Raw genomic sequence first — 72,089 nt, forward strand, 5'->3', positions numbered from 1 at the left:
CTCTTTGTTAGTTACATTTTCTGACCCAGCCAGGGACCCTAAGAGGGTAGAGGAAAACTTTTAACTCCTGTGCAATCTCATAGCATTGTATTTAGTTAATATCTGTAGATCCCTTGGAACAGTGTCTGGACAGTGTGAGAGCTTTGCAAATATTAGCTGTTATTATCTACCCAGATTTACTTGTCTCACAGCTCTTTGAAGAAAAGTCAGCATTAAAAAAATTCCCCAAAATAGGTAAATACCAATTCCAGAATTAATAAAACTATTGGAAAATCGATCATATCCCATTTTAACTCATCTGATGGCATATACAATGAACAATGATCACACTCATGTCTAAATTAACCCTAACAAATCAACAGTGAACTGAAACTTTGAGAGCGTCAATATAGTGTACATTTTGTTTTGTTTTGTAATCGTTTCTGCTAAAGTAGCAGGCTTTTCTATTATGCTTTTTGTCTTATTTCCTGCAGTTATAATTATTGAAGTTCAGAACAATCATGCTGCATTTAAATAATATAAGCCCACGAGTTGTACATCTTAACCCACATTAAGGTGTTAGAACTTTTAAAAGATAAACTGATGCATATTAAAAATTTTAAGAGTATAGAGATTTCTGGTCAAGATGGTGGAGTAGGTAAATGCTGTGCTCATTTCCTCTCAAAACCACATCAATTACAACTAAACTACAACACTACCATTATTAAGAATCACCTGAAGTCTAGCTGACCAGAAGTCCTACAACGACAGACATAGAGAAGAAACTACCCTGAGACTTGTAGGAGGCGCAGAGATGTGGAACAGGCTGGTCCCACACCCACATGTGACCATTAAAAATTGGGAGGGATATTTCAACTGTGGAGGTCCTCCCCTGAGGAGCAAGGGATCCCAGCCCCTCCCCAGCCCAGGGCTTCAGTGCCAGGGAGAGAAGTCCCCATAATTTCTGGCTGTGAAAACCAGTGGAGATTATGGCTGAGTGAGGTGGAGGATGGCTGTACTCCCAGGTGCTCCTCTTCATGGGCCCATGCACAGACTTACTCACTGATGGAGTTACTCACTCTGAGCTCCAGTGCTGAGGCAGCAGCTTGACAGGTGCCAAGGACAAACAGGGAGGAGTTGAATTGTCTGGATGCAGAGTGAGGGTTGCAGGGGCAGCTTTCTCTCAAACGGAGGAGCTGGTGGAAGCCATTTTGTTGTTGTTGTTGAGCCCGCCCCCTTCCTGCGTGCAGAGGCATGCAGGTGCCCTATCTGAGTCTCCATCAAATTGACTATCACTTTTTCTCTGCCCCACCCTAGTGAGTCCATGAGACCCCACCCCACACAATTTTGGGGCACACCCAAGCCTCTTCTAGTAGTTTTTCTGTATAAAAGACCTACCTTGGCTCATGCTGTAGACTTTCCTAAAGTCTCTCAGAGGTTCAAAAAACCCAAACAAGCAGCATCTGTCTTTGGTTGTCTCATACCACTGGCTGAGCAGCCCTAAGCCCAGCACTAGTGGCAGCTGGCCATGGTGTGTGGCTTGGCCTCTCACACCTCCAAGCAGAGCACAGGTGATGGCCATCTCTGGATTGCTTTGTGGCTCATGCCATGTATCCATGGGCAGGACACAGACTGCAGCTAAAATTGGCCTGTAGCAGGCACCCTCCCAGAAGGCCATATGGCTGGCAGACCCCATGGCCAGCTTAACTGTGCCGGAGCATCACCTGGCCACCTCCAAGGATGACACACCCAAAAGCAAATTGGGCAGGCACCAGAGCCCCACTAAAGCCAACCCTGCTCTGTAGGGTCACCCCTACACAACAGCTCCTGCACCGTAGTCACAGCCATTCCTCACATCCAAACAGCTTGAGGGTCAATCCCTCCCATTGATGTGCAAACAACAATCAAGTCTCAACTACAACAGGAGGGCACACAACCCACCAGGGAGATACCTGCAGCACCCAGCTCTGGTGACCAGGGAGACTGATCCACTGGGTCTCACAGGACACCTACTATATAAAGTCACTCTACTAAGACCAGGAGGCACAGCAGCCCCACAGAGAAACAAACAAAGGGAGGCAGCTAAATGGGGAGGCAAAGGAACATGTCCCAGATTAAAAGAACAGAACAAAGCTCCAGAAAAAGAACTAAACAAAATGGAGCCAAGGAATCAACCAGATGCAGAGTTCCAAACACTGGCTATAAGGATGCTCAATGATCTCTGGAAGAACTTCAACAAAGAGAGAGAAGCATGAAAATGGAGATAGAAAATATAAACAAGAACCAGTAAGAAATAAAGACTACATAACTGAAATGAAGAATACATTAGAAGGAATCAATAGTAGATTAGATGAAGACGAGGATCAAATTAGCAATTTAGAAGATAAGGTAGCAGAAAACACCCAAATAGAACAGCAAAAAGAATCAAAAAAAAAAAAATGAGGGGAGTTTAAGGGGCCTCTGGGACAACATTAAGCATAACAACATTCACATCATGAGGTACCAAAAGGAGAAGAGATAGAGCAAGTAATTGAAAACCTATTTGAAGAAATAATTATTGAAAACTTTCCTAACTTAGCAAAGGAAATAGACATACAAGTCCAGGAAGCATGGAAAGCTCCAAACAAGATGAACCCAAAGAACCCCACACAAAGACACATAATAACTAAAATGCCAAAGGTTAAAGACAGAGAGAGAATCTTAAAAGCAGCAAGAGAAAATCAGTTAGTTAACTACAAGGAAGCGTTCATAAGACTAACAGCTGATTTCTCAACAAAAACTTTGCAGGGCAGAAGGTGGGAAATATTCAAAATAATGAAAAACAAGGACCTACAACCAAGACTACTCTACCCAGTAAAGCTATAATTTAAAATCGAAGGACAGATAAAGAACTTCCAAGACAAGAAAAAGGTAAAGGAGTTCCTCACCACCAAACCAGTATTACAAGGAATGTTAGAGGGACTTCTTTAAGACACACACACACACACACACACACACACACACACACACCAAAAACATAAATAATAAAATGGCAATAAGTACATATCTATCCACAATTACTCTAAATGTAAATGGATTAAATGCTCCAGTCCAAAGATAGGGTGGCTGAATGGATAAGACAATAAGACTCATATATGTTGCCTACAGGAGACTCACTTCAGATTGAAAGACATACACTGACTGAAAGTAAAGGGATGGGGGAAATATATTTCATAAAAATGGAAACAAACAAACAAAATCTGTGGTATCAATACTTATACCAGATAAAATAGACTTTAACACAAAGTTATATAAGAAGAGACAACGAAGAACCCAGTAATTCCACTTCTGAATAAGTGTTCAAAGAACCCCAAAATGCTACTTCAAGGAGACATGTGCATCCATATGTTCATTACAGCACTGTTTACAGTGGCCAAGATGTGGAGGCGGCCTGGGTGTTGTCAACAGATGAATGGATAAAGAGTAAGTGGTACATATATACAATGGAATATTGCTCAGTCATGGAAGGGAATGGGTTCTCACCAACTGTGGTGACATGGATGGACCTGGAGGGTATTGTGCTGAGTGGAGTAAGCTTGACAGCTAAAGACAGATGCAATGTGATTTTACTCATATGTGGAATCTAAAGAACAAAATGAACAAAGAAACAAAACAGGAACAAACTCATAAATACAGAGAACATATTGATGGTTGCCAGATGGGAGGGGGGTTGGGATGGGTGAAAAAAGGGAAGGAACTAAGAAGTAAAAATTGGTAGTTACAAAATAGTCATGGAGATATAAAGTAAAGCATAGGGAATGTAGTCAATGATATGGTAATAACTATGTACAGTGCCAGGTGGGTACTTGACTAGTCAGGGGGATCACTTCTTAAATTATATAAATTTCTAACCACTATATTGTACTCCTGAAATTAATATAAAATAATATTGAATGTCAACTGTAATTGAAAAATTAAAGGGGGAAGATGAAGGTGAAGCGGGATAAAAATTTCAAATTTCTAGGTATCAAACAAATTAAGTTATGGGGATGCAATAGGCAGCCTGGGGAATATAGTCAGTAATATTGTGATAGCGTGGTATGGTATTAGATGGTTGCTGGACTTATGACAATCACTTCTTTAAGTATATAAATGTTGAGTAACTGTTGTGTACACCTGAAACTAATATGATATTGTATGTTAGCTATATTTTAATAAAAATCTTTTAAAAGTTTTTAAGAGTTTATTTGAATAAAAATTTGTTTGAATCAGCCAGTGCCAAATTGGAAATGGCTAGGAAAACACCAACAGGAGTTCAGGGAAGCACTTTTATAGAGAAGATGAAGCAAAACAAGCACATTTTCTGATTGGCTCTAGCTTTAGCATCTGCTTTATTTGGAAAAGCATAGTTAGCTGTTTGTGATCAGATGTCCTTAGGTTTCCATTTCTTAGCCTTGTGGGATTTACATGCTAAGATTTTGGTTCACTTATGTATGTAGCTAATAAGACATTAGTGTCACCTCAGTCTAATGGTCCCCTTGTTTAATTAATTTAAGAAAGCAAATGCAGCAGTCAATGATGCCACTGAAGTAACAGAGTGGAACTGAAACATGCCCCTAAACATGCCTCCCCAAAGGACCTTATTTAAGATGCACTGGGATCCCCCACGCAGTTAACAAAAGCAAGCAGTGATCATAATATCAAAACTAAATTCTTTACGCCTTAAGATGACTTAATCTGAAATGGTAAATTTTCCTTTGTTCAGGTCTTAAGGTTCCTCCTGTTTGGAATTCAGCAGTAGGGATTAGCTTTGATAAGCCGGAAGTTGCTGGTCATGTTCAGAAAATGTAAGACACATCTTTATTTTGGCTTCTATCCTTTTAAAGATCATACAAATATGCTCATGATTGGAAGCGTACATTCTTCTTTGCAGACTCTCATGCTGAAAAGGGAAAAGTTTACACTGATGGCATTTCTCCCTAGTCCCATCACAAATATTTATTGAGGAACGATTATGTCTCAGGCACTGTTCTAGGTACTGAAAAACAGCAGTGGAAAAACAGGATGACAAAAGTCCCTGCCCTCATAAAGCATACCTCGTGGAGTATATTCCTTGTGGAGGAAACTAAGATAAAACAAGTGATTCAAATACATAATGTGACAAAGAGAAATCTCTCTAAAAAGAGTGGTCAGGCCTCACCCAGAAGGTTTAGCAAAGATCTCAAGGAAATGAGGGCTTTCTGGGAGAAGAGCATTCCAGGCCAAGGACCCATGAGATACAACAGCTCTGAAGTGGGGCAGGTGTGGTGTGTTTGAGGGACAGCAACAGGGTCACTGCAGAAAAGTGAGCAATGCAGGTGGAACAGGACATAAGTTTAGAGACATAGAGACATGAGGGTAGGCATGCAAATCATATAGGAGCTTGTGGCTAAGGATTTCAGCTTTTACTCGGCTAATGGGAAATGAGGAGTTTTGAGAAGAGGAATGACAAGAAGAGTGACTTACCTTTGAAAGAGATATTACGGCTATTGTGTTCAGAACACACTGAAGGGGACAAGGGAGACCAGGTAAGAGGCTATTTCCATAGTTCAGGTGAGAGATAATGATGCCTTTGATTACGCTGATATTAGTGGTAGTAGTGAGAAGTGGATGGATTCTGGACCTTTTGGGATGTATAACCAACAGGATTTGCAAATGGATAGGCTGTGAGGTGTAAGAGCAGGAGAAAAATCAAGAATGACTCCAAAGTTTTTCATCTGAGCAACTGGTAGTCTGGAGTTGCCATTTGCTGAGCATTGTGCTAAGGACCAAAATGAGATAAACAGTTTTGGAGAGGTGGAGATCAGATGTGCAATACTGCACATGTTAAGTTTGAGATACTGTGGGGACAGAGTCAGGAGAGCAGTTTCCAGGCTCTCGCCCTCACATGGAAAGGTGCTCACTCTGGTAGTAAATGGCCATCAACTGTGATTGGATGGCCATCAGCTGTGGCTAGTTGGCCGTCAGCTGTAATCAGTGAGCCATTGGCCACTAATATAACTGCCGTGGCTACGCTAGCAGCAAATGAGGGCTAGCAGGAAGATGGTGGCTGGGCTAGCAAGCGCGGATTGCGGTAAGCATGGCGGATTGCAGCTAGCAAGTGAGGTTGGTTGGCTAAGAAGTACATGGCAGGTTGCGGATTTTGTGGCTCCTGCTTCCTGTGTCTCTAACCCAGCCGCCAGTGAGACTATAATGGTATGACTCCCGTATCTATGGCTCCACAGGTGTTCCTTTTTGGCCTCACCGTGTCCTGCATTCTTATGTGTGGAGAGGAACCAGAGACGCCACGTGACACCCTGCATGACAAATTGCGCAGCAAGCAGGGTATAGTGCCGGCCAAAGCTCTCTGAAGGTTTATGGAATAGTTTGTGCGTATGAACACTCAGTCTCAGGAAGACCAGGAGGAGCAGCTGCTGGAGCTGGCCCCCTTGGAGGGGTGGGAAGACATGAACGGTTCCCCAACCAGCATAGGCCAGAGAAAGCGAAGGTCCTTGCAGCTCTATGGGCTGGGAAGTGCTTGCTGAGGCCCTCACCCCCGGTTGGGGAAGACTTGGAGCCCTCGCCCTGCGGAGAGTGCACACGTTGTAGGGCCAATGCATAGCCCTGGCAGATGACTGTGGATTATGGGGAATTGCCTCCCAACCCTGATTTGATGGACCATTGATGGACCATGTTTGGTTGGGAACTTACCACCATGTAATGGTGGAACTAGCAGATGTTTGCTTTTGTGTCTCAACTGGCCACCATCAAGAATATGTGAGAGGCCCTGGCTGTGTCCAAGAAGTCTAGCTGTGCCCAGAAAGACTGGTGGTACCCTGAGAGGACCTGGCTGTGTCCAGAAAATCTGGCTGTGCCCAGAGATAGTAGCGGTGCCCTGAGAGGCCCTGGCTATATTCAGGAAATCTGGCTGTGCCCAGAGAGAGTGGCAGTGCCCTGAGAGGCCCTAGCTGTGTCTGGGGAGACTGGTGGTACCCTAAGAAGTCCAGAAAGTCTGGCTGTGCCCAGAAGGACTGGTGGTGCCCTGAGAAACCCTGGCTGTGCCCATAGAGCCTGGCTGTGCCCAGAAAGCCTGGCTATGTCCAGGATATTGCATTTACCTCCAGGCTCCTCGCACAAGGCCCCTTGCGGAAGACGCTTTTCACATAGATTGTGAGGCGAGACCCTGTAAGGGTGGAATATGGGGACAGAGCCAGGAGTGTAGTTTCTAGGCTCTTGCCCTCACATGGAAAGGTGCTCACTCCGGTAGTAAATGGCCATCAACTGTGATTGGATGGCCATCAACTGTGGCTAATTGGACGTCAGCTGTAACCAGTGAGCCATTGGCCACTAATATAACTGCCGTGGCTATGCTAGCAGCAAATGGGGGCTAGCAAGAAGATGATGGCTGAGTTAGCAAGAGCAGATTGCAGTTAGCAGGGCGGATTGCAGCTAGCAAATGAGATTGGTTGGCACAGAAGTAGATGGCAGGTTGCAGATCGTGTGGCTCCTGCTACCTGTGTTTCCAACCCAGCCGCCAGCGACAGTATAGTGGTATGACTCTCCTGTCTATGGCTCCATTGGTGTTCTTTTTTGGCTTTACCATGTCCTGCATTCTTATGTGGGGAGCGGGACCAGAGACTCTACATGACACTGTCCATGAAATACCTATTCATTAGATATCTGAGCAGTGATGTTGAATAATCAGTTTGCTTTATGATTCTTCTGTGAGCTGAATATATTTCTAACAGGTAAGTGCTTCCATAGCACTGATACTTTTGAATTGCTACTTGATATAAAATATGTTTATGAACTTCTGTAAGTTCAGAACTTTAACCCTACTTTTAGAGAAAGCATGCTAATAAAAGTAAGACTATAACTTGTGTGCTTATAGTGTGTAGAAACAGTCCCCAAATAGTGCTAACCCTACCTACAGCAGCTGCACAGGTCACCAAAGGGCAAAACAGTGCAGGTTTCACTACAATTAGGTCTCAGATAAGCAGTGCTTTTTAGGGTCTTCCCCCTCTTCGATATTAAGTGTAAATTGCTTCGATTTTCAAGCACGAGGCAAAACGGTGTTTCTTGTGCTAGATACGTATTTTTGCACAAAATTCGTTGGAAAGGCATCAGCATGAATACCCAAATTGCCATTGACCTCTGACAGGCATGGCAGTAACACCAAGAAGTGGAGTGTGAAAAATGAAAAGGAAGAAATGTAGAGATAAATCTGGAGCAACAGGATGGCATGAGGAAATTTCAGGAAGTACAAAACTCAAAACAGAGGGGAAAAATCCAAATGACAGCTAGAGAAAGGCAGGTAACCTCAATGAGAACAGCCAGCCTCTGTGCACACACTTGTACAATAACAGGAAGTGGTGGGGACTGCAGTGAGAGACAGAGCACAGGTTTCCTCCCATGGGAATGGGGGATGGTCCCTCGTGGTCAGGTAGGACTGGGAGCATAGTGCAGCCAGATCTCGCCTTATTTCCAGAAAACTAGATATCTAGTTAGTTACATTAAATCTCCTGATTTTTAAATGTTGGTATTCACATTTTCACAAAGCACTATGTAAGCCAAACAAAACACATCTGCAAGGTGCTTTTGGTTTATAGCTCCAAACTTCTAATTTTGCTATTTACATACAAATAGTTTTAACTATTGACTGAATTGAGCCATTAAATCCCTACATACCCTGTTTCCCTGAAAATAAGACCTAGCCGAACAATCTGCTCTAATGAGTCTTTTGGAGCAAAAATTAATGTAAGACCTGGTCATAATATAATTAATATAATATAATATAATATAATATAATATAATATAATACCGGGTGTTATATTAATTTTTGCTCCAAAAGATGCATTAGAGCTGATTGTCTGGCTAGGTCTTATTTTCGGGAAACATGGTAGTTATGACAATTATTTCTCCCACACAGGAGAAATCATTCTTTTTTTGTATGTGATCTGAATTTTCTGTTTCGATATGAAGTCCTAATATTCAAATACAAAAGAGTAAAAACAGTAATATTACAACAAAAATAAGTCTTTACCTTTTAGGGATTTTTAAAAACAAAGTTATGAATTTGTTACTATTTTTTATAAATCTCAAATTAAAGTTAAGTCTACCTTAAGTATGAAGCAAAGTGAGGCAGAGTCATGCTCTACTGCTTCCAAAATACGTTGATATTTTGCACATTTCTCCTGGAATTTTTTTTAAGGATGTTCAGCTTCAAAAAATATGTAGGCTGATGGGAAAGGATAGGTTCTGATGGGAAGAGACAAGTAGAAGGAGAGATTTTCATTATGATTAAGGTTAGTCTTCATAGTCTTTCCTATAACTCATCTTCTCCATCATTCTATAAACACATCTTCCTTGAAAAGCAAGAATACTGGATGATTTAACAGATTCAAGGGAATTGTTAAACTCAATTCATTGGGATCCAGTGACAGCCTCCAAACTAGGATGGCCTCATGAGGCCGCTGGCCCCTGGTTCATGTGCTGTGGTTTGAGAGGGATCTGGGAAGAGTTCTATCTTCCAAGGAACTTTCCTAAGAGACTCTTGCATTAGGATGGCTTCATTTCTACTCGTACAGATGGATTTGGGGGAGAAAGGAAAGTCTTCAGTATTGTTTTTTAATTAATTGAGAGAACAGTTATCCTCAAAGTGGGGAAATATTTTAAAACTCTTATCAGCTAACAGGGTAGGTGAAAGAGTGACTTTTTTTGTTTTCTAACAAGGGCAGGGAACTGAGGGACCAAGATCACAAAGTAATGGCAGAAGCTCCAGAAGTCTGGAAAGGGGGTGCTGACCTGGAGATGTAAGAACGTCAATTAATTCTGCCTGTTGCTATCTCCAATTCCCAGAAGAGCAGGAGTGCAGGTAGAGTCTTCAAATCACTTTTCATATGGTCCCACCAATCAGAGTGTCCTCAGGGTTTTTTTGTTTTGTTTTGTTTTTTGTTTTGTTTTGTTTTTTGGGGGGAACTTTTTAAAAATCATGTATTACCTGAGATGAAAATAGAAAATGACTTCGAATTTATAGAGTGGAAGGACAATTTTAGTTAACTTCACCCACACCCCCGTTATGTAGATAACTCCAAATCCTTTCAGGAAAACATTTAAGGACTAGGGAAAAGATGTGTGAAAGGTATGGAGGAAAAAGTGAGGTTGGATGAGCTTGGCTCAGGAAGATGATGAATGTGTCTGGGTCATTTACCCATATATTCAGCAGCCCTGCCTTTGAAAAATTTGAGGAGATTTGCTGACATAAGTCTAGGAGACGTAAGACTGAGGTCGGAAGCTGCAGTTGAAAATCTGGTCCTTCTCACAAATAAGGAAGTTTTCATTCTGCTGTGGGCTCTGGTGTAGATGGCCAGCTAGCCCTGTGTCTTCTCAGTGATTTCTCTGGCACTTTGTAAGACCTTGTAGGATTTCAGAATATTAGTGTTTCTCCCTGATTTACTCTTCATAAATGGTCCCTTTTGCTGCCCTTTGCTACCACTTAGTTCCATACAAAACTTCTTCTATTAGAAAAAAATAGTGGAGGTGCTTTTCTCTCTTCCATTGCCTTAGCAAGTTAGAGAATATTATTTCTTTTAAGAGGGTCATTGTATTATTTTATTCTTGTTTAACAACTGTGTGTTATGAATATTTAGTCATCTAATGGGATCTAACTGTGTTCTCAACCTACAATAGCTTTAGATAAAGGGGTGCTTTCATCGAAAGATGATGCTGATTTTTCATATCTCAAGGAGGTAAAACTCACCAAATACCATGTTGGAGACACTTATTGGTTAGTTTCAAAGATCGGAACTTGACAGCAATTTCTTCGTGTTGGATAATGGTTCTTCACCAAGTTAGATTATCAGCCAAATTCCCACTTACAAATACGATGGTACTTACTGAATCACATCAGAAATATGTAATTCACTACCAGCTCACATATTTAATAGAGCATTTCTTTGCTCTGAGTCCTCTGGGTTTTGCTTCACCCCCCACCCCCAGATGCTGTCCTAATAGCTCAGTAGTTAGTGGAAGCAATTCCATTCAACAAAGATAGGCACACAGAGGAAGGCAAAATAAGGGCTGAGCTGGGAAACAGCACCATGGAAACAAACATACAGCAAAAGAGGAAGAGACCCTGGATTCTACTCAGGTTGAGTCTGTTGATGGCAGGACCTCTATGGAGGGAATCCCTCTTCCTTTCCACTGTCCAGCCATTGACGGGAGTGTAGAAGTACCACCACAGAAGCTGAAGGTACTACTGTTAGGTCAGATGAAACTGTGCTGGCATCCTCCAGGCCCACAGCATTACACAGTCTGTTTTGGGTGGTAAGAGTGAGCTTTGGCATCAGATTTCCCTGAATTCAAATCTGTTCATTACCCATTACTAACAAGTCACTTAACCATTCAGAGCCTCCATTTTCTTGCCCCTAAAATCAGGATGATAACGTACCTGCCTCATTGGGTTGTGTGAGGATTCAAGGAAATGGTTTAGGCAAAACGCTTAGCACAGGGCTTGATAAAGCAATTTAGGAATTCTTTCCTCTAAAGTATGGATTATATGAAATGTTTGGCAAGCTCATCATCACTGTGGATTAGGCAAAGAAGAAGGATAATAGAATATTGATATGAGAGGAGAGAGAAGGGAAAACAGACTGGAATGGAACAACCCCAGTGAGAGGGAGAACATAAATAGCTCTAAATGGAAAGAGGCAGACAAAGAAGCAGAAAGAACCTTTAGATAAGGTGAGCCCCAGGCATAACCATATGTATTATAAGAAAATCATTTGATTGTAGCATTCTAGTCCAACTTCTGTGCTTTCTTTTCTCATGTGTTTTATTTTATCATTTCCCTCTTCTTCCCCATACATTTTTTCTGTATCATTCCCCCCTTTTCCTCCCTTATTCTTGTTCTCTCTCAACACCCATTTTCTTGCTCTTCATTCTTACCAGTACCTCCACTATGATTTATTTCTCTTTTGCTGTTCTTATAAAGCATTGCTCTCTCTAGCTTGCCAGCTGCTTCATTTTTTTGTCCCTTCCAGGTCATAAGAAGACTATTTTTCCTCTTTCTCTAAAAACAATCCTCTTTTTACTAACCATTTAACAAATTCCCTCTTAATCTCCTATTTATATCCATTATTATCTGCCCATTGGTTTTCATTATTTCTTGGCTAATTTTTATTATTCGCGCCAGTTGGATATGCCAATGAAGGGCCATTCACCACACACAAGCTAAATACAAGTGTTTGCTTGCAGACTTTAAATTGTTTTTTGGTATTTTAAAACTTTCATTAGAGAACATTGCTGTATGAACAACAGGCCTGTCCAATATCATCTTATGAGAGATAATAAGCATATAATGTTTAAAGTGGCTTTACTTCCATCAAAGATACTTTGGAATACAAAAGTGTTAAAAATTGTCTGGGGCTATTTAAACAACAGTTGCTCAAATTGTTCAATCCCCCAAAATGATTGCTCTTGCCTTTGCCAAGCCAATTGAAGACAAAAGTGGGTTTTAGGCTTAGATTATCTACTGATGGTTTACACCATCTTAATGAGCTAGTGCGTGGTGAACCCAGACTTTAACTTGATTAAGAGTGTGCATATGCATAAATGTAAGACTGAATGGAAAGCAGTTTCCCAAGGACCTAGGCTAGTCTAGATGCCACCCTGAAATAGCCGTTTGTTGAGAGGACCCACTTCTACTGCCATAGGCTCTTCCTCTTTCCATTTGCTTGAGTCAGAAGAGTTGGTTTACTACAGCAGGATAGAGAAGAAATAATTAATTTGTGTTTGCACTTTTTTGTGAATCTGGCTAAGTTAACTCTTTACTAAAGACTACACTCAAATGAGTCTTGAGGAAGCAACACTAAGAACTTATCCTCAAAGTCTCAACACATCAAAACTTGCCCATTATGTGGCATATGCCTTTAAGAATACCTATTTCTTCATCTCTGAAATGGAGGAAAGACTATAATAATTTGGTTTGGGAAAAACAAAAAGAAAAATGTGTCAGCAGTTGAAAAACCTGGGTTCTGACCCTGATGCCCCCACCACTCCTACTGTGGCTCTGGTAGGACTGCCACTTTGCTCTTTTCATCTCACTGTTCTCATTTATGAAGTAAGTTTGCCCTGGATATTAGGAGGATAACCAGAGAGCTGAACAATCATATAAACATAAAGAGCTCCTCTGAAAAGTTCACTTTGTGACATGAAGTATTCCAGGTGGTACGAACAGGACTGAGGTGATCATGATTGTGGTCTGGTCAAAGCTCTTACCTGGTGCTGAAAGCAGTAACTGCACAGGCTCTCGAGCCAGAGTATTCGTCTTGCCACATTTTAACTGTGTGACCTCGCTTCAGTTTCCTCATCTCTAAAATGGGACTAAGAATCGTCCTGGGATGATGGTGAATATTACATTAGTTCACATGGGTAAAGCTCTCAGACTCTCTAGATATACAAGTGTCTTATATAAGAATTAGCTATTATTTTGAGGATACTCAGGCAGCTAAAGTGTTACCACGGGCATCATTACTCTTTGGGAGGGCCCCTTAGCTTTAGACCCCTGCTGCATTCTTTCTGTCTAACCCAGGTCTTGGAAACCCCCAGAACCAGTCACTTGAGCATCTTTGGGTTTACCTGATGAGCAGGGCCATACTGCATCGAACTCTTCTGATCTTTCCTTATATCAGACCTGTATCTGAGGGAGACCCAAAGTTGTATCCCTGGACTTGGCTTTCATCCCTATAGATGGTCCAAGTCAGAGGGTCCAAAGATGCAGGACTGGCTCATACCTCCAAGGTATATGGGACCTCAGTGCCCAGGGCTGCCTGGTGGGCTGGAGCATGGATCATTCCAGATCCTGTTGGGTGCCTGAATGTCCTTCTCCTTCATCTCTTCATAATACTTCTTTAAAAGCAAGATAATGAAAGGAGGGTCTTCATGTTTTTGCATTTTCTTTTAATGGCATGCATCCTTTGGTTTAAATTTAAACATTTTGTGCACAGTATCAGTCAGAAGCCAGCACATGAATTCTCTCCACAGAGGAAACATCAGTTAATAAAACTGGGCTCCAGTACACACTATTTATTCATTTATAATACCTCATTGTCTCTCTGAGTGATGGATAAATCCTGTCTACAGGCCACTGGGAAAAGACCTAATAGGGGAATCTTTCTGGAGTCCAAGCTTTTATGACCTGTTATCTTTTACTTATGTCTTATTTTAGCTGATCATTTTAATGAGCTTGATTGCAAAATGCCTAGATAAGCAGCTTTAAGAATTGTGTATGCTTCTGAAACCCAAAGGTAGCCAGGAAAACATCTGGCCCTTCCATTACTTCTGGCCCTTCCATTACTTCTAGCTGCTCCTCACTTCAAAGGTTCCTCTCTTGGGCTCTATGGAGAGCATCGAGATAAACAGCACGTGCCTCTGGCTCCCTGTGGCATTGCCATTAGCTCATTCTGGAAACCACCTCCAAATTGGTCTTTTCTGTCTCTCCTCCCTCTCATTCTAGTCTCTCTAACACTCTGCAGCTAAATTTATCTACCTTCCTTGCTTAGCAGTTTCCTCAGATCAACTCACTGCTCAGAAATTTCCAGTAGTCCCTGTTTCCATCCATAGCAAGTGAAAATTCTGTCTGGCTTTCACTGAAGCCCATGACCGGGACGAGCCCCAGTCTCCTACTCGCCATCTTGTTTTCTGGTCCTCCTCAGTTCCCATCTCTAGTCTGGGAGCTGCTGCTTCTTCTGCGGTGCTCCTTCCCACTTCTCTGCCTTTGTTAGCTTTGTTCCCTTAGCTGGAGTGCTTTTTCTTCAGCTTAAGAGAAGTCTGCCCAGTTTTTGAGAACCAGATTAAAGTCCACCTTCTTCAGGAATCCTACTCTGACTCATTCCAACAAATACAGATTGTCCTAGCCCATTAGAATTATATGACATTTAGATTCCATGACCAACACTATATAGGATATGTATGTCCACTGTATCGGTCAGGATCTAATAGCGGAAAAGACAAAGCACAATGAGTTTAATTAAAGGACTATGTACAAGAGTATGGTTAGGGGGAAGGGAAATCAGCAGGGGAAAATGGAGCACCACAGAGCTAGCAACCGCAAAAAACTCTTGAATACCTCTAGGCTTGAAGGAGCAAGGAGACTAAATGGTGTTCAGAACTGCAAGCTATAGCTGCAGGAAAGGGCTACCGACAGGAGCTGAGATCTCCGGTCAAGGACCATGGCTGATCTGTGGCAAGCTGGCCTGGGAGGAGCCAGGGAGATAAACAGCCTGACCTAGTTGTTCTCGAGACCTTGGGTCTCTTGCCAGGACCTTTCATTGGCTAAATCCAACTGGAAGCTAGTGGGCAAGGGAGCCCACTGATGCTGTCTGTAAAGCCTTCTGTGGCACAGAGCAGGATGGAAAAGAGTGGATCTGAGGGAGCAACAGGAAAATGGACAGGTCACCAACTCTCTAGTGGTGTAAAATCTTTTCTTATTTCCACACCACCAGTGTCCACAGAGGCAAATGCATTATCTAGTGGCCATTTGATTATGATATCCATGCCCCATTTATCTGAGAAGGTTACAGTCATTGACTTCAGGTCATAAAGTTCATGTCCTTCTCTGGATGGTTCTGGACCTTGATAATGGACACATGCAAGGTACCATCCGTAAATGGTGTTCTCCTGAGGAAGGTAGGCCCAACTTAGCCCCAGGTCTATGTTACCCAAAATGAGTCAGTTCCTTAGTAATGAAATATCCTAGTTGCTTTAAAACACCTTGCAACTTGTTTTTACATTGCCACAGCTGGTAAAGTTTCAGAGAATTCTTAAACTGTCATCCATAGCCCTAACCTTGTAAGGATAGCAGTACCACCTCTCTCTCTGCCACTCCAAGTTTCTTTTATTCTGAACTGCTTACACTTCTCCCAGAATACGCTGTTCTTTTTTACACTTTGGTGCCTCTGCTCATCATGTTCTGCCTAGAATGTCCTAGCCTGGCTTGTCTGACTGGCAAACTCCCAGGCATCTTTCAAACCACAGTACCTTTGAAGCCTGGCACCTCTTTAGAGCTCATCACTGCCTCCTGTGTGCCACCATTGTGCCTCCTGGATGCCTTGATTTCTGCCCCATCCCATCATTAAATGTCTTGTCTTCCTTACTGGATTGTGAACCTCTTAATACAATGATCAGAGCCAGGGATTATTTATTTAATGTGTAGCCCCAGTACTAATAGCGTCAAAAAATATGTTAGATGCTTACTGTTTATTGCTTAATTGAAGAACAAAATCCTAATAGATTGGGAGACTGAAGCCTAGCCCACTACATCTGGTGATTCATCCTATCCCCTAGGCCTAACACATACTAAATGCTTTGTAAATGTTTCTTGGATAAAGAGATTAAATGAGTAAATGTGGTTTGAAACCAACAATTTTCTTGTTCATTTGGGATTTTCTCTGTGATGAATACTTTTCCAATCAAAAATCAACTTCCTTCCACAAGGCCCCATTCTGAGTTCTCCAAAGTTTCTTTCTTTCCAATTCTGCCACATCCTGCCTACTTAGTTGTAATTTGAATCTGGATTTTACAAACACACAGAACAGATGGAGTTATACAACGGGCAAGAACCAAAGAGCACTCTTACTAATTGGGTGGAGCCCCCTGAGTAGGTTACTATTTAACATCAATACAATTCTGGTCCAGTCATGTGTTGTGAAGATTAAACATGATAATATTTGTGAAAGGGTTTTATAAAGAGGTAAATGTACAGTATAATTAATAATGATGCATTGGAATAATAAAGTTTGAGGGTAATAACTCCTAGAATTTATCCAGTTCGTTCTCCTTGGAAGCTTAGGTAGTGCGTTTGTACATCTTTCCATTTGACATTAATTCAGGTTGAGGCCATCAATATTTAACAGAATGAGAGAAATCCAAGTAATTATAAATGCTAATTTTAAAATGCATCTTTTTTCTTTGATTAAAGTTAATGACTCCTTGTGTCCCTTTGTAAAAAGAAAGTCATTTCTTCTTGTCCTCATGTTTAATATGTAGTCACATAAGTAATTTGGATTTCACAAACTATGACGTCAGTAGTTAGCATTTTTCTTATTCATAAAAAGACAGTAGCATATTTAGCTTGTGGAAGTATTGTAAAAATAATTTAAGTGAAAGAGGTCATATTATATTAAAATTAAATTTTTGCTTCAATTCTTTTATTTGAACATCAGTTGTATGGAGTACTAATTTAAAAAAGGAAAATGGTATGAAAATAATTTTTGAATGGGAAAGAAGGAAAAGATGTGCTAGGTTCTTAAAAACGAAGGTGGCATAATTGAAAGCATAGTGAAATTAGACCGACAGTCAAGAAATGGGCTCTACATTCATCTCTGCTACTAAGTAGACCCTTTTCTTTTAGTTAATTCTGAACACCGTGTTTCCCCAAATGAATTTGAATGGGATAGTCCCTGATGATAAGCAAAGGGGAATATTTCTGGGGCCAAATCAGGTCATCAGTCTTCTAAAGGCATATTGTTGAATTGATTATTTCAGTGTGATTCTACTTTATTGGGGAAGGTACCTAAGTTTTTGGAGGGACATACTACTAGGCAAAATTTTACTCTGCCATTTTCCTTCTGCCAATGCCCCTTATCCTTAACGCCCCTGTAGGAGACTCTGAGAGGGTCACACTTGACATTGGAAATACTCCGTTTTTGACACTTGGACAAACAAAGCTACGGGTGATCTCTCTGGGAGGCAGAGAGGCTATAACAATTTGCAAACAGTGTGGGCTATAGGACTCTGCAGGAGGCGGCCTCCTTCTGATCTGAATCTGCACTAGCTCAGGTCTGCCAACTTGGTCCAGCCAGGGGCCCACAGATATCCCAGGTAAAGCATAGTAGACCCAGGTCTATAGAACTTCAGAAACCTGGCATGTCTCGGGAAGAAAGTGCACGGTATAACTTTTTCTGCCCAGTCATCAGGAATTGCTCTCTTCCCCACCCCAGCTGTTGAAATGACAAACTCTGTGTGACCTTTGGACAAAGGCATATACCCCACACACGACAGGGTACAGGTGTGAGATGGGCAAACAGTTTTTCAGTCTGCAAGGGAAAGAAAAGCTGTAAACAGCAAACTAAAAGGGCAGGGGAATTCTTCATGTGTCTTAGAAAGGAAGGCAAGAGAGACATGTCTGGCGGTGAGAGGAATTAAAGGTGTCACTGTCTCAGGGCTGCGCTTAAAGGAAGGTGTGTTTCTCCCAGTGGCCGCGCAGGGTAAAGGCTCGGAGTTGTAAGGAAATGGGAGGTGTTTCTGATGTTTATTTTTGCCTAGCAACCCACAGCCAACTGCTTCCCCAGCAGCCCTCCACACGCGCTTCTCAGCCTCCCCTTGTCCTAGCGACTGGAAAGCGGTCACTTGGTGTCAGTAAATCGGGGAGGGTTTGTGTGGTAGAGGTGAAGGTGGGAGTGCAACCCCCTCCTTCGCCCACGCTTGAGGCTCACCAGGCTAAACTGCGGCCTTCAAGCGGGCTTCACTTACCGAGGTGACCCTCGCACAACTAAATGATTTACACGATAAATTGAGGGAGAGGGAGTGGTTAAGCCACTGGGACCGGGAAGGGGGGCAGTATTGTTTGTGAGCAGCCATTAAGTCCGAAAGCTGAAAATGCGTTTGTATTTGGGGGCGCGCATGGGAGGGGAGGGGTCTCTGCAGCAATTTCGGTAGGAGGGAAGCAGCAGTAGATTGCGCTGTTGGGAAGGAGGGGTGCTGCAGGGGTTGGGGAGGCCGAGGAGGAGGAAAAGGTCGTTAGTAGGGGAGCTAAGGGGAGCAAGGCAGATGGCCGTAGGGGTAGGCGGAGGGTGAGGCGAGGCCGCCGAGTTTTCCCGGGAGTGGAGGGGTGCCCGTGCAGATGACTCGGTTGGGGGAGGGACTCCTGTGGGTGGCGGGGTGTGGGTGGGGGTGGGGTGTACCAGAGTCTGTGTGGCTAGGCTGGGGGGGAGTCCGGGGCGGGGCCTGCACCCGCGCTGGCCGGGAGGAGCGGGAGCGGGGGCGGGGCTGCCCTCCTCGGCCGCGATGCGCGCGGGTGCCTGTGCGAGTGTGCGCAGGGGCGCGCGCGCGGGCCCGGGAGTAGGCTCCCAAGCGAGTCTGTCCCCGCGGCTCAGCCTGCTTCCCCGCGCCCAATGTGAGGGAACCGGGTAGGCCAGCGGCGCAGGGGAGGGCGAGGCATGTGCACGGGCCGGGGGGTGCTGCAGCCGCCCGAGGAAGAGGAGGACGGCGGCGGCGAGGAGAGCAGGGGGCTCGCGGCAGCGGGCGCGGGCCGAGGGGATGCAGCGGACTGTGTGTGTCTGGCAGTAGCTGACGCGAGGCGGCGAGGAGGCGCCGGAGATCCGCGAGAGGGGCGACCAGGAGGCGGCGGCGGCGGTGGCCGCGAGAAGTAGCAGGACGGGCGGCGGCGGCGGAGACAGCAGCCCTGAAATGCATTTTCCTCTCCAGCGGCCATGTTAACCAGGAAACCTTCGGCCGCCGCTCCCGCCGCCTACCCGACGGGTAAGGAAGGCCGGGCCGCCCCCGCCGCCTCTGCACTGCCCGGGAGCCAGCCCTCGTGGCGCGGGCGCCGGCTGCCTACGGGACCTTGAACAAAGTCTGCCCTGCGGCGGGACTCCCGGGCGGACGGCGCGCCCTGGCCTGGGCTCCACTCATTGTTGCACGCGGGCCCCAAGGCTGCTCCGAGCGGAGCCCTCCGACCCTGCCCAGTGGGCAGGGTCCCTCCCGGGCCTCCCCCGCCCGCGGCTTGGAGAGGCGGTGGCGCCCTCGTCGGCATTCCACCCGGCCCGGGCCTGCGGCCGTCTGCAACGTGGACCGCCCAACCTGACTCCCCGCGGGGTCGCGAACTGGCGCACCCAGGCCCGACTTAACTTTGCAGCCTCTCTAGCCCTGCCCGTGGGTGCGCGCTGGGGTTCCTTGTCCTGGGCGCCCCTTCACTTCCCCGGACGCCCATTTTTACTGTCCCTGTCTCTTCCCCAGAAGAGCGGGGATCTCTGCCCAGAGGGGTGGGGCGGAGCCATGGGGTCTGGGTGACTTTCTCCCCCCTGACCCTCTTTTGTCTCCTCCCGCGCGTGGTTCCCAGGCCGAGGAGGGGACAGCGCCGTTCGTCAGCTTCAGGCTTCCCCGGGGCTCGGAGCGGGGGCTCCCCGGACTGGAGTGGGGACCGGCCCGCCTTCCCCCATCGCCCTGCCGCCCCTTCGGGCCAGCAACGCTGCTGCCGCAGCCCACACGGTGAGACCCAGCCCGAGGGGAAGGGGTGCGGGAGGGGCCCGGGGCGTAATCGCCTGGACTCGCGGGGTTCTGACGCCCGCAGAAGAAAGGTCGAAGTGCGAGTGTCTCCACGCCCCTGGCCAGTGGCCTGTCTTGGACGCCGCCCTCTGTAACTTGGGCGAGCCCAAAGCTGCAGCCACAAAGGAAGATGCGTGGCGTGGGCCCCTCACTTCCCCTTCAGAGGCCACCCACCCCTGCGCTCCTCTTCCTCCTAACTTCCTCCTTGCCTCTTCTCTCGTTTTTTGTCCTTGCTTCCCAGACCGCCTTTCCCTGACCGGGTAAACATCCTCCCTCCCCCCACGTTGGATAGTGAGTATTTATAGAAACAGATATGTGTTAGGGGACAGCCAGGCCGCCCTGCCCGGAAAATCGATCCCCAAAGAGCCTCCCAGACCTGGCTCCAGCCAGCAGGGAGCACCACCAATTGTCCCCCGCGTGTGGAAGCATGTTTTATGAGTGCTACAGGTTTGAGCACAGCAGAAATTGTAATTAACATTCACAAAAATAAGGCACGGCAGCAGTCAGAACAACAAGCCACCCTGTAGGATTCTGCAGGTGGATAGTATTCAAAAGGAAAGGGCCAGCTTTGCTTTGGGGGTAGGAAGGGAATGCTACCTGATAGGCGCTGGGGTCCCTCAGAGAGCCTAGAGGGAGGGGAGAGCCCAGCGGGACTGGTGGCTGCAGAGATTGGCCAGCTGGATTTGACTTCAGTGTGTACCTTTTGCTCAGCTCCCAGAGATGGCCCTTGGATGGTAACTGCCAGCCTAGAGGAGTTGTGCACAGGATGAGGTGATGCTTTCCGGGGTCTTATTTCCAGTTGGGTCTTACAGAGGAACTGCCTAAGATAGTTCTACATGAGGGATGCTTGCGACGGATTTTATTTTGTTTCTAAGTGAAAGTTGAGTTCTTGTAGAAAAGGCCGTTTCTAGCCTACAGAGGAGCAGCTCCGAGAGTAATGCATTATGGAGAAACTTGTTTATCAGGGGACAGTTTGTGAAAAGACGGCTGGAGTGGAGAGTCTTCTCTGAGACCCGGAAAAATGTGTACAAATTTTATAGGAAAACGTTTCATCGTTAATCTTTCCTGCCTCCCTCCCTTTTTCTCCCTGACACATCTAGACCCAGGGGCTAAACATTCACAATACAGAAGTTAACTGATCTGTGTTGGACTGTTGATGGTGGAAGAGAATCTGTCAGTAGGCTAGTTGATTGCTTATGTTATGCTGGAATGATCTGGTCACAATGATGTTTTAGTTGAGGTCTTGCCATTGGTTTTAAGGGTTTGGGTTTATCTGTTTGGAATTGCCTGACAATTTGGAAAATACAACATCCAGTTCTTTCCGTGTCTGGATGTAATCACATGACCTGGTGTGACCTGGGGGAAAAATACTTGGTTTGTATCTGGGTTCCAGTTTTATATGGATGGGCTCTGCTTGATCAGAGCCTCTTTACAATTGAAATATGTAATGAGATTGGAGAAACTGAAAGGTGTCTCCTGGAGGAATAGAATAGCCAGTGGTGGACCGGAAATGAAAAGATGTGAGGGTGCTTCTCAGGAACGCTAATGATGGATGTATTTTGCTGTGGTATCTGCCTGATTTACCTGGTTTTAATTTACCTATAAATTTCAGTGTGCTGTTGCTCATTGGTTTTGAAAGTGTGGTTTGAAAGTGTTGTTTAGTTTTGATTTTATTCGCACAACATTGCAGCTTTCCTAGAACAGGGAAGTGTAAAAGGACCACAGCATGTATCTGGTTCTACTCCTTCATTTTACCAGTGAGGAAACAGACAAGTTAACTGGTTTGGTCAAGCTTCCGTAGCCAATTCATATCAAGCCCAGAATTGACACTGCTAATTCTAGAGGAAATTGTATTAGTTTCATTACAAATACAAGAACCTTTGTGGGTCCACATTCCCGTAAGTCTTTCAGGTTTTTATAAGTTTTTAGTTCCATACCAATTGTACCTGGGAAGAGCTATTTCAGAATGAGTGGAGGAAAGAGCACTAATGAAAGGAAAATGATTTCATTATAGGAGCCTGCTCATATGTTCCCTTGTAAATGATGTTGTAGGTGGATAAATATATGATTATGAAGATTATGAACTTTGGAATTTTCTAGTTCATGATATAGGGAACACAAGGGTGTTCCCTATATCCATAGATATGTTAGTATACATTTAGTCATTTTGTTCATCTGTTTGTCCTAAAAGTGTACCCAATAACTATCTTCATTCCTACTAGTTTTTTTTCTTTTAATGTTGTATGGCAGATGTTAATATACTTATTTTTTAATTCCCAAATATTAGTATTGTATCACTTAATGTTTAAAGCACTCTTCAGCTACCAGTTTTACCTTTGTGAAATAATTGGAATTAAAGAAGAATGAATAGTCCCATTAAAAATAGTACAATTTTGAGGAAGAAAAAGTAGACATTCGACTCAGGACCACACAGACCATCAGTATGTTTGAGGAGGAGCTAAAATTTCAATCCTTTTGGATTCAATTCTATTCCTACAACACTACAACATTTCATCTGTAAGATGACTTCAGAGAAGTTTTAAAACACCCCGAAATGTTAGCACAGTGAAATATCTGCTGCTTTCCATTTTATTATTGGAAGAAACTAAAACTACCAAACTGATTAGACGATTGTTCTTACATCATTTTTAATAAAATATTGCATGGTCAGAGAAGGCTTCTATAGGTTTCTCCATTTTAACCTATGCATTGTAGGCATCTAACCATTGCATTTCTTCCCTTCCGTGCATAACCTCAGATGTGACAGACACTGTGCTGGGTAGGCCTTGGCAACAGGAATAACTTCTGTCTCAGACTTCAAGAGGCGCAGTAACAGTGAGAGGCTGTTAGTATCCTTCAGTGTATGATGTAGTCGTCGTGTAGGTACTCTGGAAGTGTTTTGGCTTTTCTAGGGTGCCCCCCCCCTTTACACAGATTAGTTAATTTTGCTTCTGAGTTTGGGTTAGAGTCCTACAGTTTTTGAGACTCAAAGTCCTTCACTGGAGCCTCTCAAGTGAACCTCCTTAACATAGGGAAAGTTTTTAAGATACCACACATCACTTTTAGGTGTTTGATTGATGTGTGGGCTACAGGTACTTTTAACTGTTGTCGCCTGCCTCCAAATCTCCACGGATGCCCTGCAAGCCTAACATCTTGTGACTTGGGTCACTGGGGATGACTCCCAATTCCCTGGGCCTTCACTTCATGTTTTCTTAAGAAGGTACCAAGGTACTGCTCAAGAATAACTCAGACAGGTGAGAGTTAACAAGGATTTACTGACATACACTTTTCCATTCAACAGATATTTATCAGGTGCTTACTGTCTGTTTGGGTTTATGTTAATAAAGACTTAAAAAGATAAGGTACCCTGCCCCAGAATTGCTTACACTGCTTACAGCCAGGTGCCTACCTCAGGTGTTAAAACAATTACAGTAAAATGAAATAAGTATTACAATACCAGGGGTACCAAAAAAAATGTATACACATGATTTGTATTCATCTTTTGTTATTGGTATATATTGAGTATTACAATTTTAATACAGTTTTTTCCTTTCTTAGTATGTGTATACATTTTTTTTTTGGCACCCTATCTATATCAGCACAGTGGAAGGGAAAGGGAAAGTTTCATAGAGATGGTGAGAGTTGAACTGGACATTGAAGGGTGACTAGCAGTTTACCATGAAAACATGGTTAGAAAGGAGAGTCCACACAGCATTTGGGAAGGACAATAATAATAGCTCTGCTTTACTTATATTACTATACTAAGCACTTCATACATTGTACCTTATTTAATCCTCCTAAGAGCCCTAATGAGGTATCTTTGTTACCTTCTTTTTACAGATAAGGACACTGGTGCAGAGAGATTAAACACATTGCCCAAGGTCACACCAGTAGCAAGTGGTGTAGCTGGGATTCTTTTCTCATGTGTCTAATTGAAAATCCCTGGACTCCTAACCATTATGAGACATTAACCTCGTGCAAAGCAGAGGAGCACAAAAGAGCATGGTGTTTCCATAGGTCTTGGGGAATCCAGCTTTGTTACTCTCGAAGAGAACAGTGAAAGTTGTAGATGTCATTGGAAGGATTCAGGTCATTTAGGCTCTATGTTTTTAGAATCTGGTGTTCTTGCCTGTGAGTTCTTGTGTTATCTGTGGCAATGGGTGCAGTTGTAGGCTTTGAGCAAGTGCAAGGGCAGAGTCAGAGTGATACTTGGGAATAGTAACTCTAGAAGAACTAGGAAGAGAAGGGATTAGAGGAATTCTAGACTTAGAACTCAGGTACATGTCAGGAGGCTGCTTTAGTCGTCCCAATGAAAGACAACAGGAGTGTGAGGAGAGGCAGTGTGTGATAGATAGACATGATGCAGCTTAATGATGGCTTGGAAAGGTGAGGGAGACATGGAAAAGGATAGCCAGGGCTAAAGCTTGAGTGACTATGTGGGGCTGAAGCCTCGTGTTTACCAGAAATTGAAGGTTAAAGGAGGTGGAAACTGTTTTGGTAGAAGCATCATGAGTTGAGTTTGAGTTGCCTGTGGGAAAGGCAGCTGATCTGTGGTTAGACGCATAAGCCTTGAGCTCTGTAGACATAGATTGGGTAGGTCTGAGCTAGAGGTGTAGATGTGGCAGACGTCAGCCTGTGGGTGGTTGCAGAAGCCCTGGCTCTGGTCACGATCAACCAGGTTATGGGAGTGAGAAGCCACAAGAGTGGAGGCTTGAACCCCATGGAACCCTTGAACCCACCTACGGGTAGGTGAATTAATGGTTAACCCTGTGGAAGATTCCAAGAGAAGACTGGAAAGGTAGGAAGTGCTTAAGTTAATTGGCAAGCACTCTTTAGTATTAGTCACTGAGCTTTTGTGATTGTACTTTAAATTATGCAAAACGTTAAAATTGCTGTTGTAAAAATTGAAGTCAGTTTCAGACACTCAGGAAGTTTTTCTTTGCTATCTTTTTAGGAATTCCTAAAGCCCCAAGGTTAATTCTGTCCCTAATAAAACCTCATGCTTTTTATAGCATGTATACTGGTAATACTGTGTTTCCCCGAAAATAAGGCCAGGTCTTATACCATATTTCCCTGGAAATAATACCGGGTCTTGTATTAATTTTTGCTCCAAAAGATGCATTAGGGCATATTTTCAGGGGATGTCTTATTTTTTCATGTACAGCAATCTATAGTTATTCAAATACAGTCATGTCATCTTCTGGGACATCGTCATCACATACTAAATTTGTCCGTCTGGCTGACAATCTTAACTGGGGCTTATTTTGGGGGTAGGTCATATTTTCAGGGAAACACAGTATAGGTTTTTCTTCTGAAATTTCTCCATGCTGCCCTGAAGAGTATGGTTCTATAGGAGAGATTTATTTCTAATTTCAGGTCCTTTTATTCCCTGTTGCTTGAAAGACCACAGTGGGGAGGAAGGGTGCAGAGAGCGAGGCTTGGGAACAAAAGCAGGGGACAAGCCTGCCTGTACTACTTTTATAGATACCCAAGACTTTCCTAATTCGTTTTTATGGACTCTTCTGCTTGTGGCATAGAACAAGGATAAAATAACCTGCCAAGCTACCCTTACAGAGGGTAAGTTCACTTAGCTTGGACTGTCGTCTATGAATTTAATAAAGAGGTTCAACTAGAAGTCTTCCAGAAATCTGTCTGAGAAATAAAATCCCTCAATCTACGAAATGACACCTCAGATAATGCCCGAGTACTGTACAGTGTTGTACGTGGCTTTAGAAGAATGCAGAGCGAAACCCCTCAGATAGTCAGTGTGCATGCCATGTATCAGTTAAAGAAAATTGGAAGGTCTTGGTCTGCTGGTAAGAAGCTCTTGGAATTTCATTTTATAATCTAGGTGGTCCCAAACCACTTCCTGAATTATTATATTACATATGCAGAGCACGCCTGTGCTTTTAGTTGTATATAAAGCCCAAAAGGTAGGGTTTAGGAGGCGATTATAGAAAAAATACAGATGGCAAAGGACTTCAGCTTGTTGGCTGAGGGCAGAGACTGCCACCTCTGTGGCTAGACCTCAGCTGACGTTGGTGGAATGAATGAGAAGGATTGTGAATGATAAATTGATCTTTAAGATTTCATATAAAAATCACCTAAAGGGATGCTTTAAGATTTGTGGGCAGTTGTCTAAGGTAGCAAGAATTCCTGACTGGGAGGGGAGCCTGGCTGTGAGTCCTCTCCCGCCCTTCACCTCTTTGCAATAATAATGCAAAAAGAAAGAAATCCCACACAGATTCTCAGTAGAAGGCTGGGGGTGGAGTGGGGCCTGATTTTCATGGTCAGTTTTGTTTACACAGGAATGTTCAGGGATGGCATGCGTGCCTGAAAATAGAAATTGCTACTTTGTATTCCTTGCTGGAAACCTAAGTATCCCAGCAGCCCAGAGAAATACATGTCTTAAGAGAGCTGAGCCATTGACCAAAGGAAGGCCCAAAAGAGTGTGACGGTTGGTTTGTTGGGCTGAATGGCCTTAAATGGTCATCACAGTCAGTGAAGCCCAGAAACTTTTAAAAATAGGTTAGGGTTTACAAGATGCTGCAATGCGTATCTACATGGGAATCTCTCAAGCCCCAAAGTTCATTTTTCTTTGCCCCTGGGTCATGCATTTTCTTAGGTGTAATCAGTTAGATTTCCCAGTAATGACGATCGAGAATGAAGATTCCAGTGGTTGCAAACTAGAGCTAGCTAAACATGGAGAAAGTAGTCAATAAGTGAGTCATGGTCCCTGCCCTCATGGTACTAAAGAAGTTACTAGGTGAAGTGTGAAAGGTGCTATGACCTGGGGGAGGTGGAGCCAGTGTAGAGTCTATGGGTTCATGCTTTTTCTGCGTCGTATTTCGTTTTGATGTCAAGTATGGATTGAGTGGAATGCCTGTGGTGTGCCAGACCTTGGGCTAAGTGTTAGGTGTAGAATGAACAAGGATAGGCTGCCTGTACAGGGAACTTACTCGAAAGACCCTGAGTGTGTGCAGCAAACTGCTCGTCTGCTAGGTGTGACATGTATAGGGTCCTTTTTTCAGGTCCCACGTTTTTTTGTAGCTTTCCCCAGCCCAGGAACTTCCTTTTCCTTGATGTTGTCAGAGGCTGTCAGCATGCTATCCACTATCCCCGACAGGACGTTCTTGAGGTCCCCCTGGGGCGTCCTCTTTCTATCTCGTCAACCCGATTCCGGCTGTCAATTCCCAGCACACGGGATTCTGTAAAGGCGGGGTTGGGGCTGACTTATAAAATCCTCTGTTTGAAGAGGACAGCCCTGTTCCGCGCCACTCACGTTTTTCCTCTGAATTCCAGATTGGCGGCAGTAAGCACACCATGAATGATCACCTGCATGTCGGCAGCCACGGCCGTGGGCAGGTGCAGGTGCAGCAGCTGTTTGAGGATAACAGCAACAAGCGGACAGTGCTCACGACACAACCGAATGGGCTTACAGCGGTGGGCAAGACGGGCTTGCCGGTGGTGCCAGAGCGGCAGCTAGAGAGCATCCATCGACGGCAGGGGAGCTCTACCTCTCTGAAGTCTATGGAAGGCGTGGGGAAGGTGAAAGCCGCCCCCATGACACCCGAACAAGCGATGAAGCAATACATGCAGAAGCTGACCACCTTTGAACACCATGAGATTTTCAGCTACCCTGAAATATACTTCCTGGGTCCAAATGCGAAGAAGCGCCAGGGCATGACGGGTGGGCCCAACAATGGTGGCTATGACGATGACCAGGGGTCGTACGTGCAGGTGCCCCATGATCATGTGGCTTACCGGTATGAGGTCCTCAAGGTCATTGGGAAGGGCAGCTTTGGGCAGGTGGTCAAGGCCTATGACCACAAAGTGCATCAGCACGTGGCCCTGAAGATGGTGCGGAACGAGAAGCGCTTCCACCGGCAAGCGGCGGAGGAGATCCGGATCCTGGAGCATCTGCGCAAGCAGGACAAGGACAACGCCATGAACGTCATCCACATGCTGGAGAACTTCACCTTCCGCAACCACATCTGCATGACGTTCGAGCTGCTGAGCATGAACCTCTACGAGCTCATCAAGAAGAATAAGTTCCAGGGCTTCAGCCTGCCTTTGGTTCGCAAGTTTGCCCACTCCATCCTGCAGTGCTTGGATGCTTTGCACAAGAACAGAATCATTCACTGTGACCTTAAGCCCGAGAACATCTTACTGAAGCAGCAGGGTAGGAGCGGTATCAAAGTGATCGATTTCGGCTCCAGTTGTTACGAGCATCAGCGCGTCTACACGTACATCCAGTCCCGTTTTTACCGGGCTCCGGAAGTGATCCTGGGCGCCAGGTACGGCATGCCCATCGATATGTGGAGCCTGGGCTGCATTTTAGCGGAGCTCCTGACCGGGTACCCCCTCTTGCCTGGGGAAGATGAAGGCGACCAGCTGGCCTGTATGATTGAACTGTTGGGCATGCCCTCCCAGAAACTGCTGGATGCGTCCAAACGAGCCAAAAATTTTGTGAGCTCCAAGGGTTATCCCCGTTACTGCACTGTCACGACTCTGTCAGACGGCTCCGTGGTTCTCAATGGAGGCCGTTCCCGGAGGGGGAAACTGAGGGGCCCACCAGAGAGCAGAGAGTGGGGGAACGCACTGAAGGGCTGTGACGATCCCCTTTTCCTCGACTTCTTGAAACAGTGTTTAGAATGGGATCCTGTGGTCCGCATGACCCCTGGCCAGGCTTTGCGGCACCCCTGGCTGAGGAGGCGGTTGCCAAAGCCGCCCGCGGGGGAGAAGACGGCAGTGAAAAGGATAACCGAGAGCACTGGTGCTATCACTTCCATTTCCAAGTTACCTCCACCTTCCAGCTCCGCTTCCAAACTGAGGACTAATTTGGCACAGATGACAGATGCCAATGGGAATATTCAGCAGAGGACAGTCTTGCCAAAACTTGTTAGCTGAGCTGAGTCCCCCCAATGCTGATAATCTGAAAGATACGATGTTGCTGAGCCTTAGTGCAGTTGAAAAAGGAGTAGCTCAGACCTGTTTTTATTTGCTCAATAACACGACTCATTTGTATCTCTTCAGCACTTATTTTATTGTAAGAAAGTTGTTTTGTTTTTATAAAATACATGGGGACAATGCTTTAAGTTTTTTATACTTTCTGAAACTATTTGTGTTCTAAAAGTACGATGAGCCTTACTGTATTTAGTGTGGCAGAGTAATAAACATCAGTGGCAGGCCATTGATTACTTCATGACTGCCATGCATTTACAGATTGGTGTCAAAGACATTCACTATGTTTTTATGGTTCATAGTATATTTTCCCCACAGTGATTGCCCCCAAACACCCTCCCTTCTCTCTCCTTGCTCCAGGTTCTTGCACAGGTGTAGCATGTCCTTCTTCCGTTTTCCGTAGGTTTTCTGGGTGGTAGTTCTGGTGGGAGGAGAGTGGTCAGGACAAAAATGATATTCTAAGAAAAACTGCACCTTAGAGATTTTTCTTTTTCTAAAGTCGTGCTCAAACAAAATAAAATCCCCAAGGTTTAAGTGTCCAGTTAGCATTCTGACATTGTCAAAACTGGCCAAGCAGACCTGGTGGATAAATGGAAACGAGTGTGTTTCTCCAAATTTTCTCATATGATCGGCGAGCTGTTGTGTAAAGAAGCTTCATATTACAGAATTGGTCTTGCACCTAAATTTAGAAAAGTATTCCATGAACTGTTCCTCCCTTCTCTGCTTTTCTCCTTTCTGTTCCTCTTTTACCACACATCTGTTGCTTGCATTCAGTATTTTGTCCTCCCTTCAAATAGATATCCCAGACTGTTAATGCAGAAAAGAGACAGTTCAGCTGTGAATCTGACCATCGTTTCATATTCCAATTTATAAAAGAACAGCAGCCTAGCTACTTAAGGTGGGGATTTCCACAGTTCCAAAGAAGGTTTAACAGAGTAGCGTGAGTTCCCACTTTTCAGGTGCCACTGTAAGGTTCTCTTAGCCTGGGAGAGTTATCAACTCTTGCTTTTTTAAAAAGAGGGTTGAAAATCCATTCGATGAACAGAAATCGTGATGGCTGTTCAGTAAGGCCAATTTTTAACAACAAATTTAAGGAAGGAAAAGTTCAACCTCAAGTTAAATGGTTTGACTTGCTCTTTGCATCATTAGAACCACAGAAATTGCATTCCTCTATTTTATTTTACTTTCTTTTGGATTGCACTGATTGTTTTTTGTGAGAATGACACTTTACCTGGAAAAGTAACTGAGAGTTAAAGTAAAAGAATATTTTCTTCTCTGAATAATAATTATTTTCACAGTGGAAATTTCAGTATTTTATCACTAATGTATGAGCAGTGATATATATATATCAATTTCAGGGCACGTGGAAAAATGTTTTTTAGTATGTGCAATTTAATATAGAAAGATTGCTGCCTGTTTGGAAATAGGTTTGGGTAGTATAAATTAGGATAAATACTCTTTTATATGCACAGATAATATTGTATTGCCTGTAAATTGATTTACAAGTACTTAAAGCATGGTCCCCAGTGAGGCCAAGAAAGTTTCCGGTTAAGTTCTTTTAACATTAATCCAACAGTTTCTCTTACTTAAAAAGAAAAAAGTAGTTTTGAACAATACACTTTACTTAATGTTGAGGCTTTGTCAGTTGATGGTGGAGAAAAATGCTCAGGAAATATTATAGATATTTGCCAAAAAAACAGTGATGAGATTAGCTTATAGTTTATTAATAAGATAGTTGATATTTGTTTTACTTATTTAAGGGTGTTACCGAGAAATTGATTAATTTGTACTTCTGTATTTAGAACTGAGAGCTTCCCCCCTAGTCAAATTCTTTACCATATTGTACACATTTCCGTGTAATCTGTGGAAGTGCAATGTGTTGGTAATTTGCATTTAAATGATGCTCATGTGACGATACCCCCAGTCAGTGGCTGACAGAATTTAGATTATGTATTTATCATGAAGCTTTTGGCTTTGAGGCATAAGAAGAGTGAGACTTGGTATGATGACTTTGTAAAACCACAAGCCTCTTAATGATGGGTAGCTTCTTTACGTCATTAAAATAAACAACAACATAAAAGCTGTTTTCCCCTTGTCATGGTCCTCTTCCATATTCACTCACGTTCACATTTAGGTTTGAATATATGAACCTGAGCTTGCTATTAATAGGAATTCCCCTGTAAAATGATTATACATGTGAAAATTTATAAATGGACGAATACTACTTGTCTTTCCCTTACCACACAAAACTGGCTCTTAAGATGCCAACAATGCATTTGTGACTAGCTTTTTATTCACAAATGTAACCGGAAACTTTTAAGCCAAACTGTAATGTGCAGCACGATGGGGCTCCCCTTCTCCCCCAAAATACAGTGAAATTTCCTTTACTCACAAGAGCCGCCATGTTCAGTGTTTACTGATAGAGCTGCTTTTCAAAAATTCTAGCTTAATGTCAAAAAGAGAATAATGTTGCATTTTGGTGATTTTAAAACCTAACTTAATGAAGGGCTCTGATAGGCTGCTTTGAGTTGGCGTGGAAACAGTCCTTGGTCTCACAGGTTACCATTGCCTAGGGATGTCTGAGCTGTTTTCAGATTTAGGAATAGCACAGTGTCGTCCTGTCTTTGGTTGCAGTCTCCTCTGGCTCAGTTTCTTGCACCACCAGAGTGTGCGTTACCATTTACGTGTATTGCTACAACAGTGGAACAACAGAGTGATGAAAGACAGTATAGATTAACAGTAGAAGAGAAATTGTGCCCTTAGTGTTAACAAATGTGCCTTTTGTTCTGAATGCCATGTTGTAGGGCATGCATTTTTTTGGCCACTTTAACTCTTTGAATACTGGGCAGTAAGGCTGGAACCCACTTCTGCAAAGATACATCTGTCTTAAATATCCAGTTACTTCTGGGCCTTAACAGAAACCATAAGGCACGAATTATCATCAGGCACTGAAAAGGTAACCATTTGTTAGTTACACAGAGAATTCCTATGTTTAAGGGGTTAAAGATGGTCTTTGTTGTATCTTAACATCAGACTGATTTTTTTAAATGATATTTTTTTGTTATGCTAACACTAGACAAAAATCAACTGTATTTGTAAAAATTTACCTCAAACCATTTAATTTTATAGTGTGATTAATCCCAGGGCATTTGGTATGAACCAAAGTGCATTCCTTTTCTATGTGCCTGGCTCTAGTAAGGATGGCCAGGGGTTTTTACAATTTGGGTGCAAGGCACTTAAGCCACTTTTAAACTTAATGGGTGGTTGGGAGTCACGTTGAAGGACTCCATCAGAATGTTAGGAACATTTAGGCATCAGTAGCATTGGGCCATATTGGAATCTTAAACGTGTGAATTATTTTAAAGAGAGCATTCATTTTTATAATTTCTTTTCATCAAGAATATTTCTGGGAAGCAAAAGACTTAAAACAAAACTGATTTGGTTGGTAAAGGTTTTAATATTGCCCAACATGATATGGTAGCATTTTAAAAAAGTATTTGTGAACTCTTGTTTCTTAGGGGCTTGTACATCTCTCTGCTATGGACATATATAAAATTAATTGTAATTATACTCAGCTCAACTGCTACAGTTATGTCTAGGCAGTGGCTTGGGTTTTTAATCGAGCAACAACTTAGACACGTGACTGTAATATGCTGCAACTGTGTGTACTGAAAATATGTGAAAATGGTTGAATGTGGACTGTGTATATATGTATGTAAAAATTTCTGTGAGAAGCTGCTGTCGCCACTTAACATGAAAGATGTTCTAGTGGATTTTAATCCTAGTGGCCAGTTCTACGATACTGTATGTATTGTACAGCTGATGGCAGGAGTAAGACTGTTCAGTGAATATTTGTTAAATTTTATTGTCGTGGCCAGAGATAATTTCAGAATAAAATTTTAATGTCCTACCTTACTTTTTCTCCCCTTTTCTAACTATAATTTTACTCCTGATAATATTTCTGGTATTATTCTTTATCTAGCAGCCTGGAGAGTGTAGAATGCAAATGTTTTCAGCTGTAATTGATTACTTATTTGTTCAATATAAATGTGCAAATTCCAAGAAAGAAAAACTAAAGTTTTTGTAGGCAGCTCTTGCTTTTTCTCAGGATGTTCTATTCCTTTACCTTTAATATTTCTATTGTAGTTTTCCTTTATATAGTCTCGGCCCTGTTTTCTATCATGCTAGAACTTCAAATCTTTTATGTTTTAATTTTTTTTTTTTTTAACCTTAAAGGTGACAGGTAAGCTTGGGAGCAGAGTCTGTAAATTATTCCCCACCAGTCTTCATTCTTTTCTATACACAGATTCTGGTAAATTATTACGTGCTCACCAGCTCCCCCATATGCTTTTTAATACTTATTCTTCTGCAGTTCTTGTACTTAGTGGTCTCTGTGGTTCAAATTTGGGGGTGGTTTAGTGTCTCTTGTCATGGCTGAATCAGAAAATAAGGCCTGTGAACTGCAGCTAGCTCATGATTTGTCAAATTCAGTTAAGACCAAGCTAAGAATTTACTTAAAGATGACAGCAAGCAGATGCTCTAGTAATTTGTCAGACATTGCAGGGACATTATGTAGACAAATATTTCCCTCTTGTGGAAAGAACTACCTCACATTTTTATTTACACCCCTCCTGCACCAACAGCTGAAGAATGACTTAGTGTGGCTTTCTGCAGCAGAAGTGGTATTTGCTAAAACAAGGGGATACTGTAGAGCTTCCCAAACCCAGACGTGGTTTCATCAGAGCCTATGCCGTATACTTCCGTTATGGCTTCTCTTGCTACTCACAGTTCTTACCCAGTGAAAAAGTACCAACCAACCAAGAAACCCGATATATTCAGAAATCACTTTTTAAGAGATGTACATTATGTTTAAAATTGGAAGTTGATACTAAAGCAATTTAATGTAGATTGTCCAGATCTGACTTACTCAGATTTTATAGTTCCCACTCATTCTATCAGATCTTGCAAAGCTCTTTCTTAAATTGATTAATGTTGTATACATTCTGCTTGAGTTTCTGTAATCTATCTCCTTTTGCAATGAACAGCTAAACAAATGTTCTTGGAAATTAAAGATTGCCTTCAAACTAACACTAGACGATGTTCCTAGCTAGCATTGGTCTTTTAGAGAAAGGGAAGTGAGTTTATTTTCTGTTTTGCAAAGAGCATTAAGAAACATTTGAAGAAAGGGTATTTGTGGCTTTGTTTCATTGGTTTTTTTAAAAAAAAAAACACAACTTTGAATTACACTGTTTCCGTGAGGCTATTAGGCAAGTAAGCACTTGTCTTAGTGATACTTCACAATGCCCAGAGTCAAAAATGAGTGCCAATGCGTTGCACTTACATCGGAAAATTGCATCTTACTTCAAAGGCTTTGGTTTATTTGGTTTGACTTAGTGTTTTGCTGTGGGTACATCCTTAATGTCTGTGCTCCATTTCATATATGGGGCGGAGTTGGGGGGGGCATAGATGCCATTCCTTTGCATCTCAAGGAAGTTTAGTGAGCAAACTAATGAGTTAAATTTTACTTCTCTGAAGAAGGCTGGCATTGTAGGCATGATTAAATAGTCCTATATAATGAGCCGCGGGGTGTAGTACCTCACATGTTCCCGAGCATTGGTCCTCGTGAAGAAAGCTTCGCAGGTCTGATGTTGTATGACCATCCGTGCAGCCCTATACTCCCTGCGAGCTATAATTATCCTCATTTGATACCTGAGGAAACTAAAATGACTTGCTCCAAAGTGACTTTGCAGAAACAGTTGGGGCCTTGGGTTGCAATCAGATGAAGAATCAGGAGCTTGGGCAGTAAAGGAAAACTGCTGACTATGCACAAAAATTTAGAAAGGGGGTGAATTTGAGCTGTGGGCATCAGCTTTGGGTATTTCTTTTATATGAATACATTGTGTATCAGTTCCCAGGAATATTTTTTAAAGGGGAGAAACTACAAACAGCTGAGAACTGGAGCACCTTAGTCTGTGAGGTGCACCTAATAACTAACATGCGTGCGCACACGTCCCTGAGTTAATTTGTGAAAGAGGGACTTATATTGCCATATGTGGGGAGGTTAATTGTGGTAGCTTTATTCTCTATTTTCTGTTCTTCAAATATGCTTTTTACATTTGAATGTGAACATACTCTTGATTCTATCCTAATTCTCAGGGATTAAAAAATTAAATTTTACTGACTGTAAAATCAGTAAAAAAAGAGCAGCAGGTTAATTTCTTAAATTCAAGCTTACTCAGGTTTCCTATCCTTTGGCTCCATATTTAAGAAAACAATATCTGCCAGGGAAATATATAAAATTTAAAATTCCAAATACAATTTTAAAATACCAAATTGTAAATAAACCAATTTTACAAACTAAAATATTGTGTCTTTCCTTGCTTTTTATCCCAAATTATTTCCCCTCCTAAGTTCGAGGAGTTTTAAACATCTAGACTATTTACTAGTAAAAAGAAGTGTTATTTGTAAAACAAAACCCCATGAGCAGGCCCAGATCATTTAACTAAGAGCTTATTGAATTGCTTCCATTTGTTGGGGGTGGGGTGGTGGGGAGCGTGTGATTAGTGTGTAAGCAATTTATGTACACTTACAGGAAATAAGTATATGGATAACTTTGGGCTAATTTGTCATCCTTTTATCTGAAGAGGAATATCCAACTTAATTTTCCCTTTCCCTAGAATTCAATTTATTAGAATTTTGGCTTGGTTAAGCTTAAGTTAAAAATAAAAAAGACGTCCATGTTATTGCAGGTAGCATTCGTCAGATATTTCTTAAATGCCTACTATATACCAAGTATAATTTAGGCACTAAGGATGTCTAATGGTGAACAACATAGACATCGTTCCTGTCTTTACAGTTTTTAGACTGGTTGGGGAGGCAAGGCTTATACAAGTAATTACATGAACAAATTCAAAACAGCAACTGTAGTAAGTGCTGTGAAGGAAAAGTACGTGATGATGAGGGTGTGTCTATCATGGAAGGAAGGAGGTTGTGTTGTCTTGCATGGATAAAGAATGGCTTCCCTAGGAAATAAATACTTTTTGAGCTGAGGGAGGAGAGCATGGACAGAAAACCTGGAGCTAGAGGAAGGAAATAAGGTATGTGTGAACAATTAAAGGAAGGCCATTGTGGCTGCAGCCCACAGGAACCAAAAGAAAGAGGAGATGGTGTGACATGAGGCTGGCATACCAAGCCTTGGAGGTCTTCATCCATGGACAAGGCAGCAACCAAGGGATTTTAAGGAGGAAAATGCCATGAGTAGCTGGGTGATCCCTGGCTCTCTTCAGTAGAATGCACTCAGAAGGGTAAGAGCAGGTGAAGGAAGAACACCTGGAAGCAGATTAGACCAGAGCGCAGGGCTGGGTACTTAAAGAAGAGTATGGATTTGAGGGCTCTTTAGGGTACAGAAAAATTAATGGTGTTTCTTTGTGTATGGAAAGTAGCCAATGCTATTTTAGTGTCTGATTTTGCTATGATACATCAAAGGGAATTACAGTATCTGACCTGTTGGAGAAAAGAGCGTGATAAAAAGTGATGCCTTGGGGCAGTCAGGTGGCTCAGTTGGTTAGAGCGTGAGCTCTGAACACAGGGTTGCAGGTTCGATTCCCACATGGGCCAGTGAGCTGCGCCCTCCACAACTAGATTGAAGGACAACGACTTGGAGCTGATGGGCCCTGGAGAAACACACTGTTCCCTAGTATTCCCCAATAAAAAAAAATTAAAATAAAAAGTGATGCCTTAATCACCGAGTATGAAGTACTAGCTAGTAAGCTATTTATCTTTTGTTGATATTTTGAACGCCTGGAGTAAGACCTTATTTATTAATTCAATTAAATATTTTCAGGAAATTTTAGATTTAGAAGGGATTGAAAAAAAGGAAAAGAAAAGGATGTAGAAGGGGGATTGTAGAAGTCAGCTAAACCAAGTTCCCCACAAAGACGGCTGTTTTTGTTTCCCTCCTTCCCTCCCTCCTTGCCATAGATATTAAACATCTGCTCTGTGGGGCATCTGGATATACCAAAACAAAAGTAAATAAATAAAAAGAAGAGAAGGAGAAGGAGATAGGTTCCTGCTCTTGAGGACTTTATGGTTAATCAGGAAGAGAAAATTAGACAAAAAACGTTCAACAATCAGAACAATAAAAGGCAAAATTCAGAGTCAGTAAATATCATTAGTGCTGCTATTGCATAAGAAAAGCTTCCGGGAGGTAGGTGTCTAGTCAGGTTTTGATGGATTTCAGACTGATAGAAAAAGAGCATTTTAGGAGAAGAGAATTGCTCTGGTTGAGGCATGACTTGCATCATTCATTCATCTGGCCATCCAATATTTATTGAGCACCTATGCACATGATTTTTGGCATAATGCAAGAGGTCATAAAGAGACTGGGGGTTTTGCAGGGTAAGGAAGTAGAGGATAATTCCTTTGGAAAGGGGAAGCCTTGTCATCTTGTGAACTCCTCAAATGTGCCATTCTGAACCACTGCCTCCGTGCTCTTTCTGTCAAGAATGCCTTCCCCAATCTCTGCCTCATCCTGTGGGACTCAGCTCAGACCAGATGTCCCTTCCTCTACAAAGCTCCTCCTTTACCTGAGGTAAGTCAAGGTAAGTTAGCTTGCCAAAAGCTAACACTGGCAATTTTTTTATTAGGATCTGGGAGGGATTTTTGCTAACCAGAAGCTGAGTGGAACTGAGTTGAGGAAAGCAGTGGAATCCTGGAATCCTTTCCTCTGCTTCCTTCCTACCATCATTTCCTTCTGGCCATACACTGCAAGTGAAATATGTGTGGTGTCTGGATATAACATTTTAGTGGAGGAGGTAGACCTTAAACATAATCACACACACAGAAAGTTGGTTATAAGTTGTGAGATGTCCATGAAGAATAAGTAGCTAGATTTTGTGAGAAATCATAATGGACTGGAGGTCAGCAAATCCCCCTCTGGTGTGGTGGCATTTGTGTGGTGTTCTGAAGGATGAGGGCAGCTCAGAAGCCTGGGGAGAGAAATCCAGAACATGAGCTCTAGGGCATGACAGAAGGTTCGTGTGCCGGGAATCTGGGAAGCAAGGGGAAAGGAGGACGCAAGATGAGGAGGGAGAGGAGAGCAAGGCCAGCCCATGGAGAAGGATGTCTAGACCGCAGTGAGGAGTTGGGAATTCGCTCTGATTACACCAGGAAGCCATTGAAACATTGAAAGTAGATTTTTAAACAGTCATTCTGGTTTCCTGTGGAGAAAAACTGGAGGCAAGCCAAGTGGAAATGGCAAGACCCCATAAGACACAGGAGTCCTAACCGCCTGAGAGAAGCTAGGGGGTGATAACTTGATGGAATTAACAATGGTCCCAGGTCAGGGATTCTGTTTAGGAAGTGAGGTGAGGTGGGAATAAGACCACCAGGATTCTGAAGATACCATTTGTGTTGTTATTTTTATAACTAGAGTAACAGAGATGGGGGGAAAAAAGTGTTTTTAAAATGTGACTATGTTAAATCTCCAAACAAGCCTTAAAGATTTTTAACTGACAAATTTGAGAGGACTCTTTGCCTACAAAATCTCACAGTTCACAAATTCAATTTAATCAATCTATTAAGGACTTTTTTAAATCAGTAAAAAAAAATACTAATAAAGCAGTGGAATAAATGGACAGATGGCATGTTTTAAAAGTTTATGTGAGAAACATAAATCCACACAAAAAAATCCATTTAAAACTGTGAATCAAAGTTACGCACATTAAAGCAATGAGTTGGTTTCAACCCATGAAGTATCAACAATGAATAAAACAATGATGCTCCATGCCAGCAAGGGTGTGGGGGGCACAAAACACTCATTCACTGATGTTGGGGCATAATTAGCAGAACCTTTCCGGAAGGCAACTTGGCAATCTGCTCTAAGAGCCTTAGAAATGCTCCTTTTATTATTATTTTGTTTTAACTGACAATTCTACTTCTAGGAACCTATCTCAGAATAATCCATGATGTAAACAAAGATTTATATACAAGGATAAACATAATTCTATCTAGTAGCACAAACTTAGAAAAAAATTGTAGCCATCAACACAGGATTTCTTAATAAATTATGATAAATTTATGTTTTGATGGACAAAAGTTTCAAAATATGTTTTGATGTACAAAATGTTCACTGTATATATAATATTAAGAAAAAAACTCCCCCCATCAAAGAAAATAAATAAGACACAAAACTGAATGCCTTCTCCTCAAAAGAGGCAGATGCAGAGAGATAGCATAGGAAAAACTAGCAGAAAAAAATAAACCAATGTGTTAACAGGGAGCTGATTTTAATTTTAATTTTCTTTAGAATTTTCACAATGAGCATTCCCATTTTATTAACATTTCTTTTTTAAAAAAACCCTAATATATTGTTAAGACAAAAAATATTTGGAAGGGAAGAAATAAGACCCAAAGAAGACTGCTATAGACCAAGTGAGCAGAGCACTTTAATAATGGAAAAGAAATGTATTCCCTGTCTCACTGACCTACTGCTTGAACCATTTCCACTCCTACCACTTGCTATGCTCTTTTTCACCTCCAGTTTCCACCACCGAGACTGTGGTTTTTCTCCTCTTCTTGCCCTGGCTAATTCCTCCTGTCTTTAGGTCTCTGGTAGTCGTGCTTCCTCTGCCCTTCCCGTCCCCCACCTTCCTCAGACCAGCTGAGATGCCCCTGCTGAGATATCCCATAATAACTGCAACACCTTGAACTTCATTGTTAGGACTGGTTTGATTGTTAGCCTTTGTGTCCTATGGGGGCCTTAACTAGTGCTTGGCACGTAGTAGTAGGTACTCCACAAATATCTGCTTTGAGAGTAAGGCAGATCTATGTTTGGAGGAAGTGAGGAAGAAGCTGATAGAGAGGGAGAGATTAGAAATGAGACAAACAGGTATCATTTCTAGTGCCAACCCTGAATGCTTGATAGTGGCTACCTGGAACTGTTTTAGGATTACAAAGTTCCCTCTGGGGTCAGTAGGAAATAATGAATGCTCTGATGGATTAGCAATGTCTGCCACGGGCACAGGAAGGGGCAGTTTAGTGGCTGAATAGACATTTCTGTATTCCAGTGTGCACTGTTTCACTTCTTGTCTTGACTCATGGACAGTGAGTTCAGGGTATGACAGGGACTAGATGTTAGTTAACATACAGATTTTTTTTTTTTTTTAGGAACCAACACAATACAAAGAGCATATATGCTTTTTATATTAGTACAGCTTACTAATTTGTTCTTTAATAAGATGTGTGTGTGTGTGTGTGTGTGTGTGTGTGTGTGTGTGTGTGTGTGTTCAATAGGATAGGAAAAGGACAAGAAAGTATTTCCTTGTCATCTTTATCTCCTTTCTTTTACACTTTTATTGCTTGATCTTTTGGGTCTTATCAGAATCATAGCTAATGCTGAGTAAAAATTCATGAGCAAGCCTCTGGCCTGCAGTAAGAGGTGGTTGAATGGAGAGGACAAGGTAGGCAAAAGCTGCAGTTGTTTTCATTCTTCAGATACTTGCTGATTCCTTCTAGGCTGGGAATCTGAAAATCTCTTCCTCCCTGGGCTAATTATTTCCTCTTGAGAACAGTAAGGCCTTTTATCAGATGGCAGCATCCCTGTGTGTCCTGACACACAAATGATGGATAATGGGGCTGATTAACCCAGTGACCTTCGTGAATGATAAAAGGGGAATATAAAGATGCGAGGTTTTTGCCTGCTCTGGGAATCCACTTCTCTCTGGATTTTTCAGAGGCATTATTCCTTCATGAGAAATAGCACTGTACTTATTTCTTGTCTCTTTCATGCATCATACTATCTTGAAATGCGGATTTGAAAACCCAATCCAGAGTGCTCGACCCACGGGCCCTTCACCACGATCTGCTCAGTGCACACTGTTTCACAGTGTTCAGATTAACCTCTGGGCACCTGCGAGTGGCCACAGCTTTGCTACTTCCTTAGCCCAAAGTTTAGAGGGCCTGACCCCACTGTCATTTCCACTTATCATTCTGAGTAAGTGCTCTCATTGATGGTCCCCTGAACCAGTGCCAGGTCTCTGTTTGGAAGTGTTCTAAGTATCATTTGCAATCACTTTGGGGAACAAAAGTCAAAGAGCCACCATCCCACAAAATCTCTTTCCTCCTCTCCCTGGCCCTATCTGTGATCACGCTCACCATTGTTCCCTCGTTTGACCCCAGGAGCATACATTATGGTGGGTCTGCAATTCAAAGTACAGGCCTGTAGCAGGCAGAATAATGGCTCTATCAAAGATGTCCTCATCGGAATTCCCAGAACCTGTGAATATGTTAGATCATATAATGCTATGGACTGAATTGTGTATCCCCTAAAATTCGTGTTTGAAGTACGTAACACTGATGTAATAAATAGATACTTGGTCCTTGTCCCCAGTTCCTGGCACAGAGCTCCTAAAACTCTTGTAATTTCCTGAGTGATAGGAACATCTTTTGTTGTAATATTTGGGTCTTAGTCCCCAGTTTCTGACACAAGAGCTTCTAAGAACCTTGGAATCTGCAGAGCGATAAGAATATCTTTTTGTATGCTAATGAGATGACTAGTGGCCTAGATTGTGTCAGGACTGAGGCTGGTCCCTGGAAAGAACAAAGCATGAACTTTCAGCCTTTATTCCATGACCTCAGGGCAGGGGAGAGGATCTTGAGATTGAGTTGCCTACCCGATGAAACCCCCATTAAAATCCTAAACTACAGGGTTCTGAGAACTTCTGGGTAAGTGAATGCATCCATGTACAGGGACATTGGTGCAACCTAACTCCATAGGAACAGAAGTTTCTGTGCTCAGCACCCTTCTGGACCTCACCCTATGTACCCCTTCACCTGGCTGTTCATTTGTATCCTTTACTATAGTCTACAATAAACTGGTAAATTAAATAAAGTGTTTCCGTGAGTTCTGTAAACCTTTATGACAAATTATTGAATCTGAGGAGGCGTTATACCATGTTTCCCCGAAAATAAGACCTAGCTAGACCATCAGCAATAATGTGTCTTTTGGAGCAAAAATTAATACAAGACCCTGTCTTATTTTAATATAATATAAGACAGGGTATAATGTAATATAATATAATATAATATAATATAATATAATATAATATAATATAATATAATATAATATAATATAATATATACTGGGTCTTATATTAATTTTTGTTCCAAAAGACGCATTAAAGCTGATGGTCTGGCTAGATCTTATTTTCGGGAAAACATAGTAGCTGTTTGGTCAGAAGTACAGGTGATGGATGACCTGTGATGTAGGACTGGTGTCTGAAATGGGAACTGTCTTGAGGCACTGAGCCCTTAAGCCGAGGTGTCCAAACGTTTTTCAACATTTTTTACCAAGCGCCATATGCGGTAAAATACACAAACAGCCGGGCCACTCACTCAAGGTGAAGTACATATTGTCTCACCTGGTTTATTTAAGTAAACTAAATATATTTTTGGAATTTGCTGCGGGCCAATTACAAATGGATTGTGGGCCGCAGTTTTGACACCGCTGGTCTAGAGAGTTGAAGAATTGGTGAGGAAAAACCCCAGCTTTGGGGGTCAAACGTGTTATAAGTACAGAAATACTTTTCTTCAGTAAGTCCTAACCGTCAATGTGACTATATTTGGAGACAGGGCATTTAAGGAGGTAACAAAGATTAAATGAGATCATAAGGGTGGGGTCCTAATCTCTTAGGACTGATGTCCTTACAGGAAAAGTGATACCAGAGTATGCTGCATTCTCTCTCTCTCTCTCTCTCTCTCTCTCTCTCTCTCTCAGCTTACAGAGAGGAAAGCCCCTATGAGGACATAGTGAGAAGGCAGCTGTTTGCAAACCAAGGAGAAAGGTGTCACCAGACACTAACCCTGCTGCCATCTTGATCTTGGACTGCAAGCCTTGAACTTCCAGTAGTGTGAGAAAATGTATTTCTGTTGTTTAATCCATCTAGTCTGTGGTAGTTTGTTATGGCTGCCCTTGAAAACTAAGACAGATGACAAAGGAGGATTAAAATTGCAGGTAGAATTAAGCTTGTTAATCAGTTGATTTTGAGATGAGGAGAATATGGTGGATTATCCAGGTAGGCCCCATGTAACCACAAGTGCTCTTAAATGTGGAAGGTGGCAGAAAAAGAGAGTCAGAGGAAGGTATAATTATTGTATATTAGTTTAGAGAGATAAAACGTGGCTGGCTTTGAAGATGGAGGAAGGGGGCCATGAGTCAAGGAATACAAGTAGCCTCTAGAAGCTGGAAAAGGCAAAGAAATGCCTTCTCTTCTAGAACATCCAGGAAGTAATGCAGTCCTGCCAACACTTTAACTTTAGCCCAGTGAGTCCTGTGTCAAGCTTTTCACCTACAGAACTATAAGATAATAAATTCATGTTGTTTTAAGCCATGAAGCTTATGGTAATTTGTTAAAACACCAAGAGAAGATCAATATAGGCATGTTAAGGCATAAATATCTGCCTATGAGCACTTTTAAAATAACATTTGGCAATACACACATATTTGGGATTCTGAAAGAAAAACTGATGCAGAGCACAGAAAGATGACAAAGTGCATAAGCTGCTGCAAGGAGAACACTGGGTAAATGGAACCAAAGACTATCTAATTGCACTTCCACTTTCACTTTCTTTGCCAAAACTAAGATTCAAAATAAGCAAAAATATTTAAGGACTCTGTATTTAAATGTAATTCACTATTTAAATAGAGCAAATTTTAAGGAAACATAATACCTGCCTGTAAAAGAACTTTTGAATAACAGTCAATTCTCTTCTTTAGCAATCATTACTCTCTCTCTCTCTCTCTTTCTGTGCGTGTGTGTGTGTGTGTGTGTGTGAGAGAGAGAGAGAGACAGAGAGAGAGAGAGAGAGAGAGAAACAGAGAGAGAGAGAGAGAGAGAGAGAGAGAGAGAGAGAGAGAGATTTGAGATTTTCAGGGATCATTTGTGGTTTCAGCATGCCCAGCTACTGAAGCAGCTTTCTATTACTGTATTTGGAACAATGGCTTCACCATTCTTTCTGGTTTTCTTTTTTTTCTTGTTGATAGTCTGTTTTCATTAGGTGTTAAAGAAATCCATGCTGGTAGTCTGTCTTCATTCGGTGTTTTCAGAAATCTATGCTGATTTCTGAAAAGGCCAACTTTCTAAGTACTCATGGTTCCTAATATTTCATCATCTCTTGGAAAATAAAAAAAGAAAGAAAGAGAACACTCTTAGTCCTAGGGACCCAAATTCTCCTTCTCTGTTAAAAGGAGGTAAATTTCTTGCTCCAGACCCTTGTTCTTTGGCCCTCTGTGCCATTTTGATTTGTATCAATTGTTTGCATGCACTCTTTCTTCATAGCTCTGTCTCCCCTGCAGCTTTAGATAATGCTTTTTAAATTCCCCCTTTCACAGAGCATACATTTTGAAGAACTTTAAAAGAAAATATCAGTATTTAAAATTGAGACTTAAGATAATTATGTTGCTTGTAGGCAGACGTAAATATTGTAGTTATGTTCTCATGAGTATTTTTAAGCACTGCTAGAAATTCTAGCAGTTGTTACAACTGGTTTATGCTGAAAACAGTTCTGATCATGATATCCTGAAATGCCTTTACTCTGTACTCATATATAAAGGGTAACATAAAACAATGATCCAATTGAGGATATGTCTTCCCCTAATTTTCACATCTCACATTTCAATATTGAGACAGAATTTGGCTGACGTATTTAAGATTTTCTTATGGTTTTGAATTGTTTAAATGTTGATACATATATTTCCAAACATGACCTCATTAGAGAGTCAGTGTATTTGGCTAGCAATTAAACAAGGTTTATAAGCTTATTAAAAAGAAAAAAATTCATACTACAGCCAAGTTAAAAAAGAAACGCTTGTGTACAGAGCTGTTGGCTTATTCTCATTGGTCTGTCTTCTGTGACGTCAGAAGGGTAATTTCATTACATCTTTCTATTTCTGCTCTCAGGCAGATGAGCATGTTGCTGAGATTTAATGATGTGAATGTTTATATTTTTGTTCTCTGACATCAGCCATTCATGGAAACCATGTGGGTATCTGAAATTATAATTGTAGCTTCACTCTATTACAATTTTGCATTATTCACCCACTAAATATGTATTGAGTGCCATGTTCACCATTGCATCTCAGCTCCTAGCATAGGGATACAAGTTAATACTAACAGGTCCCAATAATTAGGAACATTAATTACGTGCAAAGCACTTCTCCCTATAGCAATCTTATGAGGTAGGTACTATTGTTATTCCCATTTTACAGATGGGGAAGCTAAACATAGACAGAGGAAGTAACTCAACCCAAGGCTTCACGCTCCAGATTCTATGTTTTTAACAACAATGTTTATGAATAGTTGTAGAGTGAGTGACTGAATAAGGCAATAACAATTCCCAAATTTCTCAAAACAGAGTGAAAACTAGACCAAAACAAAAAAGAAATTTTCTGGTTTGTTTAGGGGTACTCCATATTTCTCATCCAGCTCCTCCTATTCAAAAACACACACCGGGCATCACTGTGCTACACTGATATGGAAATATTTCTGCACACAGCCTTAGAAACTGGGACAACTGAGTCATCCCAGCACCACTGACTTGACACAGAGCATGTTGTGAGGGATGGTGAATGTTTGTATTACCGTGTTTCCCTGAAAATAAGACCTAGCCGGACTATCAGTTCTATTGCGTCTTTTGGAGCAAAAATTAATATAAGATCAGGTCTTATTTTACTATAATATAAGACTGGGTCTTATCTAACATAACATAATATAATACTGGGTCTTATATTAATTTTTACTCCAAAAGACGCATTATAGCTGATGGTCCGGCTAGGTCTTAGTTTTGGGGAAACAAGGTATGTTTAAGGCATGGGTGAAAGACTTGGAAGAAATATAAGTCTTGGAGATCCAAGATGGTGGAGTAGATAAACATTGTGCCTGCATCCTTCTGTGAACACATTAAAATTACAATGAAATTATAGAATAGTCAACTTGGACAACTGTCTGACGTCTAGCCAAACAGAAGTCCTATAACTAAAAATATAAAGAAGGAGCCATGTAGAGATTTGTAGGAGAGGCAGAAACATGGAACAGACCCCAAACCTCCCTGTAGCAGTTGTGAATCAGGAGGAATATCTCAGCTGCAGACATTCCCCCCAGAGGATCGAGGGACACCAGCCTCCCACACCAGGCTCCCCAGCTCAGAGTAATGGTGCCAGGGAGAAGAGCGCCCACAACATCTGGCTGTGAAAAACACTGGGGATTCTGACCATCCGGGTGGGATGGAAGGCTGCAGGAAACCCAGACATCCTTTTAAATGGCCAGCACACAGACTCACTTGCTCGCAGGGACTCACCTTGGGCTCCAGCGGAGGGACAGTGACTCAGGGGCCCTCGCAGACATAGGGGGAAGAGATTGAGGTGTGTGGTTCCAGGGAGATTACTGGAGGACAGTCAGCATTTTCCCTCTGTAGGGTCCTCTTCCTGAGCAGCAGCAGGTGGATGCCATCTTTCCTGTGTTGAGACCACCACCACAGGCCAAATTGAAATCTGATTGGTCTGGTGAGCTCCACTGCTCCACCCTACTGACTCAACTGGGTCCCAGCCCCACCTAACTCATGCACTACCAGAGGCACTATCTCCAAGAGCAGCCAGCCCATCCTGCATTGCACCAGAGTCTACATTAACCTGGTGAACACAACTCTTCCCACTCTAGCCTCACCCAACTCACATACTGCATGAGGTTTTATCAGTGGGTGAACCTTAAGGGAGTCGGCATGTGGCAGCAGGTCTCTGGGTGCTTGGTTTTTTGCAGAGTTACCCCAGGACCAGTGCTGGTGGCAGCCTGGCCTCTCCCACATGCCTCCAAGTTTAGCACAGGCAGCAAACAACTATGGATTGCTTTGTAGCTCCTACCAGGTAGACCCCAGCTAGTCTCAGGCAGTTTCAGCTGAAGACTTGGGCCTTGAAGACCTGGGCCTCCCTCAGAGCCCCTCCCAAGAGGTCCCAGAACCAACTTGGAGGTTGGCTTCAGACCATAGCAAAGCACCAACCAATTAGCCCCACAAGTGGCACACAAAAAGTGTGGTCCCCACAGGCACCAGAGACTGCTGGGGCAAATCCCACTCAGTGGGGTAAGCCTCCCACACAGTAGCCCCATAAGCTGTGGATGTGGCCAAATACCATAGCCAGTCAGCCTGAGGGTCAATCCCTCCCACTGATGTGCCAATAGCAATCAAGGTTCAGCTACACTAGGAGGGCACACACAACCCACACAAGGGACACACCTGGAGCACCTGGCTCAGGTGACAAGGGAGACTGCGCCACTGGGCCCCACAGGACACCTACTACATACAGCCACCGGGTCAAGACTGAGAGATATAGCAGATCTACCTAATACATAGAAACAAATATAGAGAGGCAGCCAAAATGAGGAAACAAATATGTCCTAAATGAAAGAGCAAGATAAAACTCCAGGAAAACAACTAAACAAAATGGAGGCAAGCAATCTACCAGTGACAGAGTCGAAAACAATTGTTTTAAGGATGCTCAAGAAACTTAGTGAAAACTTCAACAGAGAGATTGCAAGCCTAATAAAGGACGTAAAACCATAAGAAAGAACTAGTCAAAAGTAAAGAATACAGTAACTGAAATGAAGAATGCACTAGAAGGAATCACCAGCAGACTAGATGAAGCAGAGGATCAAATCAGCAAATTGGAAGACAGGGTTGCAGAAAACACCCAATTGTAACAGAAAAAAGAAAAAAGAATTTTAAAACATGAGGATAGTTTAAGAGACCTCTGGGACAACACCAAGCATAACAACATTCTCATCATAGGGATGCAAGAAGAAGAGAGAAAGCAAAAGATTGAAAACCTATTTGAAGAAATAATGACTGAAATCTTTCCTAACCTGGTGAAGGAACTAGACATACAAATCCAGGAAGTGCAGAGAGTCCCAAACAGGATGAACCCAAACAGGCCCACACCTAGACACATTATAATTAAAATGGCAAAGGTTAAAAACATAGAGAATCCTAAAAGAAGCAAGAAAAAGGCAACTACCGTGTTTCCCCGAAAATAAGACCTAGTTGGACAATCAGCTCTAATGTGTCTTTTGGAGCAAAAATTAATATAAAACCTGGTCTTATTTTACTATAATATATGACTAGGTCTTATATAATATAATAATATAATATAATATAATATAACATAATACTGGGTCTTATATTAATTTTCACTCCAAAAGGCTCATTAGAACTGATGGTCTGTCTAAGTCTTATTTTCGGGGAAACAGGGTAGTAACTTATAAGCTTGCTCTTCTAAGACTGTCAGATGATTTCTCAACAGAAATTTTGCAGGCCAGAGGGGATTGGCACAAAATATTCAACCTGATGAAAAATAAGGACCTGCAACCAAGGGTACTCTACTCAGCAAGGCTCTCATTTAAAATTGAAGGATAGATAAAGTTCTTGCCAGACAAGAAAACACTACAGGAGTTCATCACCACCAAACCAGTATTACAAGAAATGTTACAGGGACTTCTTTAAAACACACACACACACACACACACACGCACACACACACAACACAGACACAAATCAAAATTATGAACAATAAAATGGCAATAGCTACATATCAACAATTACCTTCAATGTAAATGGATTAAATACTCTAATCAAAAGACATAGAAGGGCTGAATGGATAAGAAAATAAGACCCTTACGTATGCTGTCTACAAGAGACTCACTTCAGATTGAAAGACACACACAAACAAAAAGTAAAGGGATGGATAAAGATATTTCATGAAAATGGGGGAAGGGGGAGCTGGGTAGCAATACTTATACCAGACAAAATAGACTTTCAAACAAAGGCTATAAGAAGAGACAATGAAGGACCCAGTAATCCCACTTCAGGGTATTTATTTGAAGAACCCCAAAATGCTACTTCGAGGGGACGAATGCATCCATATGTTCATTGCAGCATTGTTTACAATGGCCAAGATGTGGAGACAGCCTGGGTGTCTGTCAATTTCAGAATGGATAAAGAGGAGGTGGTACATACAGAAAATGGAATATTGCTTGTCCATGGAAGGGAATGGGATCTTGCCATCTATGGTGGCATGGATGGATGTGGAGAATATTGTGCTGGGTGGAGCATGTCAGACAGAGAAAGACAGATGCAATGTGATTCGCTTATATGTGGAATCTAAGAAAGAAATTAATAAAACAGAAACAAACTCACAGATACAGAAAATATTTTGATATTTGCCAGATGAGAGTGGGGTGGGAGTGTGGGTAAAAGAAGGGGAAGGGATTAACAAGTACAAATTAGTTGTTACAAAGTAGTTATGGGGGTGTAGGGTATAGCATTAGGGATTTAGTCAATAATATTGTTACATTATAACTATGTATGGTGTCATATGGGTACTAGATTTGTTGGGGGTAAGAGATGAGAGGTATTGGGGGCAAGGTGAAAAATGTAAAAGTATTAAAAAGTAAAAATTGGTGGTTACAAAATAGTCATGGGGGTGTAATTAAAGCATAGGGAATGTAGTCAATGATATGGTAATAATTATGTATAGTTCCAGGTGGGTACTAGACTAGTCAGGGGGATCACTTAAATTATATAAATGTCTAACCATGTGCTGTACCCCTGAAATTAATATAAAATAATATTGAATGTCAACTGTAATTGGTAAATTTAAAAAGGAGGGTGAAGAGGGAGGGGAATAAGAGGTCCATATTCCTAGGTATAAAACAAGTAAGTCATGGGGATGTAATGTACAGCATAAGGAATATAGTCAATAATACTGTGATAGTGTGGTAGGTGTCAGATGGTTGCTGGACTTATCATGGTGATCACTTCTTTAGGTATGTAAATGTTGGATAACTATGGTGTATCCCTGAAACTAATATAATATTGTATGTTAGCTATATTTTTAATAAAAACATTATTTACATATATATAAGTTCTTATTAAATAAAATAATTATTGCTCTTATAATGTTGTTGTCTTTTGGAAATCTTTGTTATGGATGTATTGTGTTCTTGGCCTAGCTCTGAGTTTGTAAAATAGGTACAATAGCAGATGTGATTGCTAAGATTATAGCATTAACCTCTATTTAAAATTTATAGGCCTGTAGCACATGGTGCTGAGGCTTTTGATCAGAATCTTTGAAAGTATCACATGTGTGCACTTCAAGTAAAAGATCACTCTAATTATTTTATAATCATTCTTCATAGAAAGGACCTTTGTAAGTAATCGGAAAATCTTTAATAAGCTTTGATTTATAATACTATTTATAATTTGAAACTTTATATTATTGCAATTGCAATGATTGTCAAAATAAGGACAAGCATTGCTCTAAGGATGAGATTTTGAATTTATGCCATTCCAAAGTGTGACTAGAGAGGACGAGACAGAAAGCAGTATTTATTGAATGCAGTCTGTGTGCCAAGTTCTCTGTTTAGGGACTTTTCCTTCACAATCCTCAAAGCAGTCCTGGAAGGCAAGTGTCTGTATTTTTTTAGATGGGAAAAACTAATGTTCAGAAGGTTTATGTAACTCCACATCTGGTAAAAGCTAGGACTGAGATCCATTTCCTGCTCTGTCTTTTCTCACAGTTGTTGCTACAAGTCCACCAAGCTGACTAACCAGCCTGGGGGACCAGCCTGGGGGTCCGCGAAGGCTTTTCAGAGGAAGTAATTTTTGAGCTGGGCCTTGAAACCTGAGTAGGAGGACTGCAGGTGACTGAAGAGCAAGGGCATTTCAGGCAAAGAAAAGGAAGTGTGAAAGAGTATGGCTTGCATGGAGAAGTAAAAATAGCTGTCCAGGAGAAGAGCACGTGTTTTATGAGGTTTATAGGGGGTCCACTAGTAAAGAGAGGAGATCCCAAAGGCCCACCAATAGCAGGTATGCCAGGTGCTGCCACACACCTTCTCTCTAAATTCCCATAGATCGGAGAAAGTAAGGTTGGGATAACAAATGAATTTTTTCCTGAGATGGCTTCTGAACTTCCAGCCAACTTTTCAGCGCTGATTCCTCCTAGTCAACATTCCACAAATGTTACTAACATAGTCTATTTGGCCCAGAGAATGGAAAAGGTGCTGCTTTCTAGAGGTTGGTGGCATCATTTCATGTACATTTCATCTATCTTCCATAATCAAAGTTGTACAAAAAGGTGCTTGAACAAATTTGAATATCTTTCACCCAAATAAGCGCCATGAAAATAGAGACTGCAGGTCTTTCTACTGTATTCTTGAACCACTAGTGTCTTGCACATAGCGGTTTCTTAAATAATTATTTTTAACAAACAAAGAGATAGATTGATTTGGAAAACTTCTGTAAAATTCCTGTACAATGTTTTGGTCTTTTAATACATCTGATTTATAAATCTTTCCCTATATGTTGATATACTCAGAAACCATTTTGTATTTTACAGGTTTTAAATATGCCCATCAAGGCACTGCGGACAGGGGCTATTCCAAAGAAGGCACATATATCAGAAAAATGTTTGTGTTAGCTGAGAACTGTACTATGTAATTGTGTCAGACATGTTTTATTTGAATTTTAAAACTCTCTGTGCCATAAAGGGATGCCACCATAGCTGTGATGTTTTAGATTGGTATAATATTTATTTGTCTTTGTTTTGTTTTTATTGATTTTAATGACATATTTTAATTAGTAGCGATTTTATAAACATTTTGCTAACGAGAAGTGGGGTTTTAAAGTTGCATTTCAAATACGTGGAAAAAAAAATATGGTGTTTAGCTGCATGATTCAGTGAATTTAGGAATAACTTATCCCAAATATTTTTCTCAGCACATAGTACCACTTTTTACAAAATTACTAAAATTAAGAGTTTTAAAATGACCTTTATTTAAGTGACAAAGTAATTGCATGCAAGTTAGAAACTGTGCTAGAGAGCCTGGAAATTCTTGGATGGAAATTCCTCTTGCTATCGTCCCATAGTTTTATGGCTTTTAAATATATCAACAGCATACAAAGTCTTCCCAGCAGTTGCTGGTGGCATAACATTCATTTTATGTGTCTAGGGCAAGGAAGCAAGAATAACCGGACATGTTACTGCGTGATGTACTAGGGAGGACTCCATTACTATGAAATAGCTCCCAGCAGTCGTACCCTAACATTGTGCTGAATTCTTTTTGAGCTATGAAGGAAGTTGAGAAGAAAATGATCAGCACGATAAGAAGACTAAAAGTTCAATGAGTCATAGTTAGTGGAAGCAGAAATATTTGAGCTAGAGAAGATAGGAGGATATAAAACTAGTTTCAAATATTTGGAGAGCTGATAAGTAGACGCCTTGTTTGTATGGTCCTATCGCCCTCAGTGGAAGTTATAAGGAGTGTTTTGCCTCAAAATAAGAAGAAAAAAAATCACAAAGATGTCCAAAGACACAATGAAAATTCTTGTTCAAAATAGCAGACAGAGCACATACATCGTCTCCTTTCTGTTCCCAAATCCCATAGAAATGTCAGTAAAGAGAAACAGAGAATAATAAATTAATGACAGTATTGGGTGCAAGGGAGGGGGAATCCGGGAACTAGAGATAGAGATAAATTTCTTGAAAGTAAAAAATGCTTGGAATTGTATTAACAGATTAAATCACATTCACAGGAGAAGGCTGCAATAGGGGCCGAAGCTATTTTTCCTGGCAGCAGACCCAAAGAAAGGCTCAAAACTCGGCGTATGAGAGGGAAATTGGAAAGCAATCATCTGTGGGGTAACTGTGAGTCATAGTCCACATTCCCTTACCCTGTGTCATACACTCAGGCTAAAACTAGGGACAAATCCTTACAATTGAGAAAGAACAGTGTGCACGAAGGAGCGCATGTAGAGATGATGCCCACTTTGAGTAAAATGCTCATCATTTTGGCTGGGAAGTGGAAGAGGTGAGGAGGCATCCTACTTCCTCCTTTTTTTCTCAAGGTTTAAAGCAAAGCCTGCCAGTCAAAAGGCCTATCCATGTGGATAGAAGGTGAGAGCTAGGCAAAGAAATTTATCTGTGTTAAGTAATCTGGTCTGCTTCAGTTATAAATACAAGTCGATCACCAAGGATCATAAAAATCTAAGGAAAAATAAGGACAAAAGGCAGGTGGAGATAAATAAACTGACCCTGAAGGAAACAGATAATTCAGGAAACAGAATGTATCTTTAAAGTAATTCTATTAATTTCCTCATAGAAGGAAATTAAAAAAAAAAGCATCTGTAAAGCAAAAATAAGTTGCTAAAAAAAAGAACAATCAACACCAAAAGGTGCTCTTAAAATGAAAAAATAATTGTCAAGTTAAAAATTCAATGGAAGAAAAAAAATAAACATGGAGGAAATCTCTTTGATCGTAAAGCAAAAAGCTAAAGGGGTAGAAAACAGGGGTGAGAGGGAAATTAAAACATTATAGTCCAAAAGTTCTAATATCAAAAATGATATTTAGAATACGAAAACAGGCAAAATAGATAAGAAGTGGAGAGAATTTCTAGATGTGAAGAAATAAGACTTCAAATTATAAGGGCCTAGAGAATGTGGAAGAGGATGAATGAACAAACCTACCCCAAGACATGTTCTTGTGATATTTTAGACACTGTGAATAAAGGGAAGATTCTAAAAGCTAAAAGAATAGGCAATTCCACTCCTAGGTATCTATCCAGAGAAATCCAAAATTCTAATTCGAAAAACTTTATGCACCCTTATGTTTATTGCAGCACTATACACAATAGCAAAGACTTGGAAACAACTGAAATGCCCATCGGTAGACGACTGGATTAAGAAACTGTGGTACATTTATACAATGGAGTGTTACGCAGCAATAAAGAAGAAGGAAATATTACCATTTGCAACAATATGGATGGACTTAGAGAACATTACGTGAAGTGAAAGAAGTCAGACAGAAAAAGACAACTACCATATGATATCACTGATATGTGGAATCTAAAGAAAAGAATAAATGAATGAACTAATTACAAACGGCCTCAGAGATATAGAGGAAAAACTGAGGGCTGCTAGATAAGAGGGGGGGTGGGAATGAGGGAGGAGCTGAGGGGATTAGAAAACACAATGGGTAACCACAAGATTACCACAGGAATATGAAAGTCAGGTTGGGGAATGTAATCAATAACATTGTAAAGATTTTGTAGGGTATCTGATGGACAATTGTCTCATTAGGGAGACCACCTCAGGGAAGATGTAGATGCCTGATCACTTCACTGTACACCTGAAGCTGAAGCTGAACAATAATGAATGTCAACTATAATTTTACACATATATATAGTCACAAGAAGTGGAGTACAGCATTAGGAATAGAGACAGTGGAAATGTAATGGCTGTATGCTATATCAGAGGGGTAGTAGACGGGGGAGGGGGAGGGTTATCACTATGTGAGGGATATAAACGATAAATGTCTAACTATTACATTGTTTTGTACACCTGAAACTAATAAATAAAAAAGAAGTACAAATTGGCAGTTACAAAATAGTCATGGGGATGTAAAATAAACCCTAGGGAATATAATTAATAACATGGTAATAACTATGTATAGTGCCAGGCAGGTCCTAGATTAGTCAGGGGGGGGGATCACTTCTTAAATTACATAAATGTCTAACAACTATGCTGTACACCTGAAATCAATATAAAAAAATTGAATGTCAACTGTAATTGAAAAATTTTAAAAAGCAGGGAAAGGTGAAGGGCAATAAGAGGTTCAAATTTCCAGGTATACAACAAGTAAGTCATGGGGATATAATATACAGCATAGGGAATATAGTCAACAGTACTGTGATAGCATGGTATGGTGTCAGATGGTTGCTGGTCTTATCACAGTGATCACTACTTTAGGTATACAAATGTTGAATAACTATTATGTATCACTGAAACTAATATAATATTGCATGTTAGCTTTATTTTAATAAAAATCTTTTTAAAAAGAATAGGTCACTCAAAAAGAAATGAGGATCCAGTTGACATAAGATAATCAACCACTCTAGGTAATAGGAAAAAAAAAAAAAACAAGCAAACAAGAAGCATGCTTGCAAAATATAGAGGGAAAATGTTTTTGAAACTAAAATTCTCTACCTAGGCAAACTATCAATCAATAGTGAGGCATTTTTAAACATGTAAGAACTCAGATCTTTTACCACCCACAGACTATTTCTGAAAGAATTACTCAAGCAAAACAAAAGAGAATCCAAGTCAGAGGAAGTAACAGGCTCCAAGAAACTGTGGATATAACCCAGGACAGTAGTGAAAAGCAATTCCAGGGTAAGAGCTTTGAAGCAGGCTTAGAAAGCCATCACTTCAAATTAGAACAGGAAGTCAGAGGCTCTGTGAAGAATCTCTTTTGGGAGAACATAGATTTCTTCTAACAAATGGAATGACTAAGAAGCTGGAAGCAACCTAAATGCCCATCAATAGACGATTAGATAAAGATGATGTGGTACATATATGCAATGGAATATTACTTGGCCGTTAAAAAATGAAATCTTACCATTTGTGACAATATTGATGACCTAGAGGGTATTATGCTAAGTGAAATAAGTCAGACTGAGAAAGAGAAATACCATATGACGTCACTTATATGTAGAATTTAAGGGACAGAATAAACGAGAAAACAAAACAGAAATAGACTCATAGCGACAGACAACAAACTGATGGTTGCCAAATGGGAGGGAGGGTGGGGAGCTGGGTGAAAAAGCTGAAGGGATTGAAAAGTGCAAATTGATTGTTACAAAATAGCCATAGGGATGTAAATTGTAGCACAGGGAATAGTCAATAACATTGTAATAACTATGTATAGTGCCAGGTGGGTACTAGACTAATTAGGAGGGATCACTTCGTAAATTATATAAATGTCTAACCGCTATGCTGTACACCTGAAACTAATATAAAATAATAGTGAATGTCAACTGTCATTGAAAAATAAAAAAAATAAATTAAAAAATAAAATAAATAAAAAATCAAAAAAAGAAGCTGGGTGGTCTTGTGTCAAGGCAAAGGTTTATTACGTCATTATGACATGGTGCTATCCTACATCTCTCCAAACTTAGTAGTTATTTTCTACTTCCAATAGCAAAGGTTTATTGATGAGTTACATCTCTTCTACAGGCTCAGTGGCACTAGTTGGCTTTGCAGTGAATGATATTTCTATACAGATATTATCATGAATACTACATTTTAGTTTTCAGTTTAAAAAATGAATTTACAGACAGTGCATGAAAAAGTAATTGTAGTTACAGAATAAATGCAAAAACAATAGCATACTGGAATGGAGGTTTGGAGAGAGAGGTAGAGGTGGAGGCAATAACTGTTCTGCTTTCTGTGGGAATAATTTGCACTTCGAATTTTATGAAATTCTTAGATGAGATTTTACAGTATGTACTTGTTTGTCTGACTTCTTTCATAAGCATAATTAGATTGAGATTCATCCACATTATAGTTTGGATCAAAAGTTTATTTACTGTGTGGATAAACAACAGTGAACAAACTCACCTGTTGGTGGAAATTTGTTGATTCCCGTCCCCCACCCAGCTTTTGACATTTACAAATAGAGCTATGTAAACATTTATGTACAAGTCTTTGCATGGACATGAGATTACATTTCTCTTGGATAAATGTGTAGAAGTAGAATGGCTGGATTATATAATAGGCATATGTTTAAATTTTTAAGAAACTGCCAAACTGTTTTCCACAGGGTTCTACATCCCACCCGCGGTGTATGAGAGTTCCAGCTGCACCACATTTTGGTCTTAGCAGAATCAGTCTTTCTAAAGACATTCTAATAGGTGGGCAGTGGTATCTTATTGTGGTTTGAATGTGCATTTCCCTGGCGACTATTGATATTGAGCATCTTCTCACTTTTTATTTGTTGTCTGCAAATCTTCATTGGAAAAGTTCCAATATTTTGGATATACATATATTTATATATATGTATATATACACATATATATATACATATACATATATATCTACATATATATACATATATATATATGGATATACATATTGGATATACATATTTTGGATATACATATTTTTAATTGGGTTGTTTTCTTATTGAAATTTGAGAATTCTTTATATATTTTGGATACAAAGCCTTCATCAAATATATGATTTACAAATATTTTCTCCCAATCTGTGGCTTCTCTTTTTATTCTCTCAACAGTATCTTCTGAAGAACAGGCATTGTTAATTTTGATGAGGCTCAGTCTTTATGTTTTTTCCTTTCATATGTCATGATTTTGGTGCTGTGTTTACAAAATCTTTGTATAACTTATAGTATGAAGATTTCCTCGTGTTTTGCAGTTTTATGTTTCGTATTTAGGTCTATGATCAATTTTGAGTTAATCCTTAGGGTGATATGATGAGATGTGTGGAAGAAAATTATTTTTTTTCATGTGTATATTTAATTTTTCAGCACAATTAGTTGAAAAAATAACACAACCATTCATTATTCACTGAATTACCTGTCAAATATCAGATGTTGAAATATATGTAGGTATATTTATGGACTCTTTGTTCTGTTCCACTGATCTATTTATTTTATTCTAATAACACACTATCTTGATTAGTCTTATAAGTATAATAAGTCTCGATGTGTTAGTCTGCTTGGGCTGCCATAACAAAATGCCATAGTCTGGAAGGCTTACACAACAGAAATTTATTTTCTCACTGTTCTGGAGCCTGAAAATTTGAGATCAAGGTGCCAGCACGTTCAGGTTCTGGTCAGAGCTCTCTTCCTGGTTTGTACCCTCACAATATCTCATCTCAACCTAATTACCTCCCAAAGGCATCATCTCCAAATACCATCACATTGGGGGTTGGGGTTTCATCATATAAATTTTGGGGGGATACAATACCGTCCATAGCACTTGAGAACAGTAGGGTAGTTCAATTTTCAATTTTTTGAGAAACCTCCGTACTGTTTTCCATAGTGGCTGTATCATTTTACACTCCCACCAACAGTGTACAAAGGTCTCAATTTCTCCACATCCTCACCAACACCTGTTGTCTTTTATTTTTTTTTTTATAATAGCCTTTCTGACAGGTGTGAGGTAATATTTCACTGTGGATTTGATTTGCATTTCCCTGATGATTAATGATGTTGAGCATCTTTTCATGTACCTGTTGACCATTTGTATGCCTTCTTTGGAAAAATGTCTGTTCAAGTCCTTTGCCCATTTCCAAATTAGATTGTTTGTTTTTTGCTACTAGATGATAGAATTTCCTTACATACAGAGGGTGCCAAAAAAATGTATACACATTTTAAGAAAGGAAAACACTCTATTAAAATTGTAATACTCAATATATACCAATAACAAAAGATGAATAGAAGTCACATTTGACTTCTGCAATGACAAGAGGTGCTCAAAGTGGTTACCATCAGCATCCAGACACTTCTGATTACGGCAAACTACTGCTTGAGAATAGCTAACATCTCTTAAAATGTGTACACATTTTTTTCCGTACTCCCGGTGTATATATATTATTTACAGTATATATTTTTAACTTATCACACTACCCTGAAGAGACATTATTCTATTTCCCACATAATACTTTTATATATTTCATTTTGGATAGCTTCTATTGCAATGTTTTCATGTTCACTAATCTTTTCTTCCATGTATTTTTCATCTCAAACATATTATTTTTTCATTTCTAGAAGTTTGATTTGCGTTTTTTCACATCTTTCATGTCTTAACTTTTTAAACACAAAAATATAGCGATAACAGCTGTTTTAATATCCTTGTCTGTTAATTATTGTGCTTTGCTTTGGGATGCGGCTAGGTTACTTGGAAACAGTTTGATTCTTTCCGGACATTTGTTAAGCAGGACCAGAGTAGTATTTAGGGTTAATTTTGCCCTAGTACTGAGGCCAGACCGGTCTGAGCACTCTATCCAATGATCCATAAATTAGGACATTTTCCAATCTGGCTGGTGGGAATAGGCATTGCGCTCAGCCATGTGTGAGCACTTGCCACTGTTCTCTCCCGTCCTTTAAGATGGTTCTTTCACTGGCCTTGGGCTTTTCTCTTAAGTCCATGTTCTTATCAGTAGTTTGATGAATACTTGAGATAAAACCTTTGCAGATCTTGCCACCTTATCTCTGCAGGTACTTGAAAAGAATATTTTAGATTAGCTGAGTAAAAGCTTTTTTCCTTGATTGGAACTTGGCAATCTTGTTTCCTACCTTTCCTGTGTATGGACCATCACCACCAACTTTCAGGGCAGGGTAGGGGTGGCTTGGCAATTCCTGCAAAAAACTTTGAGCAACTAATTAGAAAAGTCAGTGGCCCTTTCTTTCTCGGAAATATCACTATTCAGGTGATGATTTTTCTTTTCTCATTGATTTGATTATCTATCTTTCCTTATTTTTCTGGAATGACTATATTTAACTTACGTGCTAAGAATATTTTTTAAATAATCAGAACAAAATTCCCTCCCTCACCCCAATAATCATTTACATTACTTATTCCATTTTTTCTGGCTGTCTGCCTATGGGTCATGGAAGGGCATAGCCAGAGGTATCATCAGCAGGACTTCCAAAGGCTTGTACTTTAATGGGCAGTAAAAGCTCGGGACCAAGCTCAGTCTCATTTTTCTACAGAATCATTATATGCTTCTCTTCCTGAGCTGTCACTGTACCATGTGTCTCCCTGTCTCTCCAGATCAATACAAAGCATCCAACCCCAGTCCTTTGGAACAAGGCGTCCTGATGTTCAGTCTGTGTCTTGTGTCTCAACTCATATGCAGATTTTCTTCTCAGAATCTCACAGACTTAGCCCTTCCGAGTGACTTTTTTCCTTCTTGTTGTTTGTACTGCCTGTTCCTACTTTATGCTGCGCTTTCCCCATATTTGTTGTTACTTTAATTAGTCCTGTAAGACTTCATTTGAACAGCCCCCTCCACCTGTCTCACGCTCTATTACTTTCCCCTCCAGCCTGTCTCGTTTTGTGTCTGGAGTCTGTTATAACTGAATGTTATTCTCATTTTCTTTTCTTTTTACTTTGTTGTCTTTTCTTTTCCTTCTGTGGATGTTTCAAGATGCTCCTGCTGTTTATTTTCCATGCTTACTGACATCAGGCAAAGCTAAAGAATCTGAGACAAGACAACCTGGTCTTTCCTCTACCACAGCAATCTTCTGCTGGAATCTCTCCTTCATTTCCAATTCCTTTCTTTACTCTCTTTTTGTCTTTTTCACACCCAAACTATAATCCACATTTCCCTTTTTGTATTCTATATCTTAGAACTCCTAGAACAGAGCCTTATACGTAATACATATTTACTAAATATTTGTTGAATAAAAGAATAAATAAGTGAATGAATGAATGTTTGGTTATTACCACCTCAGCTGTTGATTCTTAGCTTTTATTTTAGTTCCTGGTAGTGGGTCTAGTAGGTTTGTCATTGTTTACTATGAATATTTTTATGTAGTTGCCTTATCTCAGGCCCCATACAGACCACGTGTTTTTCATTCTCTACAGGAAGTGCTGTTGTATCTTGGGCTTTTGCATCCATAATAATTTCCCTTATCATGTATGTTGATGTATTTTTTCAATGTTTGGAAAGTGAGGGCTTTGTGTACAGATTTGAGTATAGAAATAATATTTAATTAACTTAAACTACAAATTAAAAACTACAAATTTTCTTAGGCCTTTAAATTCACTTTGCAATTCTGATTTTACTTATAAACCAACTATTTTTTATTAAATTTAAAACCATCCTTCCACTTACTTGATTAATTCAATTTTACCAGATTAAAATCCTCTATACGATTATTCAGATTAATAAACCATCAATTAAGTTCCCTGAAGTGTTTAAAAACATGTATAATTTAATACATCAAGCAACTCAGATGCCTGACCAGACTGACTTAACCCTCAACAAGCAAAATCAAATTACTTGTGAATCTAAAAATTCTCCCTTAAAAACATAATGAATCAAAACATCCAAAGACTGTTTATAAACATTATGACATTATCAGAACTTTGAAACTTAAGATGAGAATGAAATGAAGTATAAATTTCAAGTTGAAATTATGAAGCTAAATTTTTTGATTTTGTAATACTATGCCAGACTTTCTTAAACATTGCTCATACTTTAAACACACAAATTGTAACTTTTATGCCTAAACCTATTAATAAACAGTATTAATACTATGGGTCCAATTTACTTCATGACCATTGTCAGCTGTGCTGAGGTTACTGGGTTGATAGACATGGGGCTGTGATATCGATAGTCATTTATCAGATGTAGGAGATGAGGATTTGTAATCATTGGACGACAAACTTCTAGAATGATTCTATCCATGCCACAGATGAAGACACTGAATGTTGTTCCATCTGCCATGTCCATAGGGGAGCCAAGCTCCTGTCCTTTAGTTGAGATTGATTAAGCCGACTGTGTCCCCTCGTCATTTGAATCCCAAATTAGACCTCTACTCAAATCTCTTGTAACATCTTCAAACATTTCTTATCTTTTTTGGGGTAAACTGAATTATGTACTTCCATTTAGTTTGCCACAAATTACCTTTACCGTTTGGTTAGATTCTTCATTTCTTTTAAACTTTCTTCATTGACTCTTTTAGTTGTAAGTGGGTAAAAAAATCCAGTTCAAACTGAAAATAGCAAAAGTAGCAAAAAAGTAACCTATCGGTTCACATCATTGAAAAGTCCTAAGAAGTGGCAGGTTTAGCCATGACTGCATCAAGGGGTGCAAGAAATCAAATAATATCACCAGGAACATCTCTCTCTGTCTCTCTGTCTCTGTGCCTCTTTCCCTTTCTCCCTCCTCTCTTTTGACTCTTCTTGTATAAATTTGGGCCTAATTCTTGGTCTCATTCCCTATGGTAACAACAAGGCTCCAGGCAGCTACAGGCTTATATGGTGCTGACAAGCCAGCAATCACCAAAGAAGAGACTAACTTTCAGCATCTGTATTAATCCCCTCTGAAAACCTGATTGGCCATGCTTGAGTCATGTGTCTTCCTCTGGTCCAATCACTGTGGCCTAGGAAATACTCATAGAACATTCTGATTGATCACCCTGGAACACATGTCCACCCTGTGGTAAGGAGCACAGGGTCCCTGGATTCACAGGCTCAAGAGAAACCCATGGAATTGGGGAGGGGGAGTTCTCTGCAGTAAATGATGCCAAACAAAAAAAGTGGTAGATGCCCGCCGCAGCGCAGAATATATGCAGATCATTTTATGAGATTTATGTATATCAAATCTTTGGTTGTTCCTGCTGCCTGCTATAAACCTTGTCTGTCCCAAATGGAAAAGCACTTGGCAGCTGATTAACTCAAAACTTTCTTCCTTGGCATAATATTATTTCATTTTTGTGTTTCTCAGTTACAAATCTGTCTTCTGCTTTTCCTGGAACTGCTAATACATTACAGTCTTTATCCAAGTCACACAAGGTCTCCTATATTTGTTTTTAATGTAGAATCATCACCAAGTTTTTCCAGAATTCTAGCTTCTTTCCTATAGATGTATATTCTCCAGGATAAATCCTGTTTCACAGTTGAACAAAATTCCTAGGGACGTGAATTACTGAAAAGATGTCTCTTTAGGCTCATCCCAATTCATGTAAATAAATTGGATCCCCATGTATAATCATAACACCAGCTGCTTTTAAAATGAATCCTTATGATGAGTTTTCCATACAAAAAGTCTTTCTTGCTTTTATCTTCTAAATTGTCAGAAGATGCAGTTTCTAGTTTCCTGTCTTTCTGGAATGATGATGATGATGATGATGATGATAATTATAATAGCAAAGTGACTAATAGTTGAGTAAATTGGTGCTGCGAGTGTGCTAGGTATTTCAGTGTAATATCTCTTCTGATCCTGACAGCATGCCAGAAGGCAGATATCCATTTTACATAGAGACAATCTCAAAGCGGTGATTTATCCAAAGTCACAGCCACTGAGTGACATATCTAAGATTTGAAACAAGGTCAATCCAGCCCCAAAGGCCATGCTCTGTATCTCTATGGTTAGACACGTGGAACAGTTACTTTTACAGCTGTTCTCCCCTTGTCTAGGGTTTCCCTTTCCTCAGTTTCAGTTGCCCACAGTCAAACATGGCAGTCCAAAAATATTAAATGGAAAATTCCAGAAATAAACAATTCATAAGTTTTAAATTGTGTGCTGTTCTGAGTAGCGTTCTGATGAAATCTCCTGCCATCCTGGTCTGTCCTGCCCAGGACATGAATTACCCCTTTGTCCAGTGTCTGTCTCCATGCTGTATCCACTACCCTCCTGTTAGTCACTTAATAGCTGTCTCCGTTATCAGATCGACTGTCACGGTATCGCAGTGCTTGTGTTCAAGTCACCTTTATTTTACTTAATAATGGCCCCAAAGTGTGAGAGTAGTGATGCTGGCAATTCAGATATGCCAAAGAGAAGCTGTAAAGTGCATGTATGTATAGGAAAAAACATAGTATATGTAAGGTTTGGTACTATTCGTGGGTTCAGGCATTCACTGGGGGTCTTGTAATATATTCCTTGTGGATAAGAGGGGACCACTGTAATGTTTTGTTAAAACACAACCACATCTATTCATTTATACATTGTCTACTGTCTATAGCTGCTTCTCCTGGAAAGGCAGAGGTGAGTAGTCAAGATAGAGACAGTACAGCTTGCAAAGCTTAAAATATCAGCTATCTAGCTCTTTACAAAAAAAAAAAAAAAAAAGAGGTTTTGGACTCCCAATGTAGTAGATGCAAATTTCTGATATAAAGTCTGTATAGTTAGTTGACCCTAAAATAACATGGGTTTGAATGGCACAAGTCCAATTATAGGCGGATTTTTTTTCAATAAATATTGTAAAGGTATTTTCTCTTATGATTTTCTTAAAAATGTTTTCTTTTCTGAGGTTTATTTTACTGTAAGAATGCGGTATATCAATGATTTATGTCATTGCTAACGTTTCCAGTGAACAGTACTCTATTAGTAGTTAAGTTTTGGGGGAGTCAAAAGTTACGCATGGATTTTCAACTGTGCAGGGGGTCAGGGGTGCTGACATGTTGTTTGAGGGCCAACTGTAAAGCTTACTTAAACCAGCCCATTCTCCTAGGATAGCCTGTGTAATAGCCTGTACATAATAAATTGTTCAAACATGGCGACATGGTTTTGTGATTATACATTCTGATTTCTACCATTTTCCCAATTATGCTAACTTCTATTCGATTCAAATATTATTCAGTAAATAGAATTACGAAACAGCTTAGACAGCACAGTGTGAGAGCCAATGGCAAGTCAATGCCCACAATGAAACCCAGGAAAAGTGAGGAAGCTAATAACATTGGGGGGAGGGGTTAGAACTGCCTGAATCTCAAGTGCATATATTTCACAGCTGTGGTGCTACGCGACAGATTGCTTGGAATGCCACGGGTTCGCTAAGCCAGACAAAAATGAGAGCATGAGGAAATTTTTCCAGTGAAAAAATATTTTTCCTTACAAATTTGAAATATTTTCCCTTTGATGTTATATTCATTTTTTTCCCTTTAGAAATACAGTAATGTCTTCATCCTCTGCCGAATGTGTTTTCCCCCTTTTGATGTTTGCAACAAGTGAAAATTAATTCTTTCACCTGGTGCACACAGACAGTCCCATAGGCTTATAGCGCATATGAAATTGAAACATACACATTTTTTTCAGTTGGTGAAAATGGTAAAATTGCCAAACTGAAATTTGGAAAAAAAAAAAGGTTTTTTTTGTTTTTTGGTTTTTTTGTTCTTGTATTTTCTGTGCAATTGAAGATGAAGGCACCACTAAACAAAGTAGTTTTAAGGTAATACTAAAGATCTCAGTCCATGGACTGTTTCTTCCCCCCTTCCCAGGAGGTAGGATCCACACTTGGCTATTTAGTAGTTCTGAGACTAGGGACAAGTCACTTCTATTCACGGAGCGGGGGCTCGTTCACTCCAAATGTCAGAAAGGAGTAGTAGTTGCTGTTGACAGGCCTCTTGAGAGGACTGAAGGGGACTAACTTGGAAAGGTTTTGTAAACTGCTGGAAAGCCTGTGTAAGTGGAAGGTGTTGCTATTGTTTCTTTGTCAGTAAAACCTCTTGAGAACCTCCACCAGTGGCTGGAGATGGGGAAGGAAGTGAAAGTAAAATCAAGCATTTTTGTTGCTATTTAAAAGCCACCCTAGTAACAAGCCTTGCAGGGTAAAGCGTTGAAACTAAATGAAGCTTTCAGTTTTCTGTGAGTTTCAGCGATTCAAATTAGCTCGAGGGTTCCCCTTTTGTCTCTCCCCATGTAGCGGTAGTTACACTCGGGGTTGGCATGAGATGAAATGCTGCTGTGCACATAGAAATCTCTTGTACATTCTCCAGCGTCTCTCTGAAGTCAAATTGCCTGAGTTACTTCCATTTTTTTTTCTTTTTTAAATATTCCTGGCATGTTCAGAAGTGAAATGCCAAAACAGAGTTATAAACATTATGCTACATTTTTTAACATTTATGTCTCAAATCTAGTAATTTTAACACATGCATTGAAATAATTATCTTGCTTTTCAAAAGATTAAAACATGTACGAGCAATGTTTGTGTAAGATGGGCTATAGAGAGTGGGACCCAAATTTAAGGTCATGTAATGAATGACTCCTTGCAGCCACGTGAGTGACCGTTACTGCATGTATAGGCTTATTTAGGAATGATGTCAAAAGTCGTTAGTTGAGATCCTTTCTAAACTAGAAGGCTGAGCTGAAAGTCTCTCCTGAGCTCCGTCCCCCAGCTCCTCAGCCCCTAACCCCTGCACTGAGACCCCACTATTAGTATATAATTATGACTATGAAGCAGAGAGGAGAAAAATAAGGGATGATGGAGACGTCACTATGGACTCCTTCCACAATTATTTTTCAAGTGCCCTATGTGCACAGGTTAATAACACAGTGTTGTGATCAAGCTCATTCGGGGTTTGAATCCTGGCAGTCTTATTCCCTACTTGTGTTATCAATCCTCTCTAAACCTGTTTTCTCATCAGTTACCTCATTTGTGAGGTGTGTCATTGGTTGTTGTGAGGGTTGAATGACTTGGGCATGTCATTCAGAACAGTGTCTGGTACAGTGAATGAGCAGTACAAAAGCTCTGGCCCTCTGGGAGCTTAAATTCCAGCTCCCTCATTACATTTTGCTCCTTGTTTCCTCCTCTGCAAGCTGGTCTCCCTGAAACAGCTGCCTTGCAATATTTAAAGACATTTGGTAAAACACAGTAACTTATTCCACTGATGAAGGGAGATTTTTAAAAAGCATCAATTGTATTAAGGAAACGCTCTTTAAAATTCCTTAATCAGTTACTCAATAAGCAATGATGTGTTAGGCATTGTCTAGGAGCTGCTGATATGGTAGTGAGCAAACCAGGTATGGATCCATGCTTGTAAGTAGGAAAGATGTTAGATACCTAAAGTGGTTTGCATAACGTAAATTTTTAAAGTATAAAGTGCATACAGGAAGTGCATAAGTAATCAAGTGTGTAACTTAATTTTTACAAAATGAACACACATATATAATTCGTACACAGATCAAGAATTGGAATCTAACCAACATCCCAGATGCCTCTCTGTGCCCCCTTCCACTCACAATTACCCACACCCAGGTTAAATATTGTTCTCACTTCTAAAGCCACAGACTACTTTGGCTTGTTTTTAAATTTTATAAAAAAGGAATCACAGCATGTACTCTTTTTTTTTTTTTTTTTTTTGGACTGGCTTTTTTTTTTTTAACACAATGTTAGGTTTATGTGAGATTCATCTATTTTTGTGTGTGTAGTTATAGTTTATTTATTTTCATTCCTGCATATTATTTCCTTGTATGAATATACCATGATTTTTGTATCCACTCTACTGTTGATGGACATGTGGGTTGCTTCCAGTTTGGGAATGTTACAAATAATACTGAGGTTGATGTTCTTATATATTCCATCAGTTGGATACATGTGTGCATTTCTGTTGAGTATATATTTGGGAATGGAATTGCTGAGTATAAGGTATGGGTATGTACAATTTTAATAGATACTGTCAAACAGATTTCCAAAGTAGTTGCAACAATTGACACAATAGTCAATTCAGTATGAGATCCGCTTTGCTCTAAATTGTCCTTTCTATGTTAGCCATTTTGGAGGGTATCTGTGCTATCTGCATTATGATATTAATCTGCATTTTTCCAAAAACTAATGAAGTTGAATGCCTTCTCATATGTTTATTTTCTGTTTGGATATCTTCTGTTGCGAAGTATCTCTTCTGACATTTGCCCATTTTTCTACTGAGTTCCTTTTTCCTTTTGATTGGAAAGAGTGTTTTATATATTCCAGATAAGAGTATTTTGCCAGCTATATGCATATGTATTAAAACTTATTCCTGTCTGTGGCTTACCTTTTTACTCTCTTAATGGTTTTGAAGAGCTAAAGTTCTTAATTTTAATGTAGTTTAATTGATCAATATTTTTTCCCTTTATGTTATTGCTTTTTGTGTCTTAAGAAATCTTTGCCTGAAGTGGTTCTTGTGGCGATAGCTAGGGCAAGATTGGGAAATTGTTATGCGCTGTGTTACCTGGACTAGCAAACAAAACAGTCAGGATAGCTAAAGGTGACCCCAAGAAACCAAAAGGCTAGATGCCTTCTTTGTTGGAAGGGACATATAAAAACAAATCCAGAGACCCCTGTGAACTCTGCATTTTCCAAGTGCTCTGAGAGGTAAAATACAATATGTGGGAAAGAGAAATACAAATTTAATGAAATTGCAAAGTGCACTGAGATCACAAATGAAGGATTGGAGACCCGCTAAGGGAAGCCAGAAGATAGATCACACTGCCCCTAAGCACCCTCATACCCCATCTAGTTCTTTTCTCTTCTGCTTAGAGCTCTGCCCAAGATTGAATCCACAAAGCTAGGCATTTCTATTGGACATGTAGCCAAAAAGCTGGTGACATGTTATAGACTGCAGACTTCCTAAAATGCTCCTAAAAAGATAAGCCACCCTAATCCCTGGAACCTATAAATAGGATGAGACATCACTCACTCACGTGATTTCATAGCATTCTGTGGCAGCGTTGGCCTTAAACTAGGAAATTATCCAGGTGAATACGATTTAATCCATGAAGCCTTCCCTAGCAGAGTGCTTTGTCCAGCTGGTGGTAGAAGAGGAAGTCAGAGATTTGAAGAATGAAACGAATTTGATGTGAAGATGCAGAAGGTCATGTGAGAAGCAATTCAGGCAACCTTGAAGAACCGAAAGAGGGCCCTGGCCAAGGGCCATCAAGGAACTGGGTCCTCAGTCCTACAACCGCAAGGAACTGAATCCTGTCTACAACTTCAATGAGCTTGGAAGTGTTGCAGATAAGGATTCAGTTTGGGTAATAACTTGATTTCAGCCTGTGATTCCCTGAGCAGAGAACTCAGTCACACTGAGCTGGATTCTGACCTACAGAACTCTGAGCTAATAAATGGGTGCTGCTTTAAGCTGCTACTGTCATGCAGGGACTCTGGTCCTGCTCCCCACACAAGAATACAGGATATAGTGAGGCCAAAAAGGAAAAACAACGGAGCCATAGACAGGGGAATCATACCACCATATTCTCGATGGCGGCTGGTTGAGACACAAAAGCAAATATCCTCCAATAACCCAATGAGAGGCATTCCTGCACCCCCCTCTCACTGGCGGCTGGACGAGACACAGGAAGCAGGATCAACATGATCTGTAATCCACAATCTGCTTGTTAACCGCACTTGCTAGCCACAATCCACCATCCACTTCTCTGCCAACCAACCCACAACTTCCTTGTCAGTGTAGCCATGGCAGTTATATTAGTGGCTAATGGCTAACCAGTAACAACTGATGGCCAACCAGCCACAGCTGATGGCCATCTAATAACCAAGCCAGCCTCTTTTCACATGAGGCTGACAGCCTGGAAACTGCTCTCCTGGCTCTGTCCCCACAGCTACACTTGTAATAATTTGTTACACAGTGATAGAAAAATAAAACACATGGCATAATTTGAGTGATGTTAAAAAGCCACCTCATAATAAGGCAATGATTTAAAGGAGATGAATGAGAAGGATGTTGCCAACTATACTCTAAAGAAAAGTGATGGGATAAAGGGCCATCTAACATTCTCAAGGAAAAAAAAGGTGGAGGAGGAAGATGAAGAGGATGAGAAAGGGATAAACAGGATGAGGAAGAAAATAATTAATAAAATCGTGTTTTATCTGCCTTCATGTGAATATATGTAGGACAAATGCAGTAACTGACCCACCTCCCATGTGAGAATGTGTCTGTTGCTTTCACTGAGTTGAATTCCACAACCAGAAAATGATTCTGTTGTAGTTTTGGAAATGCTCGAGGAATTGCAAGTGGTTTCCATAATGTGTTTGTGAGTGTCACAAGCACCTGGAAATTGTTTCAGGCATTCATATTTCTAAATATGAAAAAAAAATACTCGTTTGTTGTCCTCATTGAGAGGGCAATCAAAAAACTCATAGACACAGACAATAGTTTAGTGGTTACCAGAGGGGAAGGGGGGAAGGGGGTGGCAGATGAGGGTAAAGGGGGATCAAATATATGGTGATGGAAGGAGAACTGACTCTGGGTGGTGAACACACAATGGGATTTATAGATGATGTAATACAGAATTGTACACCTGAAATCTATGTAGAAAATAAATTAAAGAAAAAAGAATCAATTAAAATGTTTATGAAATTTAAAAATTTATAATTTATTTGTAAAGTACTGTTATTGATGAGAAATCCTGAGTTATCAATTGTATATATCTATAGTTTGTACAAAGAACAAAACAAACTAGGCAACCTCTTGTGGTCCATGCTTGGTATTGTAACGTGGAAGGTGGCACCTGTTTAGGGCCCCCAAGGGTGAGGCAAAACCTGTAAACTGTACTGCAGGTGGTCTCGTTTTTCCATAGAGTGGCATAACATTCTTAGCTATGGAAAAGGGACATCAGCTGGCATAAGAAGTGTTCTGACTAGTTTTAGGTCAATCTGGTAGTTTTAAAACAAACTAAAACTTTTCATTGTCAGAAAAGTGAATAGTCACTGCTGAGATGAAAGCATGTAAGCTTTCGGACCTGAAACACACAAACTGCAACTTTCTGTTATTTATTTATTGTTTTGTATGTTTTGAAGCTAAAACTTACTTTTTATTGAAGCATAACATAATATGGAAGAGTGCATATAGAGCCAGCTTGGAGCTCGAGGAAGCTACACAAAGTGAACACACTTGGGGGACAACCACTCAGCATGAGAAGCCCCCAGTTCACCGTCTCTTCCCAATTGAAGCTGCCCCTTCACCCCAAAGATAACCTCCATTCTCATTCCTAATGTAAAGGTTTGATTACTTTCAGAATGCCAAAATATTTTGGAAGCAATGTGATTTATTATATTTTTTTAAAAAAGGGAAAAAAGAAATTTTACCTCAAGGTCATGAAGGTCTTTTCCTGCTTTCTTTTAGAAGTGTTATGGTTTTGTCTTTTGGAGGTCTTGATCCATCTCCATTCAGTTTTTGTGTGAGGCCTGGTAAAGGTCCATCCTTGGCCCAACTGAGAACCTGGTGTTTTCACCTGGCCCCTCCCCTCACCAGGTCCTGAATTCGGATTTACCCCTCGCGAGACTGCTGAAAACAGATTTTCAGAGTGTTTCTGCATCTTTTTTTTTTTTTTTTTAACCTCCACTCCTCGTACATTTCCCAGTTCAGGAAATGACCTGAAGGGAAATCTAGCTATGTGTTTGAGCCCTCCTCTCTGTGTCACTTTTAGAAATTATCTTGTTTCTCTGTACCCAGGTTCTCAGTTTCTGCCAGGACCCGGAATGGGCTAACATCCTGTGGGAGGCATGGAGGGGGCGTGGGAGCAGCTGCTAGAGTCAGCTCCCTGCTCTGAGGGTCTACACCCTCCAATCTCAGCCTCCCCCACCCCCCATTCTCGCTGCCTCAATAGCTCTCCACTGCCTTCCAACAGATGATCTCTGCATTTAATTGGACCTTTCTCGCTTTGCTTCACAGAAGGTGCTGGTCTACTGCAAGTTACTCCTTATCACCTACAACAACAATTACAATTAAACATCACAAATTTAATTGTAATTGTGATAATGTTATGAAGGGAAAAAAACATAGGGTGCTATTATAAGAGGGAATATTAGGAGTCTCTGGTCCACGAATTCCATTGTCTTCTCTAGAAGCCACTGTAATTTATCAGTAGTGGACCCATGTTCACCCGTGTTCACCCATGTCCTAGTGGACCCCCTGTCCACATGGACAGGGTGTTCGAGAAAGAACCAGCAGCTCAACATCTAATCCCATTTTCCCCACCAGTCCTCCTTATGGAACAAGTTTTAGCCTCTCTAGGTCGCAGTTTCTGTGATCTTGGCATTTCTTCTTCACCTTACATACAGGAGCCTATCTTTTAAGTACTTTAAACCCTCAGGACAAAAGGCAGCTATTAAAAAAAAAAAAAAAAGGGTGGCACAGAAATTTCCTTAGCCTATTTAAAATGCTGTGTGTATCCTTGAAAATCAAGACAGTGTGTTTTTTTGCTTTTTTTTTTTTTTTTTTTAAGGCAAGGAGGAAGCAGAATAAATTCCCATAAGGCCACAAACTACCAAAAGCTACTGAGATATAGTCCCTAGAGAAGGATATGTGAGACAAATGTCACTTTGGCTTCACACAATCTCTGCTATGGTCCACTCAGCATCTTGGGTATGAACACAGGTTTATGGAAGAAGTCATTTGTAGGAAATGAAATTAAAAGCCATCGGTTAATACTACCATAGGCTGAGTGTATCTTGATAATACTTAGTGTCCTGGGATGGAAT

The 72,089-nt window shown here is 40.8% G+C and overlaps 1 protein-coding gene across 2 annotated transcripts; it reads left to right on the top strand.

The window, feature by feature from the left end:
- The first annotated feature begins 19,040 nt into the window (after positions 1 to 19,040).
- Positions 19,041 to 33,179, top strand: DYRK2 (dual specificity tyrosine phosphorylation regulated kinase 2). Of its 2 annotated transcripts, XM_081061039.1 has the most exons (3): positions 19,041 to 19,515; positions 20,096 to 20,244; positions 27,604 to 33,179. In XM_081061039.1, exons 1-3 carry the CDS (start codon positions 19,467 to 19,469, stop codon positions 29,209 to 29,211), a joined length of 1,806 nt encoding a protein of 601 aa, XP_080917165.1. In that variant the 5' UTR covers positions 19,041 to 19,466; the 3' UTR covers positions 29,212 to 33,179. The 2 variants fall into 2 exon arrangements, with proteins under 2 accessions (XP_080917165.1, XP_080917166.1); XM_081061040.1 differs by lacking the exons at positions 19,041 to 19,515; positions 20,096 to 20,244 and adding an exon at positions 23,830 to 25,099 and having other exon boundaries at positions 27,604 to 33,173.
- The last annotated feature ends 38,910 nt before the right edge of the window (positions 33,180 to 72,089 follow it).

Source organism: Rhinolophus hipposideros, assembly GCF_964194185.1.
Source record: "Rhinolophus hipposideros genome assembly, chromosome: 9".
Lineage (NCBI taxonomy): Eukaryota > Metazoa > Chordata > Mammalia > Chiroptera > Rhinolophidae > Rhinolophus > Rhinolophus hipposideros.

Bases quoted from the DNA above. Each gene is read 5' to 3' on its own strand.
- DYRK2 (XM_081061039.1), top strand. From the start codon at position 19,467: ATGTTAACCAGGAAACCTTCGGCCGCCGCTCCCGCCGCCTACCCGACG. The intron at 19,516-20,095 runs GTAAGGAAGGCC...CGTGGTTCCCAG, and splicing joins TCCCGCCGCCTACCCGACGG to GCCGAGGAGGGGACAGCGCC. The intron at 20,245-27,603 runs GTGAGACCCAGC...TCTGAATTCCAG, and splicing joins CTGCTGCCGCAGCCCACACG to ATTGGCGGCAGTAAGCACAC.